The sequence below is a fragment of the Brachionichthys hirsutus genome, chromosome 7 (assembly GCF_040956055.1).
Source record: "Brachionichthys hirsutus isolate HB-005 chromosome 7, CSIRO-AGI_Bhir_v1, whole genome shotgun sequence".
Taxonomy (NCBI): domain Eukaryota; kingdom Metazoa; phylum Chordata; class Actinopteri; order Lophiiformes; family Brachionichthyidae; genus Brachionichthys; species Brachionichthys hirsutus.
In genome coordinates, this window is record NC_090903.1 from 1022161 (window position 1) to 1091094 (window position 68934).

Genomic DNA, 68934 nt, shown 5'->3' on the forward strand with positions numbered 1-68934 from the left:
AAATCGAATAAATAGCTTGGGTTTTGTTAAGATTAAGAGAATATCCAGAAAGAGATCAAAACTTTTTAAGGCCATTCATAAACAAAGGCGCACTAAAACCTTGCTCCAGGAGTATTACCAATACATCATCAGCTTATAAACAAATGTTGTAATCTCAAAATATTGGTAAACACGCCATCACTTATAAATTTGATAGGACAATTCCTCAGAAGTTACTGATTGATTGAACAATCTGTAGTTGACTAGTGTGTTTTTTTGTGATAGGAGTAACAACAGTCCTGACCATGACCACCCTGATGATGGGGGCCCGCACTTCGCTGCCCAATGCCAATTGCTTCATTAAGGCCATAGACGTTTACTTGGGAATCTGCTTCAGCTTTATCTTTGGAGCACTCATTGAGTATGCTGTGGCCCACTTCTGCACCCTGACTCATGCGGATGCACACATGCTTATGGTGAGTCCTTCCTATGTAAAACTACACACACACGCTTGTACATGTGTATTGTGGACAGATTTATGTTTAAAGAACTCTTGTTCTGTGTTGGAAGTGTCATGATTTGTTTCTGTCCTTTCTTTCACCTCTACTTACTGAAGTATGGTCATCACTTCCATGACTTTGACAATGAAAACAATGGCATCGTCACCATCTCAAGTCATTCCAGCCAGGCCAAGAGACGCAAGGAGCTTGCTGCAACTCCCACACCGGTGCCAGCCTCCCTAGAGCTCACTGTGAGCCCATCAAGTCCCTCGGGTAGTGATCCTAAGCCTGAGGTGATACCTTCAAAACCCGCCAATTGGTGCCTCACTCTTCTGTCTACCATGCGCAAAGTGCTCCGCTCCATATATTGTTGTCATGTGGAGAACCCCCACCACATAGACAACTACTCCAGAGTCACCTTCCCTCTTTCTTTTATCATAGTTAACATGTTGTACTGGACATATTATTTGTACTTTTAGCATTTGCTTGAGTGCAGACTGTGACACAAAAGCTGTATTCAAGCAAGAAGCGTAGTTTAGCATATGTACGTAAAGTCGGTGTTCTTCCTAAGTTCATGTTTTGGTTGAGTGTGTAAATAGACCATACTCATATAGAGATGTTTTCTTTGTGGGAAAATGTATACCCTTCTAGGTATTAATTGATATGTACTTGAATTGAGCCATTGCAATTCAAATGCTGATTACCCTCTGATAATCTATCTTATTATTTAGAATAATCATTGATATTCACAGTTTTTATTTTTGGTACAATGACAGGAAGATGGGAAAATTGTGTATGGGAGAATTGGGATTGAAAGAAAGACAAGAAAGTAGGAAAATAACCAAAAAGAGAGAGAAAGCTGGAATGAAATACTGCAAGGATGATAATTCCCCCTCACATACCAGTACTGTCACTCTCCGCTTCTTTCACTTATGTTGCAAATGTACCAGCGTTTGATCATTTTGGTCATATTCTGGAAGTATGCCCGCTAGAAGTAGTATCATGGCTGAAGTAAGGTACTAACGCTGTGAAATTTGCAAGTGTTGAATAATACAGTCTCTTTTGGGACTCCGGAGGGGGACTGATGGGTACCGGCAGGCCAACCATACGGTGGCCCGAGTGGTTATGGAGGCATAAACTTGGGCCAGGGATAAGTTCGGTGAGGCCATGGGGAGGACTATCGGTCAGTCTCGAAGAAATTCTGGCAAACTGTCCAGCACCTCAGGAGGGGAAAGCGGAGCATCGCCAACACTCTTTACAGTGAAAGCGGGGAGCTGCTGACCTCGACTGGGGTTAATGTTGGGGGGGGGAAGAATACTTCGAGGGTCTCCTCAATCCCTGTTTACTATGGAGGAAGAAGATGTGGAGATCTCAGAGGTGAACTCATCCATCACCTGGGCTGAAGTCACTGAGGTGGATGAAATTTGTCCCGAGTATCTTACGCCTCTGGATGTGCAGGGACTGTGTTGATTGAGATGTCTGTAATATTGCATGGCGATCGGGGACAGTGCCTGTGGACTGGCAGACCTGGGTGGTGGATCCCCTTTTCAAGAAGGCGGCCGGATGGTGTCCTGCAAATACAGGAAGGTCATGCTCCTCAGCCTTCCAGGGAAAGTCTATTCCAGGGTGCTGGAAAGGAGGATTCTATGGATGGTCGCACCTTGGATGCAGGATGAACAATGTGGCTTTCGTCCTGGTCATGGAACACTGGACCAACTCTACACCCTCCACTGAGTGCTTGAGGGTTCATGGGAGTTCTGCCAACCAGTTCTCATATGTTTTGTGTATTTGGAGAAGGTGTTTGACTGCGTTCTTCCATACTTCTTTGGGAGTATGAAGTCCAGGGCTCTCTGCTGAGGCCTGTCCGGGCCCTGTACGTTTAAAGTCAGAGCTTGGTTCGCAAGTCAAACCTGTTCCAGGTGCATGTTGGGCTCCAGTAGGGCTGCCCTTTATCACCGGTTCTGTTCATAATCTATGTGGACAGAATTTCTAGGTGCAGACAGGGGCCGGAGGTGGTCTGGTTTGGGGACAACAGGATTTCATCTCTGCTTTTTGCAGATGATCTTGTCCTATTTGCTTCTTGGAGCATGGACCTCCAGCGTGTACTGGGGTGGTTTGCAGCCGAGTGTGAAGCGAGTGGGATGAGGATCAGCACCTCCAAATCTGAGGCCGTGGTTCTCAACCGGAAAAATGTGGTTTGCCCTCTTTGGGTCGGCAGGAAGTCTTTGCCCCAAGTGGAGAAGCTCAGTTATATCGGGGTCTTGTTCAGTAGTGAGGGAGGGATGGAACGTGAGATTGGAAGATGGATCGTTGCTGCAGTGATGCAGCCGTTACATTGGTTTGTCGTAGTGAAGAAGGAGCTGAGTCGATAGGCAAAGCTCTCGATTTACCAGTCAGTCTACGTTCCGACTCTCACCTGCCCTCATGAGCGTTGGGTCATGACCGAAAGGACAATATCCCGGGTACAAGCGGTCGAAATAAGTTTCTTCAACAGGGTAGACTGTTGTCTCCCTGACCCAGTCCCGGAGAAGCGGTAGAGGATGGATGGACGGACAATCTTTTGCAATAATATTACATTGTGAAGTTAATAATGATGTGATGGTTGAAATTAATTCTGAAATAATTAATAATTAATAACATTTTCATCCATCCATCCATTTTCTACAGCTGCTTATCTGCCTTGCGAGTCATGGGTCTGCTGGAGCCTATGGGAAGCTGGAAAGCTTTTATTGTCAGTGTCAACACAGTATAAGTACACAGTACAAGTACAGTGCAACATTGAAACAAGATTCGATGAGTGAGCATCGGCTGCAGCAAATAAATCGCGCTGCCAACAACTCTCTTCTTGGAGAAGTAGCAGGTAAATAGGACAAGACACGCAGGAGATACAGTTCTACCTGCTGGGGCAGGATGGGATCCAGTTTCGACAGAAACATACATTATATAAACCTGAACTGAACAGAAATGCACGGTTACTGCAATCGCATACATCTCTGCTACGCTGACTCCGTTTCTTTTGTTTTTCTCGTTTGTTGTCGACTGAACTTTATTAAACTTAAAATCTATATGTACTTTTACATTTTAAAATCTGTCCATATTTTTCTGCATTGTCCCAAATACAGTCTCGGACTACAAACATAACTGCCAAACTTCATTCTTGCCTGCTCACATTAGAAAAGTGGGATATTTTGCTCCTGCTTTTTCTGCATGATTATCATGTAACTTATTTCCTCTGCTTTGCTTAATCATATATATATTTTGTTATTTTAAATGTGATGCAAAAAGAAGAATGCTGTCATGCTTTACTGAGTAATGAACTCTTTATATCTTTATTAGATTTGACATGTTGGACATTTGGTTTGGGGTTCGTTGAGTGCTGATAAAGGTTTTCTCCTGTTCCCGTTTTGAGTGAAGTGAATCTTATCCTTTGATTTGATGACTGATCAGTTTTGTTATTCAACTATGCACTATCTGGTTTTATACAATGCAAAATTAAGGCAGCAGTTTTGATAATGAGTTTCCCAGTGTGTAATAAAGGAAATAAATGCCATGTGGAGCCTCAACAGCAACTCACACTGTCAGAGCGACTTTAATTCACGGGGTCGAGTTGTCGAGCTTATTTTTTCCTGTGGATCTGGGGTTGCATCATTATCAGCGCTGGTTTGCTGTGACTGAACAGCATTTGAATCATTGCATTACAAATATCCAAGGAGGATGAGGATTCATTATAAAAACTAATTAGTGCTGTCAACATTTGCAGCAACTTTCCAGCAACGATGGCAACGGACCCCTGGACCGGCTGGAACATTTGAAGCAATGCTTCAGTGTGAGAGGGGGTCACACGGCCTGGACATATTCATACTCTGTAGTAACACGTGAATATCGGAACCTGTCTGTTCATCCTTTAAACAAGTAGCAATACTCTGCATGTGTATTTCAATGTGTGAATATGAATGATAGCAATAAAAGTGACTTCCTGTGTGTTTTTTTGATACTCCATCTTTACTGGAACCATATATTTCTGCATGTGTTGATTGGTTCTCTGCTTACAAGAAAACAAGCAACAATGTCAACTGTCTGGTTTTATTTGTGCTGAAGACATTAAGTTTGTAATTGCTGAATGACGACTGATCTCATTCTGAGGCTTATTCTTGGATTTTTTTTTACGCTGGAGCCTTTCCCAGTTGGCTACGGGTGTAGGCCAGGTCCACCCAGTTCATCGCAGCGCCACAGAGAACACAGAACACCCATTCAGACACAGACATGGGGAGAATATACTAACTGCACAGAACTCAAACCAAGGAGCTTCTTGCTGTGAGGCAACAGCGCCACCAGGCTGCCCTCAGTGATCAAGCAACTTTTTCACAATGCCTTAGATTACAGCATGAAGATCATCTATGTGGGGCCCAAGTGTCGTTCTAACCCAAATACTTGAGCCACTTAGACATGCAGGTCCTGGAGCGATGGCAGCTTGCAGCCGATCACCTTCTCTGCAGCACGTACAATGCGCTGCACTCTGCGTCTGTCCCTGGTGGTGGCGCCAGCGTACCACACGGTGATGGAGGAGGTGAGGACGCACTCCACGATGGAGGTGTAGAACTGCACCAACATCTGGGTCGGCAGCTTGAGTTTCCTCAGCTGCCGCAGGAAGTACATCCTCTGCTGTTAACACAAAGGTCAAAGTGATCCAGAATCCAGGATCTCTTCTGGATCATCATCAAAGGTTTATCATACGTTCCTGGTAATATTCCCAACATTTCCTCAAGATCCGTCCTTAACTTTATGAATTATGTTGCTGACAGACAGACACACAACCTCCATCACACTGAGATTTCTATTTGAGTGGTCATGTTGCCATGCCAGTGAGGTCACTGCATCCTTCAGCTGATGTTGCTCCTCTGAGGTTCAGAGGTCACATGTGAGTGAAGTCACCCGCTGGCTTGTGATAAAGAATAGAGCGAGAGACTGTGGTTAGCTTCGTTTACTTCACACAAGAGGATAGTTCTTCCTCTGCAGGTGCCTTCGCTACTCTCTACCGCACGCCATCTACTGGACGACATAGGGATTACATACAACTCCAAAGAGCTTGTCTTGGAACCAAATGAATTAATACCTGAAAATAACGCTATTCAAGAAAAATAAAATTGTAGGGTTGTCTGTTTTAAATCAATCTTATCAAATAATATTTTAACACATGCCTTGCTATTTCCAAGCCTTTACACTGACACACAACTAAACGTTTATTTTTTTACATCAAATACTCTTAAAACCACCGTGTCCCAGAGAAGCGCCGGCGTGACAGACGTACCAGAAGACTGTCTGCTATGAAAGAAGCCATTCTGAGTGATGAATGAAAGCATGTTATGTGAAACTGGTCATCTTTTCAGGCATGTGGGAAATCACACACACACACACACACACCACAGGGGTCGTTTCACACTTTTCAGTGTAACAGCACACTGTGAAAACTGTCATTGGCAAACAACATCTCTTGTTATCAAGCAAAGGAGACAGAAAAAGATGCGTGCAGACATGACAGTTAGTTAGCAGAATATCTGAAAAAGGTCCATCCGTCCATCCGTCTGTCCATCCGTCCGTCCGTCCATCCATCCTTCCTCTCGTCTCGTCTCCAGCCGCTTTATCCGCCTTGCGGGTCACGGGTCTGCTGGAGCCAATGTCAGCTCATTATTGGAGAGAGGCAGGGTACACCCCGGACGTGTCGCCAGTGCATTGTGTGGCCACACACTCACACCTAGAGACCATTCATCTAAATTGCACATTTTTTTTGTGTGTGTGTGTATGTGAGGGGGGGGGGGGGGAACCAGAGAAAACCCACGAAAACACAGGGAGAACATAAAAACTGAGCAAAAAAAGAGCAGAAAGGAATCGAACCCAGAACCTTCTTGCTGTGAGGCGACAGTGCAACCCAATGCGCCACAGTCCCTCCCCCTCTCAAAAGGTTGATTCAATGAATGTTGTACAGACGTGACCTGCTGGATGTGGGCGTGGCAGAGGTGGTGTGCACAGCTCTCTACGGCGCAAAGCAGGAAAAAAAGAAGAGATTTATGGCGCTAATATTAACCAACTGACTGTATGGATTTGTTCAGACTCTTGGAATCCGTTACTGCGCTTCATCACAGGCGGCAGATCATTGTCTCGTGCATCTGTGAGCTGAGCATTTATGGTTGGTTAGCACAGCAACTCCCAGAAAACCCTGCAGCCCTGGTCAGAAAGCCGCCTTCTCCTTTCTTTCCTGCTCCCTCCATCGTCACGCAAATGACAGACTGGCAGAATGACCTGTGTCTTTCCTCACTCTGACGCAGTTAGCAGACTGATAACAATAAATACTTTACAGTAATCTGAACAGCTTCTGATTAATACTTGATTATCTGTAGTAAATCCAAAAGTTGAAATATATATATATATATTTCAACTTTTGGATATATTTTACAATATTGTGTTTTATCAACTCTTTAACAACTATGTTAAATGATGTTCTTGAACTCCACTCAATTGCAGCTGCATTGTTAGCCCAGTTGGTGGCAGTAGTGAACCAATAACAAGAAAGTAACTTTACTCCAAGTGTAAGGGCCAAGCGTTCTGATGCTTGACAGATGACACTGATGCACCCTAACCCAGTGTTTCCCAACCTTTTTTGAGCCGCGGCACATTTTTTACATTTACAAAATCCTGGGGCACACCACCAACCAAAATGAGACAAAATGACACTCTAACAGTACATATTATATTAGATGACCTTTATTATAATACATAGAGTTAATAATACCGTTTTTTAATGTATTTATACTTAGTGGGAAACCTGGGGCTGTTTGGATGAACACAAAATGGATATCCTGCAGTAATGGTAGAAAGACACACACAAAGCTCTTCCTCAGCAGCTCTCAGTCTCTGTTTTTAGTTTTTATCGCCGTCGAGCTTGAGAAGCTCAGCTCACACAGATATGTGCTTGAAAACGGGAGCAATGTCAGAATAGCTTTGTTGAACGGGGAACTCCTTGGCAACAGATAACCAGAAACTGTCCAAAGGAAGATCAGCAAAGTTCAGCTTTAAACCACCATCTTGTTTCAGTTCAGAGTTCCTCTTGCTCCTTTGAAGTCAGGTCCTTTCCAGCGCCGGATGCTGAGCTGTGTGGGTCCCGAACCCAGTCAAGGCATTCTGTGGAGGCTGAATAGAAATAAAATGACAACTTCTCCTCAAGAGTTTTCAAATGTGGGCCAATCACCTCGCTCATTGCAGCAGCGTTCCCATCATGCAGTTCCTCGGTGAGTGGGAACATCTCAAGGTTCCCACGCTGCACCGTTAAACGGAATCCGTTCATTCGATCAGTGCTTGTAAGCAGGTTTTCATTTCGGCCGTTCAGTTCATTCAGATGATGAAATATATCAGCTTGGTACTCCAGCTTTGAGTAATCGGGCCTCTCGTTTGTCAGAAGAACTTTAAGCGCCTCTCGTAGCTTGTACACACGGGCCAGCCACCGGACCTCCGCGTGGAGCAACAAGACTTTATGCTCCGCTCCCACTTCAGCTATCTCTATGGCCGCGTCAGGGCCGAGCAGCTCGTTTACCTTTACAAGCTGCAGTATTAATGTTTCTGCCACAGTGTGGGACGTTCTGATTTAGCTACAAGTTCAGCAACAAGGTAGCTAGCTTTGAGGACTCTCTCGTCGACCTTTGAGGTTTCTCTAAAAACAGTTTCCTGTTTCTCATTGTTTGTACGTAAGCGTACGAAATAGTCCATCGGCGTGTTCTGAACGGGGTGTTCCGTTTGGAGACAGCGTTTGAGCTTGCTTGGCACCGTGGAGTTATTGGATAGCTTCTCACCACACACCAAGCCCAGCGGAGTCGGTGCCGCTGCATCCCCGGTGAAAGTGAACCCAAATGAGAGATAGCTTTCTCTGTATCGCCTCGAGCTCACCGTCTTTTCTTTATTCTTTTGTCGATCACTCATACCAGGGCCTTCATCTGGGTCTGAATTTTGTCCAGGGTCCTGTTCGGCATTTGAATTTTCTCTTCTCAAAAACGTCTCCATCGCTGTCACTCCTCGTCTTGCTGTGATCCCAAACTGCCTCTGAGGATGACCCTCCTCAAAGGGGAACCGAAGCGCTCACAAAGTGGAGAGTAGGCAAAGGCCAAAGCATGAAGAACTGGTTTTGGGAAATATTTCTGTTTTTTAGTGGGAGCCTTGAGGCTGCTCGGTTGGAGTATTCTCCTCAGATCGCTTCGCTCTACTCCACAGAGCCGCTCTTTAATTCTAAACACTCAGCCCAGCATGGCTGGCTGTTTGTTCGTCTTCATTTTGGAGCGTTTTGGGGGTCCTTGTGCGTTTTGGTGGTGCGTCCAGGTTAAGGTCCCATCAGGAGACAGAGCTGGGGGCTGCTGCACATTAAACGAGTCCCCGGTTATGACTCAGTGAACATGGAGCTTTATCAACGTGAATGCTTCATGCGCTGAGAATGTTTTCTAATTGGAATATTTTAGAGACACCCTGCGTGTGGTATTCTAACCTCCAGTGGAGGCTTGAACATATACAGCGTAACTCATGAACAGGGCTCGGCATGTATTGGCAATAGAATAATTACTAAGCATAATGACAATTATATAATTGATAACTGCAAGAGCAATCAAGTAATCATTAAGTGGTGATTAAACAATGTTAAGTAACTGATCTACAGGGGCGGTTAGTGGTTAGTTTTTTTTATCTTATTACACCTCTGCAATGTTCCATTCATGCTTCACAACGACCTTCATGTCTGAAGGGAGGACACCGCCTGCAGCTGGTCTACATCACAGTTTGACAGTAAGTCTCCGCTCTTGGAAACTCCCTTGTAAACACCTGTTTCCTGCTCTGAGGAACCATCGTCTGTGTGCCTATAAAAGCGAGATGAATTCACTCTTCTTGGCTTCACTCAGCCAGGCAGACTTCTGCTTGTGTGGGTGGAGCCCCAAGGCCTTGGTAAAATAATTAAAGACCAATCTTACATAATCATGTGTCTGTATTATACATTTATTCAAAGTAACAGAAAACTGCAAACACAGGCATTAGCTTGTTGATCTCTGCTCCATATTAGACATGCAAACAACAGGAGGTTAATTGCATGAGTGTTGACATGCAGTTAAAAGTGTCAAAGTCAAAGGCATGTAGCATTAGCATTGGGGGGTATCCGTTCTCATGATCAACAGTGGCTGGGCTGGCCTGTATGAATCTGAATGCATGCTTGTGATCTCATGTAAATATATTTATCAGAATGTGTTTATCTCGTATTTTTTCAATGCTTGCAAAGAGGTGACTGAAGCATCTGCAGCTCGTGCATGCATCCGTGCACATACGGCACAGCGAGCAAATGAAAGTGTGTCCCTGAGGAACGGAGTGTTGCTTTCCTCCCTTTGCGCCTCGGTGAAACAAACAGGCCCGTGATGCAGCAGAAGCCCCGCATGCTAATCACACCATGAGGGGGGGCTGGAGCGCAGAGGCAGGCGAGCAGGGCAGGAGGCGAAGAGAAAAGTTCAGCTCAGAACTTTAAGAGAGCGCAGACCTCCGTCGAGAAGCTCATTTATCTTATCTACATTTTTAGATTCCTTAACAATTGTTACAGTTTTCCTAACTCTCCCTGGTTCTTTGATCCCTTTCACGGGTGCGTAATCAATGAAGAGAATGTTGGTAAAGTTTAGACATTTATATAAACAATAATTCAGGCACAAGATGGTGAGGAAAATCAGCGCTGAGGTTCGGCCATGTTCCTTGTGTCTGTTCCAGGGCACGAAGAAAGGACATCCTTCATGCCGTCTCCTTTTATCAGGTTAGCGTATCCGTGCCCTGAGGGAGGGGCTTCCCCCCCAGCCTATCTGAAACCTCTGTGGATCAGTTACCTGATCAGTAAAATCAATTTAACTAAATGTTGTGCAATCCTATCGTTCTGTCGGCAAGCAATTATGTTTAATTCCATCTAATATGGAAAGTCGCTACACCATGAAAACAAACCTTTAGCAACTGGATCCGCAGGGTCCAGGGTTACCCTTCCAGTAATGGCCGATTCTTCTGGATCTGGATACAGAGCCTTTGAAGATACAACTAATCCATTTGTCCACTACGACCAGCTGGGCTTTGACCGCCAGCCGCTGACTTACCCCATCCAGGACACGGCGCGGCGTCAACAGCATTGCACAGTTGAATGTCGATGGTCGTCAACTTGTCGTCTTCTGCGTTGCAAAAGCAATAGCCCCGCCCCTTACGCCTAGATAACAGTGACTGACGTTAGGTACGTTGTCACTGTGGAGGCCGTCACACGTCACACCGGCTCCTCGGTACATCCCTGGACTACGGGTGGGGCTCTCAACGAGGGATCTACCACCCTCTACCACCCGCTTACCCTATTACCCTATTACCCCCTCCTATAAGACAGACATGGGTAAATCATCTTTTTACAACACTGCCCCCCAGGGGTGGAACTGTTTGACTCCTGCCCTCAAAACATGCACCTCTTTGGCCTCCTTCAAAACGGCCCTAAAAATACACCTTTCAGGGGACAGAAACGGAGATAGTCATCACGGCTCTCTCCGGATCAAACCCCCCCACCCCCCTTTTTGTCCACCTACTTTGTACATATTATGTGTCTTTTTAATTTATTGTTATTTTGCATCAAGTTAGTAATTTAATATTAGTTTTATTTGTATTGTTAAATGTCGATGATTTATGTACGAAGGACTTTCAATGGAAACAAGACCGCAAGGGCTTTTTAGAAATGCTCCTCTTAGACAGGATGTTTGACTGTACTTGTACTGTAATACATGCTACTGTGGGACTGTACTTGTACTGTAATACATTCTACTGTGTGACTGTACCTGTACTGTAATACACGCTACTGTGTGACTGTACTTGTACTGTAATACATGCTACTGTTTGACTGTACCTGTACTGTAATACACGCTACTGTGTGACTGTACTTGTACTGTAATACATGCTACTGTTTGACTGTACCTGTACTGTAATACATGCTCCTGTGTGACTGTACTTGTACTGTAATACATGCTACTGTTTGACTGTACCTGTACTGTAATACATGCTCCTGTGTGACTGTACTTGTACTGTAATACATTCTACTGTGTGACTGTACTTGTACTGTAATACATGCTACTGTGTGACTGTACCTGTACTGTAATACACTCTACTGTGTGACTGTACTTGTACTGTAATACATGCTACTGTGTGACTGTACCTGTACTGTAATACACTCTACTGTGTGACTGTACTTGTACTGTAATACATGCTACTGTTTGACTGTACTTGTACTGTAATACATGCTACTGTGTGACTGTACCCGTACTCTAACATTCTATCTCATACATATATTCATCATCACCACTGGTCATGTGATGTTCTTCGTGTTTCCCTCGTTTGTTTTACATGATTCCTTCTTCTTGTTTGGGTTTTAGAATTCCCTTCACAGACTGCAGGGAGCAGCAAAGCTGATCAAACATGTGGATGCGGATGCTGACATGCACCTACGTTATGGTTCTCGTAGCTTGAGTGTGTAAGGTGATGAAATAAATGCCAGATGATTTTTCTTCGGCTCATGCACGCGCTTACCTTCCATTGAACTCAGATTCTTCCGTTTAGCCAGCAAACGTTATCCGGACACAACTTGAGCTTGTATTTGAAACCATGTATGATGATTATAATCTTTTAACTCGGGCCCGGAGGTCATATATTCTATATACATATATATACATATTTTCTGTCATTTGGATGTATATTAAAGTAAATACGCAAACCTTCAACATAACATCAGCTGTAAAATGGCAGGAAATATTGGACAGAGATTCTGTTCAGTTGCATTTAGAGTAGCAGGCATCGTTTGCAGGCTGTGATTTATTCCGAGCATTCAGAGATACCTCCGGATGTTTCCTTCGCCTGAAGCACAAACCTGTTTTGTGTTGGCTCATCCGGGATCTCAATTAGGCTCAGAACAGTTGTGCATGTGAATACAGGTCCAGTGGCACAGAGGAAGCTCATTAACTGGACTGGAGTATGGATGAGCTGCCACCTCACCAGATAGGAGCCCAAACAAGCCCCCTATGGGGGGGGGGGGGGGGGGGGGGGCACAGCCACCCTACAGATGAGCAGCAGGTGACTGGACGGTGGAGCTATGTGGAGCAGGAGGGTGGAGCTACGTGTGACAGCAGGGTGGAGCTACGTGGAGCAGGAGGGTGGAGCTATGTGTGACAGGAGGGTGGAGCTATGTGGAGCAGGAGGGTGGAGCTACGTGTGACAGGAGGGTGGAGCTACGTGGAGCAGGAGGGTGGAGCTATGTGTGAGAGGAGGGTGGAGCTATGTGTGACAGCAGGGTGGAGCTACGTGGAGCAGGAGGGTGGAGCTATGTGTGAGAGGAGGGTGGAGCTATGTGTGACAGGAGGGTGGAGCTATGTGGAGAAGGAGGGTGGAGCTACGTGGAGCAGGAAGCTCCAGCTAGGTTCCTGACAGCAAGCCTCCTTCAATCTGCTGAGGATCGATGTAAAGACGTGCACCTGATGTGATTTTAGCCATTTTAATAAACTAGAAAGACAATCAGAGACCGCAGACCCCGCCTCCAATAGACTATTGGATCTTGTGAGACAGTAAACAGGGCTTCCGGATCAGAGGGGCCAAACCTGCTCTAGCTTGCTGCTCAGGAACGTACTACAAGACTCCTTCTGGACTCTTTTTCCCATCATGCCATTCGTGTCCCTCCCTCTTAAAGTGGCAGTTTACAGCACAGGCACGATTCCAGATGCAAAAATAATTCTAGAATCTGGATCCAGATCCGGATCAACGCCATTCTCGGGGAGGACCGAGCCACGGACAGAACCTTGCTTGTGTAAAAATTTCAAGTCGATTGGGTTACTAGTTTTTGAGTTATGCGCGCGGACAGACAAACAAGCAAACAAACAGACAAACAAACAGACAGACAGACAAACGCACCCAATTGCAATACCCTCGCCTCCCCTTCGGCGAGGGTAATTACTATTTTTCAGCACTTCTTGCTTCATGCACCTTCTGTGGACGATGCAGCGACAGTGTGTTGCACACGCTGTTCCGCCACTGCAGCCTCACTGCATGCCAACGGAGATCACTTCCACCGTTGTTGTTGCTGCTGGTTACACCCCCACATCAGTTGATGCAGAGTCAGCATGCAACACCGTACACTCCACCGTCTCAAAACTACAAAACCAGCAACCAAATGCCTTCATAACGACCACTGGGGACAGTTTAGCACTCTACCAACTGTTTACCAGTTATTATATTTTTATCATTTCATTTATTTATATCAGGGACAGTACACATTACTAAACATTTCAGCCAATATGCCAGAGTTAGCCAAAAGGCTATTTTTCATCTGCAGACCCGGGTCAGATGGTAAAAGTCACCCTGCCGGACTAGAGTAGCGCGCTCCTCCACATGCAGGCCTCTCCTCTGGTGAAACGATATTGCTAAGTTAGCTGCCCGATCACAGACAATAGATGACCGGACCTCCTGTATACAAATGTAAAAGACACATCCAGAGGGGGGCGGCCCAGTGGCGTAGTAAGCAAGGAACAAGGAGGTTGCGGGTTCGAAGCCGACTTGTGGCCTTTCTGTGAGGCATGTTCTCCACGAGTCTGCTCCAGGTTCTTCCTCCCACCAAAAACATGCAGCTTAGGCTGATTGGTGACACTAAATTGCCTGTAGGTATGAGTGTGTGTGTCTGTCTCTCTGTTGCCCTGCAATGAACTGGCGGCTTGTCCAGGGTGTCCCCCATTGACTGCTGAGCACTCCAGCACGACCCGCGACCCGATAACGGACAAAGCAGTTGGAAAATGGACATGGAACATCCAGAGGGGCCAGAGCTGATCCCTGGTGCATCCCACCTCGACACTAAACTCCCCTGTTACTCCTACTGCACACTTCACTGCTGTCCTACAACTGTCATAGGCTTTCTCTAGATCAGGGGTGGGCAATTATTTTTCAATGGGGCCACATGAGAAGTTGAACTCCATCCATCCATTGTCTTCCGCTTATCCGGGGCCGGGTCGCGGGGGCAGCAGCCTAAGCAGGGAAGCCCAGACTTCCCTCTCCCCGGCCAGCCGAGAGACATAGTCTCTCCAGTGTGTCCTGGGTCTTCCCCGTGGTCTCCTCCCGGTGGGACGTGCCCTGAACACCTCACCAGGGAGGCGTTCAGGAGGCATCCTGAATAGATGCCCAAGCCACCTTATCTGGCTCCTCTCAATGCGAAGGAGCAGCGGCTCTACTCCGAGCTCCTCCCGGATGACTGAGCTTTTCACCCTATCTCTAAGGGAGAGCCCAGCCACCCTACGGAGGAAGCTCATTTCAGCCGCTTGTACACGGGATCTTGTTCTTTCGGTCACTACCCAAAGCTCGTGACCATAGGTGAGGGTAGGAACGAAGATCGACCAGCAGGTGAGGGTAGGAACAAAGATCGACCGGTAAATCGAGAGCTTCTCCTTTCGACTCAGCTCTCTCTTCACCATGACGGATCTGTGCAGAGTCCGCATCACTGCAGACGCTGCACCGATCCGTCTGTCGATCTCTCGCTCCATCCTTCCCTCACTCGTGAACAAGACCCCGAGGTACTTGAACTCCTCCACTTGGGGCAGGATCTCCTCCCCGACCTGGAGGGTGCACTCCACCCTTTTCCGACTGAGAACCATGGCCTCGGATTTGGAGGTGCTGATTCTCATCCCGGCCGCTTCCCATGCGGCTGCGAAATGATCCAGTGAGAGCTGGAGGGCACGGCCTGATGAAGCCAACAGGATCACATCGTCTGCAAAAAGCAGCGACCCAATCCTGAGGTCACCAAACCGAACCCCCTCAACGCCCCGGCTGCACCTAGAAATTCTGTCCATAAAAGTTACGAACAGAATCGGTGACAAAGGGCAGCCCTGGCGGAGTCCAACCCGCACTGGAAATAGGTCCGACTTATTGCCAGCAATGCGGACCAAGCTCTGGCACCGGTCATATAGGGAGCGGACACCCCGTATGAGGGGGTCCGACACCCCATACTCCCGGAGCATCCCCCACAGGACTCCCCGAGGGACATGGTTGAATGCCTTCTCCAAATCCACAAAACACATGTGGAATGGTTGGGCAAACTCCCATGCACCCTCAAGGACCCTGCCGAGGGTGTAGAGCTGGTCCACAGTTCCACGGCCAGGACGAAAACCACATTGCTCCTCCTGAATCCGAGGTTCGACTATCCGGCGGACCCTCCTCTCCAGTACCCTTGAATAGACCTTACCGGGGAGGCTGAGGAGTGTGATCCCTCTGTAGTTGGAACACACCCTCCGGTCCCCCTTCTTATAAAGAGGGACCACCACCCCGGTCTGCCAATCCAGAGGCACTGCCCCCGATGTCCATGCAATGTTGCAGAGTCGTGTCAACCATGACAGCCCTACAACATCCAGAGCCTTAAGGGACTCTGGGCGGATCTCATCCACCCCTGGGGCCTTGCCACCGAGGATCTTTTTAAGTACCTTGGCAACCTCGGCCCCAGAGATAGAGGAGCTTACCCCCGAGTCTCCAAGCCCTGCTTCCTCACTGGAAGGCATGTCGGTGGGATTGAGGAGGTCTTCGAAGTAGTCCCTCCACCGATCTACGATGTCTCGAGTCGAGGTCAGCAGTGCACCATCCCCACCATACACAGTGTTGACCGTGCACTGCTTCCCCCTCCTGAGACGCCGGATGCTGTTCCAGAACCTCTTCAAAGCCATTTTCCATGGCCTCAACAAACTCCTCCCATGCCCGGGTTTTTGCCTCAGCAACCGCTGTAGCTGCGCCCCGCTTGGTCTGTTGGTACCTGTCAGCTGCCTCCGGAGTCCCACAGGCCAAAAGGGCCTGATAGGACTCCTTCTTCAGCTTGACGGCATCCCTCACCACCGGTGTCCACCAAGAGGTTCTGGAATTGCTGCCACGACAGGCACCGACCACCTTACGGCCACAGCACCGATCGGCCGCTTCAACAATGGAGGCACGGAACATAGTCCACTCAGACTCAATGTCCCCTACCTCCCCCGGTACATGGTCGAAGCTCTCCCGGAGGTGGGAGTTAAAACTCCTTCTGACAGGAGATTCTGCCAGACGTTCCCAACAGACCCTCACAATACGTTTGGGCCTGCCAGGTCTGTCCGGCATCCTCCCCCACCATCGGCATTGGCTCACCACCAGGTGATGGTCGGTTGACAGCTCCGCCCCTCTCTTCACCCGAGTGTCCAAGACATGCGGCCGCAAGTCCGGTGAGACGACTACAAAGTCGATCATCGAACTGCGGCCTTGGGTGTCCTGGTGCCAAGTGCACATATGGACACCCTTATGCTTGAACATGGTGTTTGTTATGGACAATCTGTGACGAGCACAGAAGTCCAATAACAAAACACCACTCGGATTCCGATCAGGGGGGCCATTCCTCCCAATCACACCCCTCAAGGTCTCACTGTCATTGCCAACATGGGCGTTGAAGTCCCCCAAGAGAACGAGGGAATCCCCAGAAGGAGCACTCTCCAGTACCCCCTCCAAGGACTCCAAAAAGGGTGGATACTCTGAACTGCTTTTTGGACCATAGGCACAAACAACAGTCAGGTTCCGTCCCCCCACCTGAAGGCGGAGGGAGGCTACCCTCTCGTTTATCTGAGTAAACTCCAACATACAGGCACTGAGCCGGGGGGCAATAAGTATTGCCACCCCTGCCCGGCGCCTCTCACCAGTGGCAACTCCAGAGTGGAAGAGAGTCCAACCCCTCTCAAGAAGGGTGGTTCCGGAGCCCTTGCTGTGTGTCGAGGTGAGGCCAACTATGTCCAGTCGGAACTTCTCAACCTCGCACACCAGCTCAGGCTCCTTCCCCGCCAGAGAGGTGACATTCCACGTCCCTAGAGCTAGTTTCTGGAGCCGAGGGTTGGACCGCCAAGGTCTCCGCCTTTGGCTGCTGCCCAGCTCACATCGCACCCGACCCCTCTGGTCCCTCCTGTGGGTGGTGAGCCCACGGGAGGAAGGTCCCTTGACCCGCGTCCGGGCAAGGGAAGCCCAGGACCAATTATTGTACTCGTCATTGGGGTTTTTTGAGCCACCCTTTGTCCTCTGTCTGTACGTACTATATATTTTTATATTTTTATTTCTCAAACAAATGTTTAGTTCTGAAAAGGTTCTGATCTTTGGTTTCATTCTATAATACTGAAACAATCTATTTAGATTAATGCCTGACTGTTAAACGTGTATAAAGTGTGTGGTGAGGGGTTTTACAGCCTTAAAACATTTATGTACATGTATAATAATTGTAAAAAAAAAAAAAATTACTACATTGCGGATTTCACTTACTGCGGGTTGTTTTTAGAACGTAACCCCCGCGGAAAATGAGGGACAACTGTACTCGTGATGCTAGCCTGTCTCCTGCTTCTTTACTTTTTGATGATATTTGTTATTTTATTACTTTAGTTATTTTGCCAGCCCATCCCTCAAGATCTTTGAAACATCCATTTTTGTTTGAAGAACATTTTTTATTATTAATATTATTAAAGAAGGTGATGGTGTACTGGTTAGCACGGTTGCCTCATAGCAAGAAAGTACCAGGTTCGAATCTGATCCAGGCAGAGTTGGTATGTTCTCCCCATGTCCGCATGGGTTCTCTCTACGGGTTCTGTGGTTTCCTCCAAAAACATTTGATCAAGGTGAATTGATTTCTCCAAATTGTCTGTCGTGTGTGAGTGTGTGCGTGAATGGTTGTGTGTCTCCGTGTGGTCCCGCGATGCCCTGGCGACGAATTCGAGGTGTACCCTGCCTCTAGCCCAGAGCAAGCTGGGATGGGCTCCAGCAAATCCTGTGATCCGTGGTGCTGCAGAACTTGGACCTGTGGCCCTCAACACTGATGTCCATATCGCTAGCATTAGCATTTATAGTCTTATACATCTTGTTTTTGACTCTCCTCCGACCTGCCATTCTCTCTCTCTCTGTCATTCCCCCCTCCCCTCTCTGTCATTTTCTCTCTCTCTCTCTCTCTCTCTCTCTCAACCCAGCCGGTCAGACAGATGGCCGTCCACCATGAGCCTAGGTTCTGTCCAAGGTTTCTGCCTGTTAAAGGGAAATATTTCCCTGCCTCCGTCTCCAAAGTTCTTGCTCTTGTGGGTCAAGTTGGGTTCTGTCTTTCCCTGCTAATCCTGTAAAGTGCCTTGAGACGACTTCCTGTTGTGATCTGGGGCTATAGAAATAAAACTGAATTGAATTGATCCAAAAGCAGAAGAAAATGGATGGATGGATTATTAAAGCATCGTTTCCTGTTTATTTTTGCCTCGTCTCTGCATCTTGGGAAGGGCCAAACCACGTGCGTCCTGAACAGATTTCTCCCAACAAACTGGAACGACACGGAGAACCAGTCAATAATAACTTGATGTGTTCATCGCCACGGTAACAGTTAGATCACCCTCAGGGATGTTAATACAACACTTGAGTTGTTCTTGTTGAAAATGAAACGTAAAGTGTTTCCACTATGTGATTCCGTCTCCACTCACTTCTACAGTTTTTTTTTTTTTTTTTGGGGGGGGGGGCATTTGGTTAAAGTACCCAGGATTCTCGTACATACATTTTTCGGATCGCCTCTGGTGAGGTAATGTGAAAACACTGCAAATGTCATAGACATTCATCATCGCCCCAATCAAGAACAATCAATCCAGATCACCATGAGCGAGCTGCTTGGGGGAGGTCTGCGCTCCCTGAGTGAGTTCTACATTCTTTATAAGACGGGAATCTGCATCATCTCAGTTTTAGGATTTAATGGTTTAATTTAATTGTCGGTCTGTGGTTCATAATTTGAAAAAGAATTAAAATTAAAGCTGCGAGCAGCCTTGAGAGGTTCCTCGAACCCGGCGTACGTTGGGGCCTGGCGCACGTTGGGGTACGCGCTTATTCGCAATCCACAAATGTCAGAAACACGCGTACGTCCTCTAGACGTGACCCTGACAAAGCGTGTCAAGTTTGGGACCGATCGGACGATGTATGCTCCTGTTCCTGTAGGTGGCGCTGAGACCATCACCGTCAATGGCATGTACTCGAGTTCAGGTCTGGACTCTCATCCAGCGTGTGAAATTTGGAGACGGTCGGACCGTGTAAAGTGAAGCTCCAACAGCCACACACGTCACGGCAAAACATCAAAGTTCGCAAGGCCGCCACGGCAACAGCGATTGGCGAAACCACAAAAGCTTCGCAATTTAGCGTCGGCAATGAGTCGAGAGGCCGTCGCCCGACTTTGAGATCGATATCTCGAAACCTCTGGGAGGAGTATCGCAAAGTTCGAGACCTATAAAATGGGAAAATGGCACATTCAAACGTGGTCTGTGACCTCATCGTTCGATCAATCAAAAATCCCTTCGCAATTTAACGTCGCGGCTACTTGCCGATTACGTCATCCGAATTCGACGCAAATCCGATAAAGCGTCTGGGAGGAGTTCGTCAAAGTATGCCAAAAAACGTACATAATCCAATATGGCCAACATCCGGGTGGGCGGGGCTACAGAAAGCCAATCACAAATATGTCTGGAATGAGGATTTGGACGTTCCTACCCAATTTCGCGACTATCGGACAAACTACGTTCAAACTACGGCCTCCGGTGCGTTAGGGGGCGCTCTGGAGCCCCCGAAACACGCCGAGAGCAATCGCTTTACGAGCAGGTCAAGTAGGGAGATGTCCGTCTCCCGACCGATTTTCAAGAGTTTTCGCGTATGTTGAGGGGGTCAAAGCTACGCTACAAGGGGAAAAAAACAAGGGGGCGCCAAAGAGCCAATATGCAACCAAAAGTTAAAATTACACAATCAAATTCTCGTAAGTACCGTTGCGAACCTGCGCGTAAAGTTTTGTGGGTTTTCATTGATGCTAAAGTCCTCAAAAATGCGTTCGTACATTTCAAATCTTTGCACGCCGTCCAAGATGGCTGACTTCCTGTTTGCGTAAGAATTTTCAAAAATATTTTCTAGGCTCGAGACCCCCAGAGGTACGACATACTCGGATTTCGTGACGATCCGAATACCTTTCCGGAGAAAAACCACCCTTAGGTGGCGCTATGGAGCCCGAAGGTGATATCAAATTCCAGATTTAGAAACTAGACACCAGATGTGACACTCCTATATAGTTTCGACACCTCTAGGTGCCCGGGAAGTGCCTCAAAAAGCCATTTAAAAATAATAATTTCTGCAAAAACAATAGGTTCCTTGAACCTTCGTTCTCGGAACCTAATGATTAAAAAAAATACATCTGCTACAAATGTGATTACATGTAATACTTAAATGTAAAAGTCTAAACAAGCCTGGAGCTTGAGTGAATTTGATCTTGTGCTAAAGTCTGAAGCCTTGATGAGCCATAAGTGATGAAAACATTTCCAAAGTAAATCCCGCTCTGCCGTGGGAGGAGAGCGGCCTTGAGCGTCCAATTCAAACAAGGGTTGAATAAAGAAGAGGAGAAGGCTCGGACTGAATACCAATGAGGGCATTAGGATAAATATAGACAAGCAGCGTTTTTGGAGGACCGATTTTCAAAGCAGGGCAAACCAAAGGTCTACAAAAAGGAACAGCAAAGAGAAACTAAATATGGCACATCGTTCCTGTATCCTGACGTTTTCTGTCATTTGTGTGAATCTAGTTCATTTGACAGATGGGCGCGGTGGAGGACAGATGGGCGTGGTGGAGGACAGATGGGCGTGGCGGAGCAGGCACACCTGTGATCCACCTTTAAAACGACTGCTTACCTGATGGCTTTGTCTCTGGTGCCTCCCCAGCCTCAGGCCCATAGTGTTCTGCTCCATGATGCCAGTCTGTGCTCTGCCCCCCAGAGGGTAAAAGCCTGAGGGTAATAACAAGTTAAAGCAGCGTCCCGTGACTCCAGCTGCCCGAGTTCGAAGCTACTGGAGTGACAGCAGCACAGACACAGAAAAGCTGGGGAGTATTTCTGTGTCTTCCACTGATGTCAGAAGCTCAAATGAGAACATTTGACAGGAGAGCAGCACGCAGTAAAAGAGCTTTTATGTTCAAATTAAAAGCCTTGTGCAAAATGTAATTTGAGGGTTCGGATGCTTGGCACCATCAACTGCTAACAGCACCACCAGTCCAGGTCCTCTCCTGGATTAAGGGCAAATCAGAAAACACAACCAAGATTTCATAATGTCTGGCTTTCAGCAGAGGAGGCACATAATGATAGTAATATTCTGATTTCACGGCCAGATCGAGTGATAGGGAGTATTCATGGGAGAGGGTGGGTGGGTGTTTATTTACCTGTGTGTGTGTGTGTGTGTTCACAGAAATGCATGCATGAAGCTCAGAGGATAAGCAAGCAATGAGGAACTAAGCCACATCACGATAAAAAATAATCTATTAAAGCTTATCCCAGAGCACGTTGCTACATCTAAATTCATCTCGACCTGTCAGGGCCGGCTCAAATCCCAAGGCTGCTGGACCCTAACGGGACCTGACAGCGCACAGCTTCAGGAACAAGGAAATAAGTGATCGGCGGCGTGCCACATAGCCGTGCCACATAGCCGTGCCACATAGCCGTGCCACATAGCCGTGCCACATAGCCATGCCACATAGCCGTGCCACATAGCCGTGCCAGTTTCAGGAAGCAGTTTGTCCCGTAAATGCACAAAACAGCATGCACAGATTTAAAGTGATCCTTGACTGTTTTGAAAAATTGGTCTAAAAACACAAGAATGTACATCTACTACATAAATACAGAAACCAAAATATACAAGTATTTCTTATAAGATGTGTTTTGTTTGGGGGTCGCCAATGTTGTTTACATCACAAGGCATTCTGGGTGTGACGTGAAACGGCTGCAGCACTGAGCTCACTGCTATTTATTAGCATGGCAGTGATCTGTTTGCTACCTGGAGTGGCAGGTAGTTTGGTGTTCAGGACAGGAACCTAGAAGGGCAGATGGTGGACTTTGGTATTCAGGACAGGAACCTAGAAGGACAGATGCTGGTGGACTTTGTTGTTCAGGACAGCAACCTAGAAGGGCAGATGGTGGTGGACTTTGGTGTTCAGGACAGGCACCTAGAAGGGCAGATGCTGGTGGACGTTGGTGTTCAGGACAGGAACCTAGAAGGGCAGATGGTGGTGGACTTTTGGTGTTCAGGACAGGAACCGAGAAGGGCAGATGGTAGTGGACTTTGGTGTTCAGGACAGGAACCTAGAAGGGCAGATGGTGGTGGACTTTGGTGTTCAGGACAGGAACCTAGAAGGGCAGATGGTGGTGGACTTTGGTGTTCAGGACAGGACCCTAGAAGGACAGATGCTGGTGGACTTTGTTGTTCAGGACAGGAACCTAGAAGGGCAGATGCTGGTGGACTTTGGTGTTCAGGACAGGAACCTAGAAGGGCAGATGGTGGTGGACTTTTGGTGTTCAGGACAGGAACCGAGAAGGGCAGATGGTAGTGGACTTTGGTGTTCAGGACAGGAACCTAGAAGGGCAGATGGTGGTGGACTTTGGTGTTCAGGACAGGAACCTAGAAGGACAGTCGGTGGTGGACTTTGGTGTTCAGGACAGGAACCTAGAAGGGCAGATGGTGGACTTTGGTATTCAGGACAGGAACCTAGAAGGACAGATGGTGGACTTTGGTATTCAGGACAGGAACCTAGAAGGACAGATGCTGGTGGACTTTGTTGTTCAGGACAGGAACCTAGAAGGGCAGATGCTGGTGGACTTTGGTGTTCAGGACAGGCACCTAGAAGGGCAGATGCTGGTGGACTTTGGTGTTCAGGACAGGAACCTAGAAGGGCAGATGGTGGACTTTGGTATTCAGGACAGGAACCTAGGACAGATGGTGGACTTTGGTATTCAGGACAGGAACCTAGAAGGACAGATGCTGGTGGACTTTGTTGTTCAGGACAGGAACCTAGAAGGGCAGATGCTGGTGGACTTTGGTGTTCAGGACAGGCACCTAGAAGGGCAGATGCTGGTGGACTTTGGTGTTCAGGACAGGAACCTAGAAGGGCAGATGGTGGTGGACTTTTGGTGTTCAGGACAGGAACCTAGAAGGACAGATGCTGGTGGACTTTGTTGTTCAGGACAGGAACCTAGAAGGGCAGATGCTGGTGGACTTTGGTGTTCAGGACAGGCACCTAGAAGGGCAGATGCTGGTGGACTTTGGTGTTCAGGACAGGAACCTAGAAGGGCAGATGGTGGTGGACTTTTGGTGTTCAGGACAGGAACCGAGAAGGGCAGATGGTAGTGGACTTTGGTGTTCAGGACAGGAACCTAGAAGGGCAGATGGTGGTGGACTTTGGTGTTCAGGACAGGAACCTAGAAGGGCAGATGGTGGTGGACTTTGGTGTTCAGGACAGGACCCTAGAAGGACAGATGCTGGTGGACTTTGTTGTTCAGGACAGGAACCTAGAAGGGCAGATGCTGGTGGACTTTGGTGTTCAGGACAGGAACCTAGAAGGGCAGATGGTGGTGGACTTTTGGTGTTCAGGACAGGAACCGAGAAGGGCAGATGGTAGTGGACTTTGGTGTTCAGGACAGGAACCTAGAAGGGCAGATGGTGGTGGACTTTGGTGTTCAGGACAGGAACCTAGAAGGACAGACGGTGGTGGACTTTGGTGTTCAGGACAGGAACCTAGAAGGGTAGATGGTGGTGGACTTTGGTGTTCAGGACAGGACCCGAGAAGGGCAGATGGTAGTGGACTTTGGTGTTCAGGACAGGAACCTAGAAGGGCAGATGGTGGTGGACTTTGGTGTTCAGGACAGGAACCTAGAAGGACAGATGCTGGTGGACTTTGGTGTTCAGGACAGGAACCTAGAAGGGCAGATGGTGGTGGACTTTGGTGTTCAGGACAGGAACCTAGAAGGACAGATGGTGGTGGACTTTGGTGTTCAGGACAGGACCCTAGAAGGACAGATGGTGCTGGACTTTGGTGTTCAGGACAGGAACCTAGAAAGGCAGATGGTGGTGGACTTTGGTGTTCAGGACAGGAACCTAGAAGGGTAGACGGTGGTGGACTTTGGTGTTCAGGACAGGACCCTAGAAGGACAGATGGTGGTGGACTTTGGTGTTCAGGACAGGAACCTAGAAGGGCAGATGGTGGTGGACTTTGGTGTTCAGGACAGGAACCTAGAAGGGTAGATGGTGGTGGACTTTGGTGTTCAGGACAGGACCCTAGAAGGGCAGATGGTGGTGGACTTTGGTGTTCAGGACAGGAACCTAGAAAGGCAGATGGTGTTGGACTTTGGTGTTCAGGACAGGACCCTAGAAGGACAGATGGTGGTGGACTTTGCAAAAAGGATGGACATGGCAATAGTGAACACTTATTTCCAGAAGAGACTAGAACATAGGGTGACCTACAAGAGTGGAGGGAGGAGCACACTGGTGGTCAACAGGGTCTGTTCTACATTCAGACACTTTTTCCCTCTATGTTCAGACACCCTTGTATAGTATTATAAACTTGTAAAATGTATCAAGTATGTTTTGCTACAGGTATATTGTGAAATAATTCTTGAAATCATTAGTTCAGATTGATTTGTCACTCTGTCATGCTATGGTGATTGATGATGTAGTTCGGTAAAGTTGGAAAGATCTTGACAGATTGGGACTTCATCATCAGTAACTCGATGGTGATCAATAACTCGTTGGTGATACGTTGCCTAAATAAAAACGATGCTTCTTTCCCATCGTTGTAAGTAGACGATGCACACAAAGCTCAGGTTGATCAAAAGTAGCTGCCTTTCAAACTGCAGAAATAACATTAGTGACTATGCAGCCGTCTGCAAGACGAGTGCCAAGGGACCGTCTGCAAGACGAGCGCCAAGGGACCGTCTGCAAGAGTTACAGAGGAGTGTAGAAACGTTACAGAGGAGTGTAGAAACGTCACAGAGGAGTGTAGTAACGTTACAGAGGAGTGTAGAAACGTTACAGAGGAGTGTAGAAACGTGACAGAGGAGTGTAAAAACGTTACAGAGGAGTGTAGAAACGTTACAGAGGAGTGTAGAAACGTTACAGAGGAGTGTAGTAACGTTACAGAGGAGTGTAGAAACGTTACAGAGGAGTGTAGAAACGTGACAGAGGAGTGTAGAAACGTTACAGAGGAGTGTAGTAACGTTACAGAGGAGTGTAGAAACGTTACAGAGGAGTGTAGAAACGTTACAGAGGAGTGTAGAAATGTGACAGAGGAGTGTAGAAACGTAACAGAGGAGTGTAGAAACGTCACAGAGGAGTGTAGAAATGTGACAGAGGAGTGTAGAAACGTCACAGAGGAGTGTAGAAATGTGACAGGAGTGTAGAAACGTAACAGAGGAGTGTAGAAACGTCACAGAGGAGTGTAGAAATGTGACAGAGGAGTGTAGAAACGTTACAGAGGAGTGTAGTAACGTTACAGAGGAGTGTAGAAACGTTACAGAGGAGTGTAGAAACGTTACAGAGGAGTGTAGTAACGTTACACAGGAGTGTAGAAACGTTACAGAGGAGTGTAGAAACGTTACAGAGGAGTGTAGAAACGTTACAGAGGAGTGTAGTAACGTCACAGAGGAGTGTAGAAATGTGACAGAGGAGTGTAGAAACGTGACAGAGGAGTGTAGAAACGTTACAGAGGAGTGTAGACGTGGCACTGACACCAGTGTGTCATTGTCATCGCGAAGAGTCGACCCAGATGTGAAAGACATATTTATTTCCATCTGTTATACTTTTCCCGTATCCCTCGGTTCTTTAATCTCGACAGAGAGGTGTATAATCCTGACTCATCATTACCCTCGCCGAAGAGGAGGCAAGGGTATTGCAATTGGGTGTTTTTGTCTGTCTGTTTGTCTGTTTGTCTGTTTGTTTGTCTGTCCGAGGTCTATTGGACCCTCGCCTCCAATAGACTATTGGATCTTGTGAGACAGTAAACAGGGCTTCCGGATCAGAGGGGCCAAACCTGCTCTAGCTTGCTGCTCAGGAACGTACTACAAGACTCCTTCTGGACTCTTTTTCCCATCATGCCATTCGTGTCCCTCCCTCTTAAAGTGGCAGTTTACAGCACAGGCACGATTCCAGATGTAAAAATAATTCTAGAATCTGGATCCAGATCCGGATCAACGCCATTCTCGGGAAGGACCGAGCAACGGACAGAACCTTGCTTGTGTAAAAATTTCAAGTCAATTGGGTTACTAGTTTTTGAGTTATGCGCTCGGACAGACAAACAAGCAAACAAACAGACAAACAAACAGACAGACAAACAAACGCACCCAATTGCAATACCCTCCTCTCCTCTTCGGCGAGGGTAAAAAGCATTTTCTCCGCGGTCACAGATTGAGTAAACAGGGGCTGCTGAATTCTCCCCGGAGGACCAGGTTGTTGGGTGGGAGCACCTGCCACCCAGGATCTGGTGCTTGTACACGGCTTGTATGATGGGTGGAGCCTGCAGGACAATCCAGCCTGATGATGGGCGGAGCCTGCAGGAAAATCCAGCCTGATGATGGGCGGAGCATGCAGGACAATCCAGCCTGATGATGGGCGGAGCCTGCAGGACAATCCAGCCTGATGATGGGCGGAGCCTGCAGGACAATCCAGCCTGATGATGGGCGGAGCCTGCAGGGCAATCCAGCCCGATGATGGGCGGAGCCTGCAGGACAATCCAGCCTCTTAATGTAATGCTGCTGAGACTTTTCACTGCTGACAGGATTCTTGATTGTTTTTCATGTCGTCATAGCGACAATAAAACATCAGTATGCTTCACTGCGATCATACCTTGATAAAAGCCAAAGCCCCCCCCTCCCCCCTCCCGTTCCAACGTAGACACCGTCTCTTTGAGGCTGCAGTGTTGATGTGCCCTCGAGCTGAGGTGGTCACAACCATTTGCACCTCTGCGGCAGGGAACCGGCGCACTCCCGCTCCGGTGCTCGTCCCTGGTCGGTGGTCCCTGGTCGGTGGTCCCTGGTCGGTGGTCCCTGGTCGGTGGTCCCTGGTCGGTGGTCGCCTCCACTCCCGGGGAGGAGAGCCGTTTTCAGCCTGGTGCTGTCATTTTTATTTTCCTTTGGTTTTCGCCTCAACCCATTTCCCACTGGCTGTTACGCGCGCGTCCTTGTCTGCGCGTCAATCTGTTGATTGCTCCGCGCACTCGCGAGCCTGTCGTGCTGCGTGATGGGAAGCGGAGGAGCGTTTCAGCACCGGCCGCGTTCACCGCGTTCACCGCGTTCACCGCGTTAGGTAAAAGGATTTCCTTTATTGCCATGTCTGTGTTGTGACGTCAACGCTGTTGCTGTCTCCACTCGGACTACACGCGCGCGCGCACACATACACAACCATCATCATCATCATCATCGGTTTGTTCTGGCAACATGTTGAAACACGCAGCCGGATGAACTCCGTGCCCGGGGGGGGGCGTTGATCTGCGACACCGTGCGTGTTGTGCTTGCAGGATTCCGCACGTGTCCGCGCGTCTTCGTGTCCTTTAGTGAACGTCTTGCCTTCCTTTCAGATGGGCGCAGCGCCGTGCACGCCGTGCACGCCGTCCCTCTTGCCTGCAGGCGCCTGGCGCTGCGCGTAGAGCCCGCCGCAGCCTGCTGGATGGACGCGGGGCTGCAGGGGCACCACGACCACGATTCAGTGCACGCGTCATGATCACGGTGCCGTGCTGATGGTGAGTACACCCCCCCTGCGTGGGACGGTCACGTGTTTTAAGCAGCGCTTCATGCGGGGACATGTTGGGGGGGGGGGTCACACGCGCTACGTGCACGGATTGATTATCTCTGGAGTGTCGTAAATCTCGCTCTAGCTGTTCTGGAAATGAGAAGTTGCGTATGCTGTGTAGTCTGCCCCCCCCCCAGAGATAGACGCGGTGCTCAGGAGAAGGAGCGTCCTGTTCGGGTGGGGGGGGGGGCGTTCGCAGAGCGGTGTTTGAATTGGCTGCGACCCTCGCAGAGATGTTGGACCGTCGACTCAAACCCAGCACCGTTCATCGGCACCGCTGAAGTTGCGCCCCCCCCCCCCCCCCCCCCCCTGACGCATCGCACCGCCCCGCCCAGCCTCTCCTCCGAGACGCTGCGCCCGCTCCGCTTGGATGAAGAGAAATCCTCCGGATGTTTACCGACGACTGGGATTCGTTAGACTGGGAGGTCAGTCCCCGGCGGAGCGGATTTCACGAAGCCGCGGTTCGGTCCGGTTGTTGTTCACGAGTGGAGAGAAAAGCCGCATCGGAACCGCAACGAGGGGCGCGCGGGGCGCGCGGCTGTCGACACGATGCCAGTCAGGCTTGGGGAGGCGCGCGGTGCGTTGCCGCGCCGTGCGTCGACGCGCTCCGGTTGATCTGAATCTGGTCGGTAGCCACAGCTGAGGAGGAACGACGTCTCAGGAACGGCCACATTGTGGCGCGGCGGGAGCGTCCGCGCGGAGCGGCGCGCGTCTGGCCACACCCGCCTGATCGCTGCAGTGCCCGAGAGAAGGACATGCTTACGTCATCCGACCTTCCTGCACGCACCACACCTGTTGGAGAGTCGTTGCATGCGCGCTGAGAGGACCTGCCTGCAGGTGCAGAGGATCGGGAGCAGACAGGGGATCAGGAGCAGACAGAGGATCAGGAGCAGACAGGGGATCAGGAGCAGACAGGGGATCAGGAGCAGACAGAGGATCAGGATTAGTCAGCCTGTAGATTCGTCTTTAATGATAGTCTTTTGATGTTTGTTTGGAGAAACTCAGAAGATGTTTTTCCACACCGAGTTTGGAGGAGCAGGATTTGGATGCGTTCCTTCTTCCGCTTGGTTCAGTTTCAGCACCAGGACAGTTACATAGCTTGAGCAGCCCCGCCCACTTTAACCCTCTCCGTGGCACAAACTGTGTCAGTGTGTTTCTCCATGGGGGGGCAATGATGTAGCTGCAACGCTCCACACTGTTTAGTATGCAGGAGCAGCAGGGGGGGGGGCAAGCTGTCGTAAACATCCAATCAAAACAAAGACCCAGAGGTGTCTGACCAATCAGGAAATGTCTTGTCCTTTCGCTCACCACCTGTTTGCTTCGGGGTAATTATGGACCTTAAAACCATTTCAGCAGATTTTAATGTTCTCACTGAGAATCGAGCTGAAGGGGAAGAACAGGCTGCACATTCCCACAATGCAACAGGGCAGCCAGTTATTACCAAATAAACATCATTTTGATCTACACCATTACAATGATTGAACCCAAACACATTCCCGTCGCTGTATTGATTGAGGCCATTCTTGACTTGAAATGCGCCCCCCCCTGCATTGTTCGGTCAATAGTTCACTTCACACCAATTTAGTATCAGAGTTATTTGGGCAGCATGGCAGCCTTCTTCAACATTAGGCAGGGCCACGCCCCCTTGTTCTTTTCACAATTCGTAGTTTCTCAGCTTTGATTGCTGTTTTTTACCGTTCCATGTAAATCGTGATGTGAGCGATATCTCTGGGATTCCTGTGGGAAGGTTCTGAAACGGGTCAGGAAGACGAGGCGGAACGTTTGCTCTAATCTAGAACCTTTCCGGGCCCGCCTCGTCACTCCTGATTTCTTGGTGATATTTGCATCGTACAGTTTCTCGATCTTTTTTGTTCATAGGATTGGACTTATTGGAATCGTATCGTTCTCTTCCAGTTTGGGATGGCGAGTAGCTCATTGCTAATGTTTGTGTCTTCGGTAAGCTCAGTTTGTATCCGGAGTAGAACCCGGACGCCAATCTGTTAACCCTTTATCTTCACTGTGTCTCCACTGGGAGTTGCGTGTTTGTCAGTTAGCTTTCATCCGCGCCGCCGGTGATCGCTAAAGGGTCTGGACACGCTGGCCCGTTCTGATTGGCTCGCTATCGGCGCTCTGGTTGGCTGTACAGTTGTTCCCAGTCATTGTTTAAACTGCTCTGTTTTGTCATCCTTTAGTTTCTAAGTCGCTTTTATGTAAAGTTGCAGACAAATATTAAATATTCTGATTGGGGATTGTGTGTAACAGAAGTCCAGCGCCATGCAGTCACTGACCAGCAGGAGTCCCCCCCCCCCCCCCCCCCATATCCACCACTGCATCTCCGGTCTAAACTCTTCATCACTATGTAGCTCATCAGCAGTCAATCTCGCTCTACCTGAAGATATAATAATCTGGTGATGCAGTACCAACAATGATACTACCTTGAGTACGTACACACACACACACACACGCCTACACACACACGCACACCTACACACACACACACACACGCACACACACACACACACACACAGGCCTACACACACACGCACACACACACACACACACACACACACACACACACGCGTACACACACACACACCTACACACACACACACACACACACACACGCCTACACACACACGCACACACACACACACACACACACACGCCTACACACACACACACCTACACACACACACACCTACACACACACACACACAATCTACATTTCATTTGCTGCAACATGTGACAAGAGACCTGAGTCGGGCGTTGGGTCAGTGTAAATGCTGAAGGAATACTGTCTGTACTGCAGAGTAACAGACTCAGGGTTGTAAATGCTGAAGGAATACTGTCTGTACTGCAGAGTAACAGACTCAGGGTTGTAAATGCTGAAGGAATACTGTCTGTACTGCAGAGTACCAGACTCAGGGTTGTAAATGCTGAAGGAATACTGTCTGTACTGCAGAGTACCAGACTCAGGGTTGTAAATGCTGAAGGAAGACTGTCTGTACTGCAGAGTACCAGACTCAGGGTTGTAAATGCTGAAGGAATACTGTCTGTACTGCAGAGTAACAGACTCAGGGTTGTAAATGCTGAAGGAATACTGTCTGTACTGCAGAGTAACAGACTCAGGGTTGTAAATGCTGAAGGAATACTGTCTGTACTGCAGAGTAACAGACTCAGGGTTGTAAATGCTGAAGGAATACTGTCTGTACTGCAGAGTAACAGACTCAGGGTTGTAAATGCTGAAGGAATACTGTCTGTACTGCAGAGTAACAGACTCAGGGTTGTAAATGCTGAAGGAATACTGTCTGTACTGCAGAGTACCAGACTCAGGGTTGTAAATGCTGAAGGAATACTGTCTGTACTGCAGAGTACCAGACTCAGGGTTGTAAATGCTGAAGGAATACTGTCTGTACTGCAGAGTACCAGACTCAGGGTTGTAAATGCTGAAGGAATACTGTCTGTACTGCAGAGTACCAGACTCAGGGTTGTAAATGCTGAAGGAATACTGTCTGTACTGCAGAGTAACAGACTCAGGGTTGTAAATGAAGGAATACTGTCTGTACTGCAAGAACCCTTCACCTGATGGGTGCTAATGCCTCCATGCGATTCGTTAGTCAGGTTTCATGACTGCCGGGCAGCATTAGCATTAGCATTAGCATTCACAAAGGAAATGCTAATTCTCCTGGGGGGTCTGAATGCCTTGGTGGTTTCGGTCCCTTCTTTGTTTCCTGCTCCAACAGGAGTATAACTAACAGGTTATATTTACACAAACAAACTGCAGCACACAAAAAGCACATTAAATTAAAGTAACATTATTCTGGTCTTGCCTCTCCTGGATGACGTATGCGGGTTTGTGGACTGAAGCCGGACTCGGGGGGGCCCCCCCTGTCTGCAGTTTGAGCATTCTTCCCATGTTGCTCTACCATCATCTGTTCCCTCAGATGCTTCGTCTCCCTCCCTCAGTGTAAAGACATGCTTTAGCGTTCTGTTGCTGACTGTGAACTGACAGTGGGGGTGAATGTGAGTATTCATTGAGTTTTTTGAATGAATCCGGATCCGACAACGTGTCCAGGATGCTCCTCGTGGATAAGAACTGGATGGATGGATGGAGCTACAAGGGGACTCTCTCCTCTTGTTTCAGGGTTCATTTTTTAAGAGGACAGGACAATAGTGTCAGCTTTTGTCTTATTGTCACCCTGGTGATTTGGGAGTTGAGGCCTGGAACTGAATCTTTGACTTTGGATGACTTGGTATCAGGTTCTTCTCTTCAGAGGACTCTCCGTGAAGGGACAGGCCGTCCTTGCGGTTGGTTGATGTGAAGCTATTGTGGCATCGATGTCTTCAGTGTGACGCACCCTTGTCTTCACCTGTCCTGCCCCTCTCATCTGCTATCGACGACAGGAATGTTCCAGCTCTCCGGTGTAGCAGCCTTATAGCAAACGGTTACAATGTCTAAAACGCAAAACGCAGTGCCTAGCTAAGATGGGGCTCAGGAGGACGTAAGGCTTGTTAGCTCAGGTTGGGACAGGAAGGGGTCCGATATGAACCGTCATTCAACATGTCTCCTGGTTCTGATCCAGAATGAGGTCAGGAGCAAATATTACATTTTAGCATTAAACCCATTTATGGATTCAAGAATCAGTTAAAAATAAACATCAGCTCTGGTTCACTTTGACTTTTCATGTTGGTGTGTAAAGATACCAGAACAATCTAGAACCTTCTGGTGCTGATCCAGATCACCATGTGGACGGTGTAGAGTTAGGAGGGCGATGACCATTACCCCCCCTTACCCTGGGTAGGCTGCCTCCCTCACATCCAGACTTGGCTTGGTCACAGGGAGCCTCAACAGAAAGATGAAAGAGCCGCTATTCCATATCTATTCTCACAATGTACTAGAAAAAATTAAGTTGGCTTTGCTGCGTGTCGCCCATTGACTGCTGGGATTGGCTCCAGCTTGGCCCGCGACCCGGGGAAGGATTAAGAGGTTGGGACAGTGAATGAATGAATGAATGAATGAATGAATGCTGCGTGTTGATTTATGCTCTTGCACAGCTGTGGAGGCACTGATGAACCGAACAAGGCACACCTGTTACACATCCTGGCCTATCAGTTCCTGCCTATTTAGACCCGACTCTCCGGACAGTTCTCTCAGAATATCCTGGCTGTTTGTCCTGGCCGCTCTGGTTCGATGTGTTTCCCTGTACTTCCTAGCTTAGCACCTCATTCGGTTGGTTCGTTCCGCCGCTGAAATCTTTGTTTGGCTGTGATTTTTCATTTGTGTTTCTGGACATCCAGCCTGTCTAGGTTTTTGTTTGGCAGTGTTTTTGAGTCCTACTTTTTGAGACCCCTGTCTGTCTAGTTAATTTTCATTTATTATATATCTAGTATTTCTTTGTTGCTTATATTTAAAAACCAAAGCCTTGAGCTTTTGCGCTGCATTTCTGGGTCCAGATCTTTTCTCGGCTCGTAACGTAGTGGGATAAATAAGGAAGAGGTCGGACTGAGATGCGCTGAAGGTGAGATGATTTCTTCTCTTGCCATCTGTCTCCACGGTTCATCATCTCTTCCTTTCCTCACCCTTGTCCGTTTCATATTGGATGTACTACATAGCATGTTCTTTATTTAACTGTCTTTCGTACGGTTGACTGCTTTTGTTTCAGAAGGGCATCCCTCTCCTCTCGCCACCCCAACTGTTCCTCAAAGGGATAGATGCTGCTACAATTAGAGAACCTCATCGTCATTTTTAAATCCTTTTTCCACTCAACTCGACATTGTAGTCAGCCGTCACCAGAATGAGGTTTAGAGTCTAGCCGTGCTAGCCATGTCCATGTGGTCCGTGTGTCTGAGCTCTGTAAATGCACCAGCGTTGGGCTGTTAAGCCGCACACAGGCAAACATAAGCTTATTTACCCGGTAACGGTAACCTCCATGTCCCGAGAGTATTTGCCTTCTGTCTGGTTTATGGTGCATCAACTGAAGGCTGATTAATGGAGTCGGACCTGTTGAGCTGCCCTGATATAAATCACAATGGCATATCTACGTACAAGGAACAAGGTGGAGACTGGCGTAGCGTGCGCTGCCTCAAGAGCAGAAGGCCAACTTACTGCGTGTGTGTGTGTGTCCTGAGATTTGTCCATGCACGTGCTTCAACGTCCATTTTCCTCTCACCTCCTGGCTTCGTTGTGTGTGTGTGTGTGTGTGTGTGTGTGCCCCCATCCATGGAGTGAGTGTCCTGTAGCAGCTGAAAGGGATGACTCACTCACTGACAGCACCTGCTCGTCTCTTTTTCTCACTCTCATGCAAACACACTTTAAAAAGTTCACTTACGTGATGCTGATGTGTCACAAATCCCCAAAACATTTTTCATCATATTCATTCTTGGTGTGTTTCTACATTAACGTCTCCATCCGAGAGCCTTCTCCACCACCTTGCACTCAGTCGTCGGCCTGCAGCCCTGCTTTTACGAGGCTCCGCCTTCAGTTCAGTGTTTGTACAGATGGTCCACACTTACCGACGTACTCATTCAACGGCGACTTGGCGTTACGATGAGCTTTCCAAAACGTAATTGTTGCGTTTAGTGACAAGGAATCACTGTTACAATGAGATAAATGCACTGGCTGTGGAGTTGTGAGTATATGTATAGTATACATGGCATATAAGTATGCAAATATTAAAGATACTTGAACACACAAAATGTCGGATAAGGTCAACCGGACTTTCGTTAAAGGACAATTGTTTTGGGTCGAAGTCTTGTAAATGGAACTCCGTCGTTAAGTGAGGACCAGCTGTGCTGTTTTCCGACATTCTCTGTCCAATTACTAGTGATGGTGAGATGAAGCCTCATGGCAGTGTTACCCCAGCAGTGGGCTGACAACCAGAAGGTGCCGTCTCATCCTGCAGACCTTCATCCATTGAGAGGGACTATGACTTTGGGAATTGGACATCACTGGCATTTACAGATTCTCTGTCGCTTTGGTGCATTTCTCACTATTAACATTTGCACAGCAGTTCGTGCGTTTCTCAAAACAATTAGTGCATTTCTCCAAGCCCTGGTGGATAATCTGCATAAGCATGTCACTTGCTGAAAACGGAGAGTCCATTCCTCAAAAGCAAGTCTTCGTGTCAAACTGCCAGCATCATCAAAATGAGAAGTATTTACATCATCGTTTATGAACAAGAGGCAAACGGCTTTGTCCTGTTTTCGTTATGACACTTTATTCTGTGTTTTCCAATACAAAACTAGAAAGACAGTCAGAGATTGCAGACCCCGCCTCCAAAAGACTATTGGATCTTGTGAGACAGTAAACAGGGCTTCCGGATCAGAGGGGCCAAACCTGCTCGAGCTTGCTGCTCCGGAACGTACTACAAGACTCCTTCTGGACTCTTTTTCCCATCATGCCATTCGTGTCCCTCCCTCTTAAAGTGACACTTTACAGCACAGGCACAATTCCAGATGTAAAAATAATTCTAGAATCTGGATCCAGATCCGGATCAACGCCATTCTCGGGGAGGACCGAGCCACGGACAGAACCTTGCTTGTGTAAAAATTTAAAGTCGATTGGGATACTAGTTTTTGAGTTATGCGCTCGGACAGTGTTAGATAAATCTGCAAATGTGTTTATCATTAATTCACCAATGAGTAGCAGTAGTTATGTCATGGTTCTTTTAATGCCATTTATCCTTCATAATCGTACTCAAGATATTCATAAAGTATGTGACAATCGTAGATCTGTTAATATGCTGACTAGACTGAAGAAGTGAACACTTTGTGTTGTGAGGAAGAGCTATCTGCTCAAGGTTGGAGTCTTCATGTCTGGGTGATTTACGCACGTACACATTCTTATCTGCTAATAAAACCAGCTGGAGGGGAGCTGTTTCTCTGAGAATGGAGGACGAGGCTAGCAGCAGCCACTCTCCCTTGCTGGGAGAGTCGATGGCACGGCTAGAGAGCAGCTCCATTCTCCCTTGCTGAAAGAAAGAATACTAGTCTCGTTTCTTACCGCAAGTAAATGTTATTGGGTTGAATCTTTGGGGCTTGGTTCTGATTTTTTCTCTTTTACAGTGTCACAAACCTGACAGACAAACAGACAGACAGACAGACCCATTGCAATACCCTTGCCCCCCCTTCGGCAAGGGTAACTAGAGACAATCAGAGATTGCAGACCCCGCCTCCAATAGACTATTGGATCTTGTGAGACAGTAAACAGGGTTTCCGGATCAGAGGGGCCAAACCTGCTCTAGCTTGCTGCTCCGGAACAGGAAAAGATACAACTACAACTGTAACATATATGAAACTAGAATGGACTATGAGTGTGCACACCAAATTTGAAGTCTCTAGCTCCAAAATTGAGGTCAGGATGGACTCCTGAAAAATGCCAATTTTAGAACGAAAATTAGCCATTCTCGGGGAGGACTGAGCCACGGACAGAACCTTGCTTGTGTAAGAATTTCAAGTAGATTGGGTTACTAGTTTTTGAGTTATGCACGCAGACAAACAGACAGACAGACAAACAAACTGACCCAATTGCAATACCCTCGCCTTCCCCTCGGCGAGGGTAAAAAACTCAGAACTCGGTGACACGACCTGAAAATACTCACCGACCCTCCTTGAGCCCGCACCCCCGGGAGTCCGAGGGCTCCTTTGTGGGGGGGGGGTTCATCTCTTCATGTTCATCTCCATCACAACGGGTATCATCCTTTGCAATGCAGCAAGGAAAGGATCTCCTTGAGTGGTGAATCCACCCTCTGTCTGACCGTTGTGATGTCATCACATGCTGCATCCTGCTAGCAGGGACATTAGCACAAAAAGAAAGGTATAAAATCTGCTTGAATTTTACAACGAGTTCAACAATTTAGCATGTAATGACTCAACCAATGAAATGAAGACTATTCGTTTTATTGGGAACGACTATTCAGTAGTCCAGTATAGTTCATTTTGACTGACATGACATAGCTAGTCGCCCTTTGTCCCACATTTTTCTTAACTTTGTCATGGGGCCATCTGTCTCAGAAGGTAAGACGGTCCTTCTCACTGTGATGGACTGTCTCATACCACTACTCAAGATCAGCCCAAGAATTACCTGAAGTCATGTTATTTCATTTGTTGTGGATCCCTCAGGTTGTCTGGGAAAGAGCTCTAAGGGTCGGCTGAAGTGTCCCATGGTCCCAAGTTTGTTTTTGCGGGGACAGAGTTTTCTGATGGAAGTGTGAGGGGTGAGGAGGTCCTTCAGTTACTCGGTGGCTTTGCAGTAGTTGCGCTGGTGATGCAACAATGCAGCCCTTAAACTGTGTGGGCCGACGACCCGCCCAGTGGCAGCACCGTCTGCTCCCTGAAGTCACGTTAGCTCTTCCTGATTCATTCTGCTGGTTCTCTTGATCCAAGCTTTTGTCGGCCGGTGCGGTCGAGGGCCCCGGCGGCAGACCCCCCCCCCCCCCCTCCACGGAGGAGCCCTCTGACTCCCGGGGGTGCGGGCTCACGGAGGGTCGGTGAGACTGAGTCGTGCGAACGGGGCAGGACTGGGACTCCCTCCCTGGTTCTCTTGTCTCTTTGTTGCAATAGTAGAGACGGGTTTGTGTCCAGTAAATTATGGAGGCTTACTCTGTTTTCAAGGCACAAGGCTCATTTATTTGATAGCTGCAGTTTAACAGTGATTCTAAGTTCTGTGAAGGGATTTGAATCATCTGACATTAAATCCAACCATCCAAATTTTAAGCTTGAGAGAAATGAATGCTCTTGAAATTTCCCCTTGATGTTTGATGAGATCTGTCCAAGCGTCTTTGCTTATCTAGGGGACTTTAATCTTTCGTGCCCGTTAGGTTTGCTGATTGGACGGTGTACTCGATGTCGTGTCGTTTGCTTATTCATCTCTCTCTGGACCTTGTTTGCCTCATCTGTCAAACATTCACAGGGTGAGTTGCTGATTAGCAGCATCACCATCAAGTCGGGACAAAACGGCCACAAGGTAACACTGAAATATTAATGGTGGCCTCTCTTGCTGTTCTCGGGGTCCTGCCATTGTCCTGTCGTGCTCTCTGAGTGAGCCGAAGTGGGCTTGAATTGAACACTCGCTCTGGTTCTGGTTCTGCTCCAGTGTTCGCGCAGCAATCCGAGGATGATAAAATCCAGTTCTGGATGGGAGTTAGGAGCTTGCAGGCTGTGGACCAGAGGATTTTAGTTTTCTCTTTCGCTCAATCCCCTTCTCTTCCCTCTCTCCTACAATGATTGTGCATTCTAGCATGTGAAAAAATCCATTCCAACAGGGAAAGGAGCACATTTTGGAATCAATACGAAACATATTGGTTTACAGTTCAAACAGCTGTAATTCATTAACTAACAGCTGTTCAACGTACAAGGCTGTGGGAATTATTCGCATTTTTGTTTAACAGGTTGTGGTGCTCATCACAACCAATCTCCAGCCCGTAATTCCTGTGATTATGGAACGTGTTTAATTGACTTCACTAATCTGATTTTGGCATGGGGAGGGGGAATCCTGGATTATAGTTATAACTACAACATGAACAAGGATCAGACTCATTAGCTGCTGAGGCTTGGGGACAATGGATATTCCTGATACAGACCAGGCTAACCTAAACTTCCTATAACATTGCAGTGTCAATCACAACGTTCTACCTCACTTGTCCCATTTGTCCTTTGATGTCATTTTATAACTGTAGCCATTTGACTCTGGCACAAATGTAAAAGGCTCCACCCTCACAACTATATGTTCTAAGCATAACTATACGAAGTACTTATTAAGGTGACTGAAGAATTCCATGGGGATACTATACCAAATTGGTTAGGGTTAGCAATGGTTAGCAACGGCAATGGCAGTTGTAATTTCTGCATTTTCCGGACTATAAATCACACTTTCTTTCATATGTCAGGTGTGATTTATATACTGTATATTAAAATACAGTGGAGGGCCAGCAAGGCCTTCTCTGCTGGCCTCACATGACCGAAAATCATGATAAAAGTTAATGTAATTTAAAATGTATTCTCCATATATATATATATATATATATGTATATATAAATTATTCTCAATATTCATGTCATATTATATCTCAGTGCTGTATTTTTATCCAATCAGAATTCAGCTATCTTGTGTTGCCAGGTTGCATGAAATCTGTCCGAGGCCTCGACATTGCTGGCGTCTGTGCACCATGAGTGAACGGGCACATATAGTTGATCGATAGTTGCGATAGCCAATCAGATTACGAGTTGGCGACAGTAAGGCCTTCTACCTGGCCTCACGTTGAGTGTGACGTGTACGCGTCCCGTGATTGGATACTCACTTGTGAGAGTCGGGCAGCGCTATGCAAATCGACAAAGTCACACCAGACGTGACCAGAGCCACACCCGGTTGCCGTTAGCAGAAAAATCAAATGTATATAAACTTGCTTTTTTAATCTACAAAGGAGGGGGAAACGTAGATTTGGTTGCAGATATACTCGCAAGACCATTTTCAAGACGAACCTTTCAAGACAAGCTTTTTTCTCTCTCTCTCTGGAGTCGCTGTTGCATGTGGGATTATTCTCGAGAACAAATGTGGCCGTCTCGTTGCTGTTGTTAAACCTTTCCGGTTCTGGTGCAAGTGATGACCAAAATCAGTAAAATGCACGACGGAGAAAAGAAAAACAAATAGATTCTGCAAATACAGTAGAATATAAATGATAGGACTGCATCTGTTGGAACGGAACTTCCCTCTGGGATTAATAAAGTTTTCTGATTCAAATCAAACAATTATTTAATTTATAAAGCTATTGTTTGTTATATATTCATCTTTTGATCTGTTACAGTAATGTAATGAATTTAAATGAAAATACATCAAGTTGAGGGATTTTCTCTGCAACATTTAGGTGACATTGAAAAATAGATTAATTAAATTAATTGCAGATCATAATTAATTAATCGCTCAAATGTTAAAATTGCATGACGGCACTAAAATAAACTGTGTCCCAGATTATGAATGAATTGATAAAATATACAAATGATTTTAAGCCATAAAAACAAAGCCAATTTGTGGCTATTGTAACTGAGGGTTTGGAGGGAAAGAAGAGGACAGCATGAACTCGTGGGGGAGATATTTAGGCCCGAGCGCCTATCCTAGGCGTAAGGGGCTATTGCTTTTGCAACGCAGAAGACGACAAGTTGACGAGCGCAGCTCGTCAACCCTCAGCATCCAACGTAGCCATGAGGACGACCAACACACTCGCGCACACACACCGACACTCAACAGCACACACACACCCCCCGACACTAAACAACACACACGCACACACACAGAGATCCTCAAACACGAGTTGACGAGCGCAGCGAGTCAACTCGTGTTTGTAACTGTCTTCCGATGGTTGACGAGTGCAGCGAGTCAACCATCGGGCGACCAACACACCCACACCCACACCCACGACACTCAACAGCACACACCCTGACACTAAACAACACACATACAGACACACACAGACGCGTAGCCCTCGTCAAGACCATTCCGAAAATGTATTTTGTGTAATAATCACACACTCAGAAAAAAAGTTATATTGTTTTTGCTAAAATTCTTTTTTTTTCCTTTCTTTCTTTCTTTCTTTGTTCTGCTGTTTAAACGGCAATTTGACCCCCTGAACATGCTCGAAAACTCACCAAACTTCGAACCAAGCTCAGAACCGGCGAAAAATTAATTATTTTATGTGTTTTAAAATTGGGCATGAAAAACCTACAAAAATCAAAATGCATTGGGCCTATGGAGAGGGGTCCGACGTCAACTTTGTCGGACAGCCACGAAATCCGGTACAGACATGCGTCATGTCAGGGCATAAAAAAAATATTATTATGGCCACGCCCCCAGACACACAGGAAGGCGGCCATATTGGATTGAAATTTAAAAACTGCTGAGTCAGCATTAATCCTGACGGTGCATTTGAACAAACTCCTCCTCGGGGGTTTCACCAAATGAGCTGAAATTCAGTGTACACCATCTAGAGACTTGGGGCATCAAAAGTTATCCAAATTATTTTTATACATTTAACGGTTTCCGTGCGGCAAATCTCCAAACTTGAGGTCAAATTTTGAGCGTTTTCGTACACCAAAAATTGCTCCCGTTTGCACACACACACTCCAATCCAAACCAGATTTTAAACACTTATTGACCCTTCCTACCTGGACACTTTAAAAGTGAAACTTTGACAATCGGCCTTACAGCGCCCCCTAGAGAACGATAACAAAAATTGAATGGGAATTTAAAAAAGTTTGCCAGAAATGATTGAAATTTTCCAAAAAATTCCCTCATGTGGTCCCGATCAAAAAACACAATCGTAACCATGTTGTTGTTTTTACGGTGTTGCCGTGGCGATGGCAACCCCTCCTATGGGGAGGGGTCCGACGCCAACTTTGTCGGACAGCCACGAAATTCGGTACAAACATGCGTCATGTCAGGGCAAAAAAAAGTATATTGGCCACGCCCCCAGACACACATAAAGGCGGCCATATTGGATTGAAACTTCAAAACTCCTGATGGCAGATGGCCATATAATCCAAATAACGATTTGACTAAACTGTGAGCTACTCATGCAGCTCAAATCTAAACACTTGTGAAGCACTCAGGACAAAAGCGGCGTGCGTTGGCGGGTCAGCTCAACGGCCTGTCGGCCGGCGAGGGCCTACAACGCCGCTTGCGGCTTTAATTATTCTTGTTCCTTGTCTTCACTGTCCTCTCAGACACGCACTCCTCCATCAACAGCACATTCCAACACACCGTTTCCTTTTTTTCACAATCAAGCCTCTGCATGTACTGTCAGTATTACAATGAAACAGCACAGAAAAGTTGCTTACACTGTAGTGTTGTAGTACTCGAGATCGGTCTTGGTCTCGAGATGACTTTTTAACGACCTCGGTCACGGTAATGTCTTGGTCTGGTTTGGTGTGGGCTCGACTACAACACTACTTACATTATAAACATTTGAAAGGGCAATCGAGTGCTTCTTTTATTTATATTGTAACATGTTTTATGTTTATTATCTTTCTGTATTGTCGCACTTTCCTTTATGCTGCTTTTATTTTGAAGTGCTTCCTGCTTGGCACTTAGCACGTGCCTGGAAGTTTGACGGATGCACAAAAACAAGACGATAAAGTGATATTTCTGTTTTTTTTCTACTTGTTCCAGCTCCTGGCTAGAATTAAGAACAAACTGACGATATTTCTAGAGATCCACCAGGAAGGAAATGTTCTCTAGCCGTCTAGCGTTCTCAAGGCTGAGCTTTATTCAAGCATCAATGTCTGGTCGGGGTGTAGCTGCATGCACCTTGCAGAGAATGTGATTTGATAGTGTTGCACGGTCACCAGCCAAATTGTCGGAACATAGCGGTGTCGGACCAATGTCGTTATCCCGGTGAAATTTCGGTTGGCTTCAGCATGTCTGATAACGGCCACCACGGCCTCGTGGGTGTGCATATCCAAAGGGCCCCAACCTACAACAATAGGAACAATAAACTGATATCATGTCATTGTAATCTTCTGCCTATAGTCTATTTCCTGATACAGAAAACTGTCATTCAACAAAGCCACCTAATTTTGTATTCATTAGTATTTCTTGAGTGTTTTTAAGATGGATCAATGCCTCTGTCCTGGGTTGAGCACTCATTGGTTGTGAATACAGCTTCCCCTAATCCTTATTAATGCTTCCCACAATAGCGCTCGAAAGTGCAAGTGGATTTTGACTGATGCTTGAATGCTAATGACTTAGAATTATTTTTATTTTTTAGATAATGATTTGCAAAAAAAGGCCTCTGTGGCAGACTTGGGTTTTTTTGCTTGTGAGGTCATTGCTGCTTTTCCCCTCATTCAGGTTTTGCAGAAGACGCTTGCCAGTTTTCAGTGTTGCCTTTGATGTTTTTGGACCTGGTACTGGAGTTGGAGTGGTGTAAAATATGGACCTGCCAGCCTCGGGCTTTGCTCCTCTCTTTGCCCACCTCTGTGATTGTGATGTCTTTTGGTGTTGCTCTAATGAGTGACTGCTCAGGGACGTTGTGGATCATGATGTACTTTCTGTATCTCCCCTGTAGAGAGCCATACATCATTCTTACAAAGGTCCCAGTACCTTCTCCTTTTTTACTATTGAATGTTTCACATTTCCAAACCATCTTTTCACTTGGCAGTTTGTGTCCCTGGATTTGCTTGGGCCAACGTTTTTGACTTCCATGTCAGATGCGTACCTTTTTAAATGTCCCAACAGCAGACCACTCCAAAGAGGGACAATGCCGAGGGTTTTTTCAAAAATGACATCCACAATAGCCGGACAGGAGTATGGGGTCTCTTTTCCAAGTTCTGCCTGCACCTCCCCAAAGCCCTTCTTGAATTCAGATGTGAATGGAGACCTACCAACGATTGCGTGAGTAGGTCTGTCTTCTTCATCATCGTCTTCCTGAGCTAAAGGTGTGTCCTTTAGTTTTTCAGTGTCTTCCATGCTGGGGGTCTTGCTGTCTTTTATGAAGTCCTTCAGGGCCTTAAGATGATCAAGGACTTTATTTGTCTTATGTTTTCCAGTCAATATAGTGCACAAGATGTGGGAACATGTTGAGTGCTGCAGTCGTTGCTGTTTTGGCGCCTGGCAAATGCAAACGTTGCAAAATCTTTCCAAACTTCGTTGGCGGTTTTTTTCCCGAATGACTGAGCAACTGCTTTAAGCGCATACACAGAGTTCATGTGTAGCACTGTAAACCTTCTGAGATCCCTCCATGTCTTCAGTTTGGAACAAATGGCAAAAGCACCGTCCAAATAGCTGACAATGCAACGCTTTGGAGTAGTGCCCAGCTGTAATCTGTTTCAACTTGATGTACTCGTAGTTTTGTGTACTGCGACACATTTCGGAGGAACTGCTTTAGCCAAAATGTGTTTGTTGGTACAGAGTGTTCATTTGTCAGCGTTTCACAGACTGGGAGGTGGGGGGGGGGGGGTGCACTCTGACCACCTCCAAGAAGAGCAACAGAGTGGTAGAGGAGTCTTTTACTCTGACCAGGAACTTTGGATGCAACAGTACCTGTAGCGTTTAGGTGTAAGGTCAGGGGGGGTCTTCTTTCTCAGGTGTTGTACTACGATGCCTATTCCTGTTTCTGTATACATATGTACACCAAAAGGGTGATGATGATGATGAATATATTTATTAGATAGAATGTTAGTACACAGTAGCATGTATTACAGTACAAGTACAGTCACACAGTAGCATGTATTACAGTACAAGTACAGTCGCACAGTAGCATGTATTACAGTACAAGTACAGTCAAACAGTAGCATGTATTACAGTACAAGTACAGTCGCACAGTAGCATGTATTACAGTACAAGTACAGTCACACAGTAGCATGTATTACAGTACAAGTACAGTCACACAGTAGCATGTATTACAGTACAAGTACAGTCAAACATCCTGTCTAAGAGGAGCATTTCTAAAAAGCCCTTGCGGTCTTGTTTCCGTTGAAAGTCCTTCGTACATAAATCATCGACATCTAACAATACAAATAAAACTAATATTAAATTACTCAATTGATGCAGGATAACAATAAATTAAAAAGACACAAATATGTACAACGTACATGGACAACAAATGGGGGGGGTTGATCCGGAGAGAGTCGTGATGACTATCTCCGTTTCTGTCCCCCTGAAAGGTGTATTTTTAGGGCCTTTTTGAAGGAGGCCAAAGAGGTGCATGTTTTGAGGGCAGGAGTCAAACAGTTCCACCCCTGGGGGGCAGTATTGTAAAAAGATGATTTACCCATGTTTGCCCCCTTGGCATCCTTGATGCCTCTCCCCAGGTCTGCTCTGGCCTCAGAGGGTCCTGTTGCCAGACCTGAAGGCCGTTTTCCGGAATCTGAGGAGTGCTGCACTTCACTGGTCATCCAGGATTTCTGGTTGGGGAAAACCCGGATCCGTTTATTTACTGTGAGAGTGTGTACACAGTTCTTGATGTAGGAGTTAACTCTCAAATCGAGTTTTGATAGGTGCTGGAGTGGTGGTTCTCCTCTTTTCTTTTCTTGTCTTCTTGCATGCCTGCGATCCAGTTTCCTGTTGCTCTCTTGTCGTGGTAGATGGGTGGAAGCTTATGCTATTGCTGAACTGGGTCGCTCTGGCTAAGAGTTTAAGCTAAATGCCTGAAATGGAAAAGCTTCTCCGCTCGACTGGTTTGACTCTTGCGCTGATTGAAGCAGCTTTCTAACTCGGAGACGTGTCCCCGTGTTCTGCGGAGAGCGGATCATCTTGATCTCTGGGTAGATTTTTAAAAGGCTATGAGTGCAGACCTGTCTGCTGCTCGCTGATTTATCTTGTGATGCTGGTTCCTTTTCTTTCTCTCATGCTTATGCCTTAGGATCTGAAGAAGGTGCTGTCTTTCCCCCCGTACCCTGGACAGTTTTTGCACCCGGTCGTGTATGCCTGCACAGCAGTCATGCTGCTCTGCCTCTTCGCCTCCATCATCACTTACATGGTGCACCACAGGTAAGAAGAAAGCACCACCTTCTCCTGTTGCTGCTCCTGAGTAGCACATTTAATCTTCTGAGGTTTACATTTCTGGTAATATGTTGTGATAAAATGCTTTTGAAATCCGGTTTAAGGTTGACTGAGACTGGAGACGCGTCCCTTTGGTTTCGACCGTCTCTTTCGATGGACTCACAGCAGCCTACAGGATGCAGAAAAGAGAGTGCTTGATTTGTAATCTTCATCCTTGTGAATGCACGTTGATCCGTTCTGTATTTGACACTTAACATCTTCTTTAGTCACTTTTGACTTCATTGCTAACAGTTCAGTCTTGGTTTACTGGTGTCTGGTGAGATGGGTGAGACCAGGGGTGCCCATTACGGCGATCGATCGGTCGATCGCGAAGGGAAAGTCGGTCCATCCCGTGACATATTGTTTGATTGACATGCAGGGCAGCCAGTCAGATGACGACTTGTTTTTTCTGACCGCACATGCGCAAATAGGCGCTAAGCGCAGTGTCGCCGCTCCACTCTCTCTCTCTTCCTCACTCACTCACTCGCTCGCTCCCGGGGGGGAGGGGCTGGGGCGCACACACAAACACATCTCACAACAATAGTCACGAGTTATCTCCGATCTTCAGCCCTCGCTTTTTTCTTTAAAACTAAAGAAAGATTATCACCATCGCTGGACCGAGTAAGAAGACAGAAACACATCACTTTAACGCGGAATGGGAGGCGGAGTTTGTTTCACGATGTCGTTTAAACGCCTTTCTGCCTGTGCCGCCCATCGATGGCTCTCCAGATGTTTTATTTATTGATCACCGGAGAACACTTCGGCTGCTTCAACACGACAAAGAGGCAGTTTTCTTCCTGCAGTACTCTTCATCAGATACTCGGAGTCATGAAACTAATGAAACCTGAGCGTTCCTCTCTGCCGCTAACTCTAGCACAGCTGCAACTTCCCCTTGCACTACAAAATAAGAGCGCACATTTCAAAATAAACGTCAAGCAGCTGCGCTGCGTTTACACTGCCAGTCTACCATCGCAATAACGACAATACGACACCGACTTTCCACCGAAAAGCGAGCTGAGGAACAGAAAGGTTCATGAATTAAGATCCCAGCTGTCCGGACAGCAGCCATTTTACACACAACATACTTCAAAAGCGAAAGCCGCCACCGAGGCATCGTTCTGCGAGAGTCACGTCATCATTAATAACAAGAAGTCCTTCCAAACCTGATGCAATTACAAACACATGTTCATAGTTAATTCAATTGTGTTGTTCAATATTGGCTCATGCGGTTACGCAGGGTACATCAGCATACATTGTACGTAAAGAATCATCGATATATTTGAAAACACTTCTATGTTTAGCTTTTTTTTAGTGGGTAGATCTTTGTGACTTGGTCATTTAAAAAAAAAAGTGCTAAAAAAGTGTTGGCACCCCTGGGTTAGACTGATGTAAAGCCCTGTGGCAGTCAGTCGAGGCAGGTGAGGCCATTTTTTTCAATAGTTCTATTTAACCAGTGTACTAAGAAATTGAGTGAGGTAAAATGAATACAGTTGTCCCTCGATAATGCGGTTCATCTTCCACGACTTCGCTGCTTCGCAGAGTTTTTTAATGCATCCATCCATCATCCGCTTATCCGGGGCCGGGTCGCGGGGGCAGCAGCCTAAGCAGCGAAGCCCAGACTTCCCTCTCCCCGGCCACTTCCTCTAGCTCTTCCGGGGGGACCCCGAGGTGTTCCCAGGCCAGCCAAGAGACATAGTCTCTCCAGCGTGTCCTGGGTCTTCCCCGTGGTCTCCTCCCGGTGGGACGTGCCCTGAACACCTCACCAGGGAGGCGTTCAGGAGGCATCCTGAATAGATGCACCTTATCTGGCTCCTCTCAACGCGGAGGAGCAGCGGCTCTACTCCGAGCTCCTCCCGGATGACTGAGCTTCTCGCCCGATCTCTAAGGGAGAGCCCAGCCACCCTACGGAGGAAGCTCATTTCAGCCACTTGTACCCGGGATCTTGTTCTTTCGGTCACTACCCAAAGCTCGTGACCACAGGTGAGGGTAGGAACGAAGATCGACCAGCAGGTGAGGGTAGGAACGGAGATCGACCGGTAAATCGAGAGCTTCTCCTTTCGGCTCAGCTCTCTCTTCACCATGACGGATCTGTGCAGAGTCCGCATCACTGCAGACGCTGCACCGATCCGTCTGTCGATCTCTCGCTCCATTCTTCCCTCACTCGTGAACAAGACCCCGAGGTACTTGAACTCCTCCACTTGGGGCAGGATCTCCTCCCCGACCTGGAGGGTGCACTCCACCCTTTTCCGACTGAGAACCATGGCCTCGGATTTGGAGGTGCTGCTTCTCATCCCGGCCGCTTCACATGCGGCTGGAACCGATCCAGTGAGAGCTGGAGGGCACGGCCTGATGAAGCCAACAGGATCACGTCATTCGCAAAGAAGCAGCGACCCAATCCTGAGGTCACCAAACCGAACCCCCTCAACGCCCCGGCTGCACCTAGAAATTCTGTCCATAAGTTACGAGCAGAATCGGTGACAAAGGGCAGCCCTGGCGGAGTCCAACCCGCACTGGAAATAGGTCCGACTTATTGCCGGCAATGCGGACCAAGCTCTGGCACCGGTCATATAGGGAGCGGACACCCCGTATGAGGGGGTCCGACACCCCATACTCCCGGAGCACCCCCCACAGGACTCCCCGAGGGACACGGTCGAATGCCTTCTCCAAATCCACAAAACACATGTGGACTGGTTGGGCAAACTCCCATGCACCCTCAAGGACCCTGCTGAGGGTGTAGAGCTGGTCCACAGTTTCACGTCCAGGACGAAAACCACATTGCTCCTCCTGAATCTGAGGTTTGACTATCCGGCGGACCCTCCTCTCCAGTGCCCCTGAATAGACCTTACCGGGGAGGCTGAGGAGTGTGATCCCTCTGTAGTTGGAACACACCCTCCGGTCCCCCTTCTTATAAAGAGGGACTACCACCCCGGTCTGCCAATCCAGAGGCACTGCCCCCGATGTCCATGCGATGTTGCAGAGTCATGTCAACCATGACAGCCCTACAACATCCAGAGCCTTAAGGGACTCCGGGCGGATCTCATCCACCCCTGGGGCCTTGCCACCAAGGAGGTTTTTAACTACCTCAGCAACCTCGGCTCCAGAGATAGAGGAGCTCACCCCCGAGTCCCCAAGCCCTGCATCCTCACTGGAAGGCATGTCGGTGGGATTGAGGAGGTCTTCGAAGTAGTCCCTCCACCGATCTACGATGTCTCGAGTCGAGGTCAGCAGTGCACCATCCCCACCATACACAGTGTTGACCGTGCACTGCTTCCCCCTCCTGAGACGCCGGATGCTGTTCCAGAACCTCTTCAAAGCCATTTTCCATGGCTTCAACAAACTCCTCCCATGCCCGGGTTTTTGCCTCAGCAACCGCTGTAGCTGCGCCCCGCTTGGTCTGTTGGTACCTGTCAGCTGCCTCCGGAGTCCCACAGGCCAAAAGGGCCTGATAGGACTCCTTCTTCAGCTTGACGGCATCCCTCACCACCGGTGTCCACCAAGAGGTTCTGGAATTGCCGCCACGACGGGCACCGACCACCTTACGGCCACAGCACCGATCTGCCGCTTCAACAATGGAGGCACGGAACATAGTCCACTCGGACTCAATGTCCCCTGCCTCTGCCGGTACATGGTCGAAGCTCTCCCGGAGGTGGGAGTTAAAACTCCTTCTGACAGGAGATTCTGCCAGACGTTCCCAACAGACCCTCACAATACGTTTGGGCCTGCCAGGTCTGTCCGGCATCCTCCCCCACCATCGGAGTTGGCTCACCACCAGGTGATGATTGGTCGACAACTCTGCCCCTCTCTTCACCCGAGTGTCCAAGACATGCGGCCGCAAGTCCGGTGAGACGACTACAAAGTCGTCTCACCCTAGGCCGTCGAACTGCGGCCTAGGGTGTCCTGGTGCCAAGTGCACATATGGACACCCTTATGCTTGAACATGGTGTTTGTTATGGACAATCTGTGACGAGCACAGAAGTCCAATAACAAAACACCACTCGGGTTCCGATCAGGGGGGCCATTCCTCCCAATCACACTCCTCAAGGTCTCACTGTCATTGCAAACATGGGCGTTGAAGTCCCCCAACAGAACGAGGTAATCCCCAGAAGGAGCACTCTCCAGTACCCCCTCCAAGGACTCCAAAAAGGGTGGATACTCTGAACTGCTGTTTGGACCATAGGCACAAACAACAGTCAAGATCCGTCCCCCCACCCGAAGGCGGAGGGAGGCTACCCTCTCATTTATTGGGGTAAACTCCAAACTGAGCCGAGGGGCAATAAGTATTGCCACCCCTGCCCGGCACGTCTCACCAGTGGCAACTCCAGAGTGGAAGAGAGTCCAACCCCTCTCAAGAAGGGTGGTTCCGGAGCCCTTGCTGTGTGTTGAGGTGAGGCCAACTATATCCAGTCGGAACTTCTCAACCTCGCACACCAGCTCAGGCTCCTTCCCCGCCAGAGAGGTGACGTTCCACGTCCCTAGAGCTAGTTTCTGGGGCCGAGGGTCGGACCGCCAAGGTCCCCGCCTTCGGCTGCCACCCAGCTCACATTGCACCCGACCCCTCTGGTCCCTCCTATGGGTGGTGAGCCCACGGGAAGAAGGTCCCACGTTGCTTCTTTGGGCTGTGCCCGACCGGGCTCCATGGGTGAAAACCCGGCCACCAGGCGTTCGCCATCGTGCCCCACCCCCAGGCCTGGCTCCAGGAGGGGGCCCCGGTGAACCGCGTCCGGGCGAGGGAAGCCCAGGACCAATAATTTTACTCGTCATTGGGGTTCTTTGGCCACCCTTTGTCTGGCCCCTCCCCTAGGGCCTGTTTTCCATTGGTGACCTTACCAGGGGCATATAGTCCCCGACAACTGAGCTCCTAGGATCATCGGGACACGCAAACCCCTCCACCACGATACGGTGGCAGCTCAGGGAGGGGTATGAACCAACCATGAAGAGTAAAAGTGAATCAGAGTTGATGTATTTTTAACTGATTCTTGAATCTATAAATGGTTTAATGTTAAAATGTAATATTTGTTCCTGATCTCATTCTGGATCAGAACCAGAAGACGTGTTTCATGATGGTTCATATCGGACCCCTTTACGACTGGGATATTTGATAAGTGAAGTGAATGCAGATTTTACAATATGTTATTTTCTAAGGGCAGCACGGCGGCACAGTAGTTAGCGCTGTTGCCTCACAGTAAGAATGTCACAGATTCAAATCAGACATGAACCTTTCAGTGAGGAGTCTGCGTGGGTTCTCTCCGGGTTCCTCCACCCAGCCTATCGGCAGTGCCTCCCTGTGGTATTCATCTGCATGGCAGCAGCAAGGCCTCGTAAAACACTGTCCGAAGCCGCGCTGGAGACGCCTGATGAACGACGTTTCTTTAGGAAACGCAACGTACACTGACAATAAAAGATGTATATTCTATTCTTGTGAAGTCTGCCTCCTAATTTGATGCTTGAACTTTTTTTGGGCAGTGCGATCCGCATCAACCGGAAGGGATGGCATATGCTGCTCAACTTCTGCTTCCACGCGGCGCTGACCTTCACCGTGTTTGCCGGCGGCATCAATCAAATCAAGTATCCCATCATCTGTCAAGCAGTAAGAGCGTTTCCTTTTCATTCAGCGCGCTGTAACGTGTGTTTTTAACGTTGCTGGTCGCTGTGTGTCGGCCGTGCTTCGGCCGCGCTGCCTTAGTGACGCTGCAACACTGAGCCCTGAAGATAGAAATAGAATAGAAAGCCTTTATTGTCCTTGCATAATGGGAAATAAAGAAGAAGCCAGAATGAATATACAGGCGGAGCGGTGGAGGGATGTCGAGCCTGAAAGGAGACATTATGAAAAACTCACTTTCCCGTGTTTCTACACTATTCTGGTGATTTTGGGTCCTGATCAACCTAAACAATAAATACACCATCCAGTCAGTCCTTCGTAGTTTGGTAGGTCTGGAATCACCTCCTGAAACACGTCTGGAAGAAACCGCACCCCTTCTGACATCACAAGGGGCAAATGTGCACAAGATGTGCGTGCGTTTGGGCTATCTTCGCCGTCATGGAAGCTGAGCCGAAAGCAGAAGTGCTCCATTAACCGGTCGATCTCCGTTCCTCCCCTCACCTGTGGTAACGAGCTTTGGGGAGTGACTGAAAGAACGAGATCCCGGGTACAAGCGGCTGAAATGAGCTTCCTCCGTAGGGGGGCTGGGCTCTCCCTTAGAGATTGGGTGAGAAGCTCAGTCATCCGGGAGGAGCTCGGAGTAGAGCCGCTGCTGAGAGCAGCCAAGTGAGGGGGCTCGGAGACGGGGAAGACCCAGGAGACTATGTCTCTCGGCTGGCCTGGGAACGCCTCGGGATCCCCCCGGAAGAGCTAGAGGAAGTGGCCGGGGAGAGGGAAGTCTGGGCTTCCCTGCCGAGGCTGCTGCCCCCGTGACCCCCCCCGGATAAGCGGATGAAGATGGATGTGTGGATGGATGGAAGGATGGATTTCTCCTCTACTCAGTCACTGCTAGCAGGACGGCTCGGCTGTGGTTGCTCAGCGGTCCAAGCCGGCACCGTTTGGGATAATTAAAGGATTGATTGAGGAGACTCTTGCGTCCCCCCCCCCCGCCCTATCGTCCCGTTACCCGTTAGGGTTAGGGTCCTCCCTCCTCCATGAAGATGCATACGTGTGTGTTGCTGTTTATCTGAAGGAACTGTGAAAGTAACTCTGGCTGTTCTGCTAGCACCTCATGACCTTCACATTCAGCCCCCCCCCCTCCTCCTTTATCAATCACATGCATAACAACACGTCACGACGCTACATTCACAGAGGTGTTGGATTTAAACTGGTTAGACCAGCGGTCGGCGACCTTCTTCACTAAACCCCAGAGGGCCAACACGTAGTTCTTCAATAAAATCATTTATAAATGATCTGTTTTTGCAGTTTTTTGCAGTATTTAAACATGTTCACTGAACTCCCAACTACAACAGTGCTCATCTATTAATCAGTGTTGTGTAGGACACACAAAACTCACCTCCTTCGTGTATTCTCTGTCAGCGCATCGCCCCGTCTCCTCTAGAAGTAAACCCAGTCCTTTGTCCAACTATGCTGGAATGCTAACACCGCTGCTAAGCTAGCTGACTGAACTCAAAAGAGCCTCACTGTGATGCGCTGAATCAAGGACGTGCACGATCACATCCGCGCACTCGAAGAGCACACTCCAGAAACTACAAAGAAATGTGTAAATAATAATATAATCATAAATAAAGGCAATTAACAAAGTACGGACTTGCTACGTCTCGGACCTATGAACACTTTATAACCGTAACTTGCACTGTTCTGGTTTCACTGCGTGATTGTGTTAGCGTTTTGCTGCTGCTGATACACATCTGTGTATCCATCCTGATGCTGCTGTTTTTGTGGTGTGTTCTGTACTCATATGTTTTTTGACAGTCTACTTTTACTGCGAACCCTAGAGCAGCGGTCCCCGACCGTTTCTGCTCCACGGCCCGGTTTCATCGGCACAATATTTTCACGGACCGGCCTTCATGCAAACATCAACAGACAATAAACAACATTTTGTTCCTTCATTAATAATCATCATATCAGTAAACAAAAATCCTTTCTAATAAGAAATAATTATAATCAAAAACTCGATTCAAGTGACTCCGCTGGTGAAGTTTATTTTGAAATATGGCGACTCAGCGCATAAACGTAGGAGAAATACCCGATCATTTATAACAAGGTGAGCAATCAATCAGGTTAGCGGGGTTAGCTTGTTCCTCTGCAACGAGCCGGAGACAATGTCCCGTCCAGGGGTAACGGGAGACGGGACATCAGAAGTGTGTCCCGTCGAGGGGTAACGGGAGACGGGACATCAGAAGTGTGTCCCGTCCAGGGGTAACGGGAGACGGGACATCAGAAGTGTGTCCCGTCGGGGGGTAACGGGAGACGGGACATCAGAAGTGTGTCCCGTCGAGGGGTAACGGGAGACAGGACATCAGAAGTGTGTCCCGTCGAGGGGTAACGGGAGACGGGACATCAGAAGTGTGTCCCGTGCGTCCAGCCTGTTCCGTAGTTTGGTTTTAGTTACGGTCACTGCAGAAAAGACAGGAAGTTAGAAATGGAAGCAGGACAGGCTCGATTCACCAGGTTTGTTCACAAATGGGTCGCCGATCCATTCTCTTACAGTCCGGCGGGCTTTGTGGTCAGGAAGTAGCGCTCAAACTCTTGTAGCTTCACAGACTAACCTGTCACGTGACCGAGACCGGTTAAGACGCACAGAAGTCACTTTTCAAAATAAAACAATTCAGACTGATAATCAATAAAAGAAAATTCAAATGTTCAGTGCGGCCCGGTAACAAATGCCTCACGGACCGGTGCCGGCCCGCGGGCCGGTGGTTGGGGACCCCTGCCCTAGAGCATAGCGCTGTAGTTTTGCATTTTATTCTTTGTCATTGTCCCCCCCCCCCCCCCCCCCCCCCGTCAGGTCGGGCTTGTGCTGCACTACTCCTCTCTGTCCACCATGCTTTGGCTCGGGGTGGCCGCCAGGAACCTTTACAAGCAAGTGACCAAGAAGCCTCCGCAGGGCCAGGATGGCAGCCCGCCTCTGCCCCCCCAGCAGCCCCTGTTGAAGTAAGCGGCCGCCTCCTGAGAACACTCTGCCCACCTTTGCTTGCAGACACCTGCGCTGCTGCTTGCTCTGTCTGTGAGTACTAAGAGCAAGCACTCTGCGTAAATACTCACTTCCTGATCAGGATTATTTATACTTGCATATATATATACACCGGTATATATGAGTGCATGAGAGCATAGCATGGTTGCGCAGTGGGTAGTGCTGTGTTCTCTGGCTTTGTCCACTTCGGCACACTGGTCACTGGAAACTGGCCGTTCGTTTGAGTGCGAGTGGTTGTTTGTCTTCCGTGTGGTCCTGCAACGAGCTGGCGCCTCATCCTGGGTGTGGCCCACCTTAGCCAGCTGTGACCCCCTCGGCTTAAAGGGCGGGGCTAAAGTTGATTTTATTAATGTTACAAATATACAATCAGAGATTTCTCAACAGTGATTCAGGATTGACGATGATGATGATGATGATGATGATGATGGGATTAATGTGTCAGACAAAAATGCGTTGGCGTGTTTTTTATGAATATTTGAATGTAGATTTTTATGCCAGACCTTCTTTGCTTGTCTTTGCTCCTCCCCTCAGGTTTTATCTACTCGGTGGGGGGGCGCCCCTCGTTATCTGCGGGGTCACTGCAGCCATCAACATCGACAACTATGGAAGTGTAGAGCAAGCGCCATAGTAAGCCTGGCTTCTGTTGCTCTCACTGTTCTACGACGTGCACTGACGACGTGCACTGACGACGTGCACTGACGACGTGCTCTGGTGACTTGATGGCGACTGACTTGGGGCCCTTGCTTTGTGTGTTGCAGCTGCTGGATGGCCTGGGAGCCCAGTCTGGGGGCGTTCTTTTGCCCCGTGGCCTTCATTGTTCTGGTGACCTGCATCTACTTCCTCTGCACGTTCAGCCAGCTGCGGCAGCACCCGGAGAAGAAATACGAGCTGAAGCAGCTGACTGAGGAGCAGCAAAGGCTAGCCGCCATCGACAGCCACCGGGGAGCCGAGCCTGCGGCGGCGCCGGGCCCACGCGGCGGCGGCGGCGGCCACTGCCCTGCTGGCTGCCCGGGCGTTCCCATCAACCCTGCGCTGCTGGCTAACGAGCACTCCTTCACGGCTCAGTTGCGAACGGGAGCCTTCACCCTCTTCCTGTTCCTGGCGACCTGGAGTTTCGGGGCGCTGGCCGTGTCTCAGGGCCACTTCCTGGACATGATCTTCAGCTGCCTCTATGGTGCCTTCTCCGTCACCCTGGGCCTCTTCATCCTCATCCATCATTGTGCCAAACGAGACGATGTCTGGCATTGCTGGTGTTCCTGTTGCCCGGGACGACGTGCTAATGCCTGGTCTGCTGCTCACGCGCCTGCTCAAGCACAACCCAAGGTCAATGTGAATGGCGACACACCTGGGCAAGGTCAAGGTCGCAGCCACCATGACTCGCCATGTCAAGGTAAGGCAACGATGAGCTGTGGACATTGCAAGCACGCCTTTCCAGCCTCTCAAAATCACGGCGCGTGTCTGGCACCATGCTGCACCGCCCTGCATAGCCAGCAGCTGGTGGGGGAGGAGCCTGCAGCGACACATTTGCTGCTCCACGCCGACCCAGAGGGTCAGAGACCAGGGATCCAGTTGCAGCCCTGCTTAAAGAGCAACACCAGGACTAAAGGCCGTCACGCAAGCCGGCGGGCCCGCGCTGGTGCTTCCGGAGCAGGAAGTGAAAGGGAGTATGCGTATCACATCCCCCAGAGTGTGGACGGAGGCAGTGTACACAGTTCACATACTGACAGCCCCCACAGTACACATGAGCACCATGCCCACATCTGTCCACATGTGCCCCATGAAAGTCCCCATGTGGCATGCCGTGGTGCTGCAGCCACGACCCACGAGGCCCTCGCATGCCACAACCCGCGCCACAGGCACAGCTGCTGCGCCGCGGCAGAGCTGCTTCCTCCTCTGGGTGCTGCACAGGCCGGCGACACCGGCTTCTTCCTGTGTGGCTGCGGCAAACTGGCTGAGCAGGAACCGGCCGCAGCACATCCGCATCTGGAGGCGCATGCCCCGCGCAGACAATCCCACCCCCAGAACCCGCCCAGTCAGAACGGGATTCTCAAGGGGGGGCTTCACGAAGGACTCCTGTATGCCTCAGACAGTACAGGGAATATACGCACAGGACCCTGGAAGAATGAAACTACCGTGTAGTAACACCAGAATACACCTTCATCGCTTCCTAGAACTGAGAACAAGAAGAGAAGTGAACTAGATGTCATCACAATCAGCGTGGGGCGTTTCTGTGCGTCGTTGTGCTGCTTTACTGTGCAGAACTCAAATATCTGTGAAGATACGCAAAACAGGATCTCTGCAGGACGAGAGTTAGTGTCACATCATGCCATCAGCTGTGCTTTGAAGTATTTCCACTGTTCCATATTGCTGCAGATCTCTCTCTTTATATAGAAAATAAAATGACTGGCTGTGTGTGTGTGTGTGTAACAGTGTTGTGCTGTTCATGCTCCAAAATCTTTTACACGCCATCAAATAATCTGACAGTGAACCTCCAGTACCTGAAAAGAACTTCTCGCTATCCATATTTTGGATGACAAAACCAGCAATTTCAGACTCCATGGGTATTTTTCTTTTGCCATTCAGTCACGCATCTGTGAATAGCCAATGTAGAAAGATGCTAGCCAATTTAGAAAGATGCTAGCCAATGTAGAAAGATGCTAGCCAAATTAGAAAGATGCTAGCCAATGTAGAAAGATGCTAGCCAATTTAGAAAGATGCTAGCCAATGTAGAAAGATGCTAGCCAATTTAGAAAGATGCTAGCCAGGGCGGCTGTGACAATTTAAAGCAACACAACAGCTGAAATGTCAAAGTAGCCTCTTCTGGGTTGTTTGGATTGTGCTCTCCATGTCGTCTTCATTGCTGCGATTCTTCTATGCTGGAGAGGTGAGCGACTGCACGGCCAGTGTTTGATCCAGTGCTGCACCCGGTGTTTGATCCAGTGCTGCACCCGGTGTTGGATCCAGTGCTGAACCCGGTGTTGGATCCAGTGCTGCACCCGGTGTTGGATCCAGTGCTGCACCCGGTGTTTGATCCAGTGCTGCACCCGGTGTTGGATCCAGTGCTGCACCTGGTGTTTGATCCAGTGCTGCACCCGGTGTTGGATCCAGTGCTGCACCCGGTGTTGGATCCAGTGCTGCACCCGGTGTTTGATCCAGTGCTGCACCCGGTGTTGGATCCAGTGCTGCACCCGGTGTTGGATCCAGTGCTGCACCCGGTGTTGGATCCAGTGCTGCACCCGGTGTTGGATCCAGTGCTGCACCCGGTGTTGGATCCAGTGCTGCACCCGGTGTTTGATCCAGTGCTGCACCCGGTGTTGGATCCAGTGCTGCACCCGGTGTTGGATCCAGTGCTGCACCCGGTGTTGGATCCAGTGCTGCACCCGGTGTTGGATCCAGTGCTGCACCCGGTGTTGGATCCAGTGCTGCACACGGTGTTGGATCCAGTGCTGCACCTGGTGTTTGATCCAGTGCTGCACCCGGTGTTTGATCCAGTGCTGAACCCGGTGTTGGATCCAGTGCTACACCCGGTGTTTGATCCAGTGCTGCACCCGGTGTTGGATCCAGTGCTGCACCCGGTGTTGGATCCAGTGCTGCACCCGGGTGCTCATGTACTCTTTGTACTCTTCAGCTCGGTTGCTGATAAATCATACAAATATTTTAATAAAAAAATAGAGTGAATGAGTGAATTATTGGGGGGGGGGGGGTACGCTGCTCATGACCAATGTCCCATTATTTTTGCTGCCAACAGGAATAGAACATTCAAGTCGACTCGCCAACTACTGTCTAAAGACACAAAGTGGTACTCGGAGGAAACGAATGCAGATGAAACCTTCTCTGTATTTTATGTTCTGCTTCTGTCATTCGAGGCCCGTCTGGACCCCGACCTCCGGCATGCCTCGTTGGCGCACCTTGAGGGTCGGGGTCCAGACCTCCTCGCATCGCTGACATGCTGACCTTCCTTATTGCTGCTGTTATATTTACTGCTCGACCATGTGTCTCCTTGGGTTGGACGTGTTCAGCATCAATCATCAGCATCACAGCAGGCTTGGTTTGTGTCCAGTTGAAAACGTGTAACCGTACTAGGTGGACAGTCTCTCTCTGTGTGTGTGTCTCTGTCCTTTCTCACCAGGATGTGCTCATTATTGATGTGATTATTGATGTGAGTCAGCTGATGCAGACCTGTCATGTTTGTGTTGCCACACTCTTAGATTACTAGTAGCTTTATTGTAGAACCCGCCTCCTACGTTACAGAACCTCCAGGGTCAAAATGTGAATTTTATTTTCCAAAATGATAATTTTTCTTAAATGATGATTTTGTGTTAAATAATCCAGAGAAAATGTGCCCAAGCAGCGCATGTAATCTCGCAGCTGTAATCCCAGCATGCACACCATCCCTTTATCCATCTCGTGCACTCTGTATATAGAATTTGTTTCTGAATGATTATTTTATATGAGATTTAAAATATTTATGAATACAAGAAATCTATATGTCAAGAAGGTTGGTAAAAATAAAAAGACCTCTCAATGTTACTACTCAGTATCTGAGTTTAGAAAGTTCCGTTTTTACTTTCGACGCCTTTCCCTGCCGTGGTTTTTAGTTGGCATAAGTATGAGAGTTCTATCAAATTAGACGTGCACTACTCACAATTACCTACGAGACCTATATGTAATATAGAAGTGTTTGTCCGGACATATTTGAATTTGAACTGAACAAAAAGGACTTTGACAGAGAAGACGAGAGGCCGGTAGATGTGACATTCCCTTTATTTGGATGGGTTCAATGACGCATGAACCTTTGCACAGGGCCACTTCCGCTATTTCCTGAGACAAACTGTGAAAGGATGGCGCTTTTCGACCTTTGAGTCATCAAACTGTGTCCCTCCCCTCAAGCCCTCTATAGCCGAGCAGTCAGTGCCAGTCATTGAGAGGGGCTTTGTAACAGTATCACTCCGGAGCATTTGAACTCAGCCTCTCAGGCTAAACCCGTTTTAAACTTGGAGAACGTTGTTCTAGATGAATTGCCGTAGAACGTGTATTTGGTGGTGCTGTGTGTTAGTAACAGCCTAAGATGTTTGCATTGCCCTAAATGAGCGTCCTGACTGTGCTCACCAGACAGCTGCTGGAAAATTCACTTGTGTTACTGTGACAAAACCAAAAGCCAATTTTCCACTTTTCTTTTCTTTTTTCCAATAAATGTATTTTTTCATCATGCAGTGGATAAGAGCATCCTTGACTTATGTTTGTGTTTGATCGAGTCGACCTCTAACCCTGTTCCAAAACGTCTAACCTTCACTGTCCCTCTTATTGCCTCATTTCTAATCCTGTCCAACCTGCAACAATGTATGCTGATGTAACCGCATGAGCCAATATTGCATAACACAATTTAATTAACTATGAAGTGTCTTTGTAATTACATCAGTTTACTTTGACTTGCATTGACTTGAATCAGCCAGGGATGCGTAGTCCGGACAGTAGCTGCTGACTCAGCCTCAAGCACACTTCCAAATGTTCATCCGTCATGGTGGAACGGTGCTTGGACTGAATGATCTTCATGTGGGACAAGGCTGACTCGCATAAATAAGTGGAGCCGAATAATGCAGTGAAGGAGGCGGCACATGTCCTCATGTTGGGGGACGTGTCCTCCAGAACTGTCCACGAGGTCCTGACTTCAGTTCGATGTCGGCTTGAAGAGTCTAAATCTCATTTTCCTCTCCAGAGGAGTTCAGGTGAAGCAGTGTTGCTATTTTTGATGCGAGTGAATCAACATCAGCATCTTCCTAAAAGGAAAGCACATGAATGTAGCGACTGGCTCCATTAAAGAAAAGACTTGAAAGCGATTGTCAAACTCTGACGGACAATTGTCGATCTGCTCCGTGTAGCGAGCGCCGTCAAGCTGCACACAGGCCTTCCCTCGCGTCTCCAGTTCTGACGCCAGGTTCTGGAAATGAGCCAAATCATGGCGCAGAGCTTTGATTGATTTTTAAAGTCTCGGAACAATCAGTCCGCTGCTTTAATGAACGCCTCTTTCACCATCTCTCCGCCTTGGAAGGACTTCTTGTTAGTAATGATGACGTGACTCACGCAGAACAATGCCTCAGCTTTTGAAGTACCGGTATGTTGCGTGAAAAATAGCTGCTGTCCGGACAACTGGGATTTTAATCCGTTAACTTTTCTTTTTCTCAGCTCGCTTTTCGGCGGAAAGTTTGTCGTATTTCCCATGAACAGTCCGAAAATGTCCCGACATCATGAAAAAAAATTCCACCTCCCATTCCGTATGAAAATGATATGTTTTTGCAACCGCACTCGTTTTCGATGGAGATAAACTTTCTTTTGTTTTGAGGAAAAAAGCGAGGGCTTAACATCGGAGATAACTCGTGACGAGCTTGCTAGTTTCGCTGCACTTAGCACCTTTTTGCGCATGTGCGGTGACCTAAAGGTCAGAAAAAACAAGTTGTCACCTGACTGGCTGCCCTGCATGTCAATCAAAAAATATGTCACGCGATCGATAGCTATTGACGTCCATTTGTTTTTATTAAAAACAGAAAACAAATATTTTCCAAAAACAGTTCTTCATGCTTTGGCTTTTGCCTCCTCTACACTTTGTGAGCGCTTCGGTTCCCTTTGAGGGGGGGTCATCCTCAGAGGCAGTTTGGGATCACAGCAAGACGAGGAGTGACAGTGATGGAGACGTTTTTGAGAAGAGAAAATTCAAATGCCGAACAGGACCCTGGACAAAATCCGGACCCAGATGAAGGCCCTGGTATGAGTGCTCGACAAAAGAACAAAGAAAAGACGTTTAGCTCGAGGCAACACAGAGAAAGCTATCTTTCATTTGGATTGACTTTCACCGGGGATGCAGCGGCACCGACTCCGCTGGGCTTGGTGTGTGGTGAGAAGCTATCCAATAACTCCATGGTGCCAAGCAAGCTCAAACGCCGTCTCCAAACGGAACACCCCGTTCAGAACACGCCGATGGACTATTTTGTATAGTTTTACGTACTGTAGGGAATTTCCATATTAGATGGGATTCCACAACGTGATTACACGCCAACAGGGAGCACCACAATTATTTTTATATTATTACTGATTCACTTGAACGCCTCATCTGGTGATGACACATAATGATGCAGATAAACATGGGCTTAGATTGGCTGGGGCAAATCCCCGCCTACAGGAGACGTAATGACGTGTTGACGAAGCAGGAAATGCCGGCATTCCGCCATGATGCATTCACGAGACGCATGGTGGAATCCAGCGCTGATATCTAAGCTAACTGCACTGATCTGTTAATTATATAAATATCTTCATCGTGACCCAAATCCTCCTTATTGACGGCGCACCCACAACGGAGAACAAAGAACCGGGAGAGGGTTAGGAAAAACCATAACAGAACAAACAATGAGAAACAGGGAACTGTTTATAGAAAAACCTCAAAGGTAAAGGAGAGAGCCCTCAAAGCTAGCTACCTTGTAGCTAAATCAGAAAGTCCCACACTGTGGGAGAAACATTAATACTGCCAGCTAGTACAGGTAAACGAGATGCTCCGCCCTGACGCGGCCAAAGAGATAGCTAAAGTGCTTCTCTCAAATAACACAATTGCAGATCACAATGTCATCTGCAAACAAAAAGGGGCTCAGAGCTGATCCCTGGTGCATCCCACCGCCACACTAAACTCCCCTGTTACTCCTACTGCACACTTCACTGCTGTCCTACATGTCCTGAACTACTACTCTGAGATACTTCTCTGCCACTCCAGACTTCCTCATGCAGTACAACAGTATCTCATGCAGTACCACAGTTCCTCATGCAGTACCACAGTACCTCATGCAGTACCACAGTACCTCATGCAGTACAACAGTACAACATGCAGTACCACAGTTCCTCATGCAGTACCACAGTACCTCATGCAGTACCACAGTACCTCATGCAGTACCACAGTTCCTCATGCAGTACCACAGTACCTCATGCAATACCACAGTACCTCATGCAGTACCACAGTTCCTCATGCAGTACCACAGTTCCTCATGCAGTACCACAGTACCTCATGCAGTACCACAGTACATCATGCAGTACCACAGTACCTCATGCAGTACCACAGTTCCTCATGCAGTACCACAGTACCTCATGCAGTACCACAGTACATCATGCAGTACCACAGTACCTCATGCAGTACCACAGTACCTCATGCAGTACCACAGTTCCTCATGCAGTACCACAGTACCTCATGCAGTACCACAGTACATCATGCAGTACCACAGTACCTCATGCAGTACCACAGTTCCTCATGCAGTACCACAGTACCTCATGCAGTACCACAGTACCTCATGCAGTACCACAGTACATCATGCAGTACCACAGTACCTCATGCAGTACCACAGTACCTCATGCAGTACCACAGTACATCATGCAGTACCACAGTACCTCATGCAGTACCACAGTTCCTCATGCAGTACCACAGTACCTCATGCAGTACCACAGTACATCATGCAGTACCACAGTACCTCATGCAGTACCACAGTACCTCATGCAGTACTACAGTACCTCATGCAGTACCACAGTTCCTCATGCAGTACCACAGTACCTCATGCAGTACTACAGTACCTCATGCAGTACCACAGTACCTCATGCAGTACCACAGTACATCATGCAGTACCACAGTACCTCATGCAGTACCACAGTTCCTCATGCAGTACCACAGTACCTCATGCAGTACCACAGTACATCATGCAGTACCACAGTACCTCATGCAGTACCACAGTACCTCATGCAGTACTACAGTACCTCATGCAGTACTACAGTACCTCATGCAGTACTACAGTACCTCATGCAGTACCACAGTTCCCCTCTGAACACCCTGTCCTAGGCTTTCTCTAGATCTACAGAGACACAATGCAGCTCCTTCTGACCTTCCCTGTTCTTCTCCATTGCTAGCCTCAATGCTAACATTGCGTCTGTGGTACTCTTCCTCAGCATAAAGACATACTGCTGCTCTCAAATACTCACTTCTGTCCTTAGTCTAGCCTCAAACACCTTTTCCCATAACGTCATCATGACTCAATAGCTTGATCAAAATGCTTCTTCCGTCTTCCTAGCACACTATTGGCCTCTGTCAACAACTTTCCATCTCTATCCTTAACTCATTCTATACAAAAACATACATTCAAATAAATACATACCTTCACAAGTGTGACCTTTGTATATATCAAGTACATTTTGGAAGTGCTTCCTTGGCTTCCTTGTATTTGGGTGGGTGATCGCCATCTATTACGATGTAATTGGTGGAAGAAACGGGAAGGGGGTAGAAATGGCGGAGCAGGAGTCGTCTGAGAAGTATAAGAAGCTATGAGTCATGGTACTAAGAAGAAAGTAACTGTTTGAGTTATTCAAAACGTTGATGATGATCCTGTGAAGTCATGGCGCTGAGGAGTCGAGCGCGACCGAAGCAGCGAGAGTCATCACACAACGTAACTGACGGTTCGGGTTCAGATTCGGCTTCGGATCAGCCTGGCCCTTGTCAGATGATTAGTTCGTGTACAGCTAATATACTGTTTGAAAATAAAATTGATATTACAACATCAAAAGCTCTTTCTCGGTGTTGTTGTTATTGTTTTCTAGAAGTAAACAACTGTTGATATTGTAGGGAATTTCATTTTATAATTACATGCCAACAGAACCATAGGATTGTACAACACTTAGTTGTATTGATTATACTGATCACATTAAGTCATATACGTATACGAGACACGACACATTGTAAACTGATCCACAGAGGTTTCAGATAGGCTGGGTGCCTATTTCGTCGGCATCGTGGGTCTTGCAAATACTGTACACAGTACAGTACAGTATACAGTACAGTACTCTACTTCAGAGTTACACTGCTGATGTCAATTTGGCTAGTTGAGCGCATTCTGTACTGTACAGGAGACGCAAGGAGATTGATTGACAGTGGCACAGTACAGTCCCTTAGCCAATCAGGACGCAGAACACGTTCAATGCGCGTTCAAGTGCAGAAAAAACCCCTGCAAAATTGCATCAAAAAACTCTGCGAAGCAGCGAGGTCACGGATGGTTTTCATGGTTTATGGGGACATACAGGGGAACTGGGCTGCCTTGGTCGGAGTCTACACATTGTGTACGAGTATTTCCATTTCCTGTTCTTTACCTCTTCTTCGTGAAGTTCCATGATGTGCTTAGAGTCAACATTCCACCATTGCACCGAGTACAATAAAACATTTACTCAGTACTGATGGTGATAGAAGCAGCTGGAATAGCCTTAAAGCCCATTAAACAGCGGCTACGTTTCGTAGCCGCTGTTCTCCTTTATGATTTCATCACGTTCAGTGTTTTAATGGCGTCTTTGTCACCTCAGCATGGGCTCATCTTAGCCATGGATTAAAGGTTGCGGATCGTTTTTGTCTAGAACTCGGTTTGTGTACTCGCTGTATGCGCCAGTAGCATGTTGATTCTTTTACATCTGCATATTTAATATCCTTAATCTATTGTGTTTTTACTGAGACGGGATTAACTGATGACTTCTGTTGTTGCTGATTGGTGCTGAAGAGCAGTCCTTGTCCCCCCCCCCCCCCCCCCCCCCCCCTCGGCCAAAGAAGACTCCTCTATTGCTACAAGCCGGCCTACTCTCTGTGCAGCAAAGACCGACTCACCTTCATTCAGACTGAGCACGTAGCTCAGCAGCCCAGTCAGGCCATTCTCTCTCTTTACCACCAGAGGGAGACAGATCTCTACAGATGACGACTAACACAGTGGACAAAGTGGTTCGCTCAGCCAGCAGGACCATCGGCTGCACTCGTCCTCGGGCCGTCCCGCCAGTGTTTGAAACTCTTCCTTCGGGGATCTCTCAATTAAATGTTCTACGGCTCGCCATTCTAAGAGCCTCTATCCACAAGCTATGACGGTTTTGAGTAATATATCTTGACTCCTAATCAGGGGCGGAGCTATGAGCAGGCCTGGGTGTGCACAGGCCCACTCACATTGACTGTCCATCACTACTGAAAAGTATGTTTGCTGGGGCTGAGCCCCTAAACGTGGCTTCTCTCCTCCATCGGCCTTCTTGCAAAGTGGTAGATAAATAAGGATATCAACAAATTCGGTGACAAACGGCATCAAAAATATAACGTCCTGAGTGAAGGTAACAAATCCGTTGACCTGCTCCGATGTGGAATCGACAGATCTTTATCTCTGATTGTTGTGTCTTTAGGATTCGTAGGAATGATGAGGAGGATACGAGACCAATCCTGTCTTTTAATCAGGCGCAGCCGGTAGCAGAACAACACAACAACTAGCGTGCCTACGTCATCACGTACCTACGTAACTACGTCATCACGTACCTACGTCATCACGTACCTACGTCATCACGTACCTACATCATCACGTACCTACGTCATCACGTACCTACATCATCACGTAACTACGTCATCACGTACCTACATCATCACGTAACTACGTCATCACGTACCTACATCATCACGTAACTACGTCATCACGTAACTGTCATCACGTAACTATGTCATCACGTACCTACGTCATCACGTAACTATGTCATCACGTAACTATGTCATCACGTACCTACATCATCACGTAACTACGTCATCACGTACCTACATCATCACGTACCTACGTCATCACGTAACTATGTCATCACGTAACTATGTCATCACGTACCTACGTCATCACGTAACTATGTCATCACGTAACTACGTCATCACGTAACTACGTCATCACGTACCTACGTCATCACGTAACTATGTCATCACGTAACTATGTCATCACGTACCTACGTCATCACGTAACTATGTCATCACGTAACTATGTCATCACGTAACTATGTCATCACGTACCTACGTCATCACGTAACTATGTCATCACGTACCTACATCATCACGTAACTACGTCATCACGTACCTACATCATCACGTACCTACGTCATCACGTAACTATGTCATCACGTAACTATGTCATCACGTACCTACGTCATCACGTAACTATGTCATCACGTAACTACGTCATCACGTAACTACGTCATCACGTAACTATGTCATCACGTAACTATGTCATCACGTACCTACGTCATCACGTAACTATGTCATCACGTAACTATGTCATCACGTAACTATGTCATCACGTAACTATGTCATCACGTACCTACATCATCACGTAACTACGTCATCACGTAACTACGTCATCACGTAACTATGTCATCACGTAACTATGTCATCACGTACCTACGTCATCACGTAACTATGTCATCACGTAACTATGTCATCACGTACCTACGTCATCACGTAACTATGTCATCACGTAACTATGTCATCACGTACCTATGTCATCACGTACCTACGTCATCACGTACCTACGTCATCACATAACTACGTCATCACGTACCTACGTCATCACGTAACTATGTCATCACGTAACTATGTCATCACGTAACTGTCATCACGTAACTATGTCATCACGTAACTACGTCATCACGTAACTATGTCATCACGTAACTGTCATCACGTAACTATGTCATCACGTACCTACGTCATCACGTAACTATGTCATCACGTACCTACGTCATCACGTAACTATGTCATCACGTACCTACGTCATCACGTAACTATGTCATCACGTAACTATGTCATCACGTACCTACGTCATCACGTACCTACGTCATCACGTAACTATGTCATCACGTACCTACGTCATCACGTACCTACGTCATCACGTAACTACGTCATCACGTAACTACGTCATCATGTACCTACGTAGACCAGGCACGGACCAAATACCAAATACAGTACAATATTAAACACACAGCACTATTTGAAAATAGGGGTAGAGTTAGGCTGATATATATTACAATTTGTTTGTTTTACTTGTGAGTGTCGTCCTGTTTCGTTAACGGTAGATGCACATTGTTCTTGTTCTGCTCCAACAGACTGAGCTGCCTGTAATGCTGATGTTCATCATGCTGGTCAGACGGGTCAGTGTTGTTGTAAGTTAGCAATATAATATAGAACTTCCCAACTTACCCTTCTTAGTTAGCTGTAAAGCTAACTGCTAAAGTAGCTAACTCCTTCACGAAGCATGAAGGGCATCTACCTTGAATATCTTTCAACCTGCAACACAACATTGTTGCAGTCGGGGACAATGTGCGCTTCCGTCTTGCAGCACCCGTCCACATTTGCTTTGCTGTCCCCCCCCCCCCCCCCCAACCCAGCGTTTGTGGACCCCGTAGAAGAGTTGTTTCCTTTACGGTGGTGGACGGTCGGCGATTCTCTACATTTCCACTCATTTTCTTTTTGAGTTTACTGTTTCTTGTGATTTCTTTGTGTTTATTTTTAGTAAATATATCCAACAATAACAACAACAACAACACTGTTATTGTTCTGTGCAGGTGCACAAACTGAAAGTGCCAAAGATGAGATTTCTGTTCTATAAATAAACACGTTTGAATCCTGTTCTATTTGCTGCACGCCGTTCTGGTTGCCGAGCTTCATGTTCTCAGAGACGTTTAGCATTTTGAAGTAAAAGAATCCTGTAATTTTTGTACTTAAATTAACTCTGTTGTGATTTTAGTAATAAATGAATGTTCCCACATTTGCTTTTAACAACAGAGCCACAACAAATCCTTAAACAATTCTACACACGAAGACAGAAGTGGAAAACGGACTGTTTACGGATTGTTTACGGACTGTTTACGGACTGTTTACGGATGGTTTACGGACTGTTTACGGACTGTTTACGGACTGTTTACGGATTGTTTACGGACTGTTTACATGGAACAAACTAACGATGTATTTAGCTTTGAACTGAATCAGAATCAGAAGGTGCTTATTGTCAGTGAGGGTTCAGACTAGGAATGTTTCTCTGTGAAGTCGTGCTACATGTAACAGTAATGACAAAATACACAAAACATACAAGTACAGACACATCACAGAACAGCAGGAGGAATGGATACACAGATGTGTATTAGCAGCATTAAATTAGTAAAGACTTCCGTATTTATAAGAGTGATACATGAGCCTTATGTAAAACGAGACTATGGGACTAGCAAGTGTGTGTGTGTGCATGTGTGTGTGTGTGTGTGTGTGTGTGTGTGTGTGTGTGTGTGTTAGACAGGTTAGAAACATGGCTGCCTTGCTGTTCTGAACTCTGACACAGAGGCTGCAGCATGTTTGATCAGAGGAACTTTCCTTGAAGGTGAAAATTACACTTAATGTTACCTGAATAAGTTATTTAGACTAGAATAGCACTTTATTTAGGGGGGGGGGGGGCTGGAAAACCCTCGAAATATAGAAAGACACAAATTTAGCCGCAAACAGCGAGGCGGGACAAACAGCTTTTTTTATTTTTATGGGGTTAAAGCACCAAGACGGAGGACGTTTCTTGGACACTGAGGACGTTTCTCGGACACTGTTGCAGAACACATCGCCGAGTTTATCACAAATATAATGAATACGGGGATTAAAATGTTTTTATTTGATATCCAATCATTAATCAAAGCACGATACAGAAATATCAAATTCAGAAGTTCTTTATTCAAAAACAACAGCAAAGAATACGTAAAACCAATAATAATAAAAACAAACAAACACACACA

The 68934-nt window shown here is 47.7% G+C and overlaps 2 protein-coding genes across 2 annotated transcripts in view; both read left to right on the forward strand.

The window, feature by feature from the left end:
- LOC137895979 (gamma-aminobutyric acid receptor subunit pi) overlaps positions 1–958 on the forward strand; it is a 12830-nt gene extending 11872 nt beyond the window's left edge. Inside the window, exons 8-9 of the mRNA XM_068741507.1 lie at positions 265–455; positions 596–958. Of these exons, the coding sequence (XP_068597608.1) occupies positions 265–455; positions 596–958 (554 nt within the window). The remainder of the gene's footprint in view (positions 1–264; positions 456–595) is intronic.
- A 27112-nt stretch (positions 959–28070) lies between these two features.
- LOC137896043 (adhesion G protein-coupled receptor A1) lies at positions 28071–56466 on the forward strand. The gene is made up of 6 exons (XM_068741573.1): positions 28071–28112; positions 45513–45640; positions 51155–51278; positions 54142–54287; positions 54859–54954; positions 55086–56466. Exons 1-6 carry the CDS (start codon positions 28110–28112, stop codon positions 56464–56466), a joined length of 1878 nt encoding a protein of 625 aa, XP_068597674.1. The 5' UTR covers positions 28071–28109.
- The last annotated feature ends 12468 nt before the right edge of the window (positions 56467–68934 follow it).

Bases quoted from the DNA above. Each gene is read 5' to 3' on its own strand.
- LOC137896043 (XM_068741573.1), top strand. The intron at 51,279-54,141 runs GTAAGAGCGTTT...CCCCCCCGTCAG, and splicing joins ATCCCATCATCTGTCAAGCA to GTCGGGCTTGTGCTGCACTA. The intron at 54,288-54,858 runs GTAAGCGGCCGC...TCCTCCCCTCAG, and splicing joins CCCCAGCAGCCCCTGTTGAA to GTTTTATCTACTCGGTGGGG.